The 62,119-nt window shown below is 32.2% G+C and overlaps 3 protein-coding genes, 1 long non-coding RNA gene and 1 pseudogene across 6 annotated transcripts; 2 read left to right on the forward strand and 3 right to left on the reverse strand.

Annotated features, from left to right (window-relative positions):
- Positions 1–3,006: 3,006 nt before the first annotated feature.
- On the forward strand, positions 3,007–10,178 carry LOC123202138 (60S ribosomal protein L18a-like). 3 transcript variants are annotated; one of them, XM_044617903.1, is made up of 6 exons: positions 3,030–3,332; positions 4,033–4,108; positions 4,488–4,602; positions 8,234–8,349; positions 8,807–8,870; positions 9,659–10,178. In XM_044617903.1, exons 1-6 carry the CDS (start codon positions 3,119–3,121, stop codon positions 9,998–10,000), a joined length of 927 nt encoding a protein of 308 aa, XP_044473838.1. In that variant the 5' UTR covers positions 3,030–3,118; the 3' UTR covers positions 10,001–10,178. The 3 variants fall into 3 exon arrangements, with proteins under 3 accessions (XP_044473837.1, XP_044473838.1, XP_044473836.1); XM_044617902.1 differs by lacking the exons at positions 8,234–8,349; positions 8,807–8,870; positions 9,659–10,178 and adding an exon at positions 5,902–6,223 and having other exon boundaries at positions 3,007–3,332; XM_044617901.1 differs by lacking the exons at positions 3,030–3,332; positions 4,033–4,108; positions 4,488–4,602 and adding an exon at positions 7,971–8,130.
- Positions 10,179–13,590: 3,412 nt separating this feature from the next.
- Positions 13,591–17,242, forward strand: LOC123202442 (cytochrome P450 CYP72A219-like). The gene is made up of 5 exons (XM_044618390.1): positions 13,591–13,938; positions 15,141–15,358; positions 15,444–15,688; positions 15,906–16,293; positions 16,752–17,242. The coding sequence occupies exons 1-5, from the start codon at positions 13,665–13,667 to the stop codon at positions 17,175–17,177; spliced, it is 1,551 nt and encodes a 516-aa protein (XP_044474325.1). The 5' UTR covers positions 13,591–13,664; the 3' UTR covers positions 17,178–17,242.
- A 12,984-nt stretch (positions 17,243–30,226) lies between these two features.
- On the reverse strand, positions 30,227–35,360 carry LOC123201671 (annotated as a pseudogene).
- A 19,129-nt stretch (positions 35,361–54,489) lies between these two features.
- On the reverse strand, positions 54,490–56,008 carry LOC123202180. Its single transcript, XR_006498938.1, has 2 exons — positions 55,905–56,008; positions 54,490–54,708 (listed from the first exon to the last, which is right to left on the reverse strand). It is a non-coding gene; the product is annotated as an uncharacterized LOC123202180 (long non-coding RNA).
- Positions 56,009–56,069: 61 nt separating this feature from the next.
- LOC123201673 (disease resistance protein RPM1-like) lies at positions 56,070–57,982 on the reverse strand. Its single transcript, XM_044617258.1, has 3 exons — positions 57,758–57,982; positions 56,215–57,373; positions 56,070–56,095 (listed from the first exon to the last, which is right to left on the reverse strand). The coding sequence occupies exons 1-3, from the start codon at positions 57,980–57,982 to the stop codon at positions 56,070–56,072; spliced, it is 1,410 nt and encodes a 469-aa protein (XP_044473193.1).
- Between the last annotated feature and the right edge of the window lie 4,137 nt (positions 57,983–62,119).

Here is a 62,119-nt window from a genome sequence, read left to right on the forward strand (position 1 = left end):
CTTATCTCATTGAAAGCCCAATTTTTAGCATGTCAAGCTTTTGCATAAGAGATATCAATTCGATACCTATCTGTTATATCCGTGATGATATCTTTCAGCCTATAGATATGATCACCAACAGTAAAAAATATCTGTAATATTTTTTCCAGTGTCTTTTTACCTGCTTGTCTATGATGAGGTCTTATGACATCGTGAGGACAAGTATGTGTTCCTAACTTTTGTAACACAAAAATGTCACTGTTGCTTAACTTCACCCTTCCTGCTTTCCATTTGCACTATTGATGTACATTATTTATGTCCCATCTCTTTTTATTAGAACTCAATACCCTGAATTGATAACTATTTTCTAGTGCATCCCTAGATAAGGTGTCTATTAAAACTTGTTTAGAAACAAATTGATCATTGACTTTGAATTTGCCATTGTGTGGTGCAGCAACTTGAATTTCAATTCCCTCATTTTTTACATCTCTATACAGCTCTAGACCACCAAAAAATGGATTCAAATTATGATGTATTAAACTTTCATGGACTAACCCCTAATGGACCAATCTCTGCATCATCAACAATATCATCACCTTCTTCAAGACCATCGATATCATTGTCATAATTACAATCAATACTGCCATCATCATGACCACGATATTCATCTTTTCCATCAGAATAAAAATCATTTGTTGGTAAGTCACTCATTTGATAACATCCTTCGGGTGTACCCTATAATGGTTATGGACCTCTTTCGTCATGTGTCCAATCTTAAAAAGGATTTCAACTAACACCAATCTCAATATCATCACAGTCAAAGTTTACATTTATTCTGCTCCTTTCTATGTACTTTCTCGTTGTGTATATATATTATCTATAGAGTAAACTTCAGTGGATGGGGAAGGGTTTTGATGAACCACTTGGTAAAGCCCTTGTTCTGTTTCTAGATGTTGTTGTTCATTGTTAGCTTGTACTTATTCTAGATGTTTTTGCTCAATTTGGTTTACCACCACTTTAAGAAATAAGAAAGACTTTCTCTGTGACCTAGACAACTTCATCATCATTTGAATATTATAATCATCTTTTAATAAATATGACAAATCACTAAATTTCGTTGGATTTGACATATAAATTTTTATCTCAGAAGAACTTCTATCGATACTTAAACGAGAAGATATTGTTTCCACAAATCCATCATAATTGATTTTTCCACTTATTGAAACTAATGATTGAACTCCACCAATATATTTTAGATTATTAGCACATTCTTTGCGTTATTGCCCACCAAATCCAAGCATAAATATCACTTCTACCAATTTTTTCAATCAATTGAAACAAGTGAAAGATTAATTGAAGCAAGTGAAAATGAAAAAAGTGAAATATAGTTTGTTCATAATCAATTAAATAAAGAATGAAAAAGTGACGCTGTGTTGATAGAGTAAATATTTCTTCTACGTTCAGGCTAACCATCCAAATCATTAATTACTCAAATCAATTTTTTTTTTTTCATAAATTATATTCATGCAATTGATTAATGACAAGTGCTTTCATAATAAGAGTTATATTAATTCTCCCAGCCAGTTAGCTCATAATTTTCCACGACTCGCATACCCTACACACCTGCTCACAACTTACGTACCCCTTACTTACTCCATGTATCATTTACACACCCTATGCACCCTCTATGCATCCTATGCACCCTCTATGCATCTTATACACCCTTTACGCACTCTACGCACCCTATGCACCTTTTACGCTCTATATGCACCCTACACACCTTTTACACACTCTATACGCACCTTATGTAGTGTCGGTTCGCACTCACCATTCTCTTCACCTATACTATTTTTTCGTTACTACCTGTATTTAAAACCTTAAACAAAAATTTATCAATTTTCAAGTATGTCTTTAATCCTTAAAACATAATTTAGTGAGTGTTCGAATTAGAAATTATCAAATTTTGTAAAAAAATTACGCGACTGAACGTGACGTAAATAACTGAGAGTAATGCCATTAGTCGAGAGAGTATTTTTGAAATTAACACTAAATTTGCTTATAAAGGTAAAACCATTACACGTTTGCCTAAAAAGGTTTAGACAAAAAAAGTTTTGCCAATTTTAATTAATATCCTATGAATTAATCCGATCGAATATTTTGACTTGTCCAAAGATTTGCATGGGAGATGAGATGAAAGATGAACTTATATATATTGTCCAAAAACTCTAATATATATACTAAAAATGTTGTTTCATTTATGAGTGAATTGCATTTTCCCTTCCAAGGTGTAAGTTTAAAATACTTTTCTAGCTTTAATAGACAGAATTAATATTTAATTACCTAAAAATCAAACATACATAGCGATTTTCAAACCAAAATTAAATTTTATTAATAAAAAAATAGTATTCAAAAACAAAATTATCATTTTATTTATACTATTTTATTTTTCAATATTATTAAATATCTAAATATCTAAATAAATTTAATTTAGATATAATCTTTTATATATTTAAATTAATAATAAGCCACTTATCTTTTTTTTTTTTAATTTTCACTCTCATCCATTTTTTTCTCTCTTATCATAGATAAAATGTTTTTATCGTATAATAATATATTAAGAGGTAAATATAATTTTTCAAAAGATTAGGAGTCTTTAAAAAGTTTTAGGGGTAATTGAAAATTTAAAATGCTTAGAGGTCTTTTAAAATTTTTTAAAATATTATTTGCTCTCAAATAGTATCAAAAAATGATAATTACATTATAACAAATTAAATAAAATTTAATAGTTTATTTTAAGAGTTAAATTATCATATGTAAAATAGAAAATTATTATTTTTTAATTTTAAAATAAGTATATTTTAATATTATTATTTTATTTTTACATAGTTTTTTAAATTGAGTTAAAAAATTATTAATGTAAACTTAGGGTGAAAAAGGGTTCTTATGTCAAATCTTGGGTGGGACATGCATTTGTTCGTCATTTTTCCGTTGGGTGAATGATATCAAGGCAAAGCCAGATTTCCACTTTACCAGCCCACCATTATTAATGAACGTACCTTGATTTCCAAAATACATTAATAATAAATTTAATTAAAAAAAAAATTCAAAGCTTGGAGACATCCCATCATCAACACAAAGCATGAGTGAAGAAGAGAAAAATAGAGCAGCTGTTGTTGATCATCATCACCAGGAGCAACCTCCTCCACTGCCACCACAATATGGTACGTTTCAAGGTGTAGCTAATTACCCGCCTCCTCGTCCGCCGGCAGTTGGCTTCCCTCAGCCCGTTCCTCCGCCGGGCGCCGCCGAGCCTTCTGCACCTTACTATCTTCAGGGCTACCCAACTGTTCAAGGTACATAATTCAATTCAATTTTAATCGATCTACTTGCTAATTTTTACTTTGCAACTTTAGATAACTTTAACTTGCATTGAGATAAAGTTTAAATTTTTATCTTGCTGTTTGTGAAGAGTATTAAAGTTAAGTAGGACAATAATTGTGTCTGTGAATCCATGTTCGTTTGTTGCCTCTGGATACTGCATTTAGGAAAAAAAGATAAATTTGACCATGCGTCTTTTGGGTTGTTTTCTGTTTGGGGTAAAGTGTTCACTTGATCCGGTTGTTCTTGAAGCTTAAAATTGGATCAGCTTTATCACCAACAGTTGAGAAGGCAGCTTAATTACAAAAAAAAGAAAAATTGTTGTGATGGGGCAGCTGTGTAGTTGCTGTGATGTTCAAGTCAAAAACTAGTCAGGGAAATGGGGAAAAAGTTGCTTAATGTTTTCTTAGTGTTAAGCTTGATTGGTAAATATTTGAATTTTTGTATTGTAATTGACTGAGTAATATTGCTACTCAGCCAGTTCCATATTCATCAAGATTGATGCCAAATTGAACTTTTAACAAGATTGTTACTGAAAATTTTACCTGTGTTTTTGATTTTTTCATCTTAATGAAGTATACGGTTGATCATTTAGACACTTCTTTTTGTTCTTCTAAAATTCAAGTGGGGAAGTTATTGTTAATATTAATGAATTATGCTATGATGTTGTTATAGGTTATGCTGTTGCTGAAGGAAGACCAGTGAGAGAACGTCGCCTTCCTTGCTGTGGTATTGGTGTTGGATGGTTCCTGTAAGTTACAACTGTTTTTCTTCCCTTTATTTTGGATTGTAATTTGGAGAGCTGAAAATTGAGTGGGTATAATATAAGCTTGCCGTAGGTTATCACTTCTATCTATACCCTTATAAAAGAATTGTATTTGACACCACAGTAAAAGAAATTGCATTTTCTTCGTAGACTATGCTTGCTTTTTTATTAACTAATCTGTAAAATGAGCTTAAACAGAACTAAGGGTTTTAACTTCCATATTTAATGATATGTAATTATTGTATTCTTCTTAGCCTAAGACCTTCAGTTATGATTTTAAACTTTTAATGATTGTTTTTTTTTCATTCATTGATGTGCATAATGAAAGAATTGCCTGCTCTTTTATTTGTTTATTTTTTTGAAGGTTTATTATTGGTTTCTTCCTTGCTGCCATCCCCTGGTATGTTGGGTTATTTGTTCTACTGTGCGCAAGAATAGATCCCCGAGAAAAACCTGGATATATTGGTTGTACCATTGCTGTGAGTAATCCTTTCCTGTAGTTTCATTTTGATTCCAAGGGTTATGTTGGGCTAAATGTTTCCTTTTAATTATTTGCTTTTGAAAATTTTGTTATGTTCCGGCTCATTGATTCTAATTTCTAGCATTGATCAATTCCTTCTTTGTGGAACCCAAATTGCAGGCTGTATTTCTTTTTCTTAAAGTGGAAAAAAATGATTTGAGAAGAAATGAAATATTATTTGAGACAACAATAAATTTCATATTGAGTTGTGGCTTGTTAACACCATTTTTAATCTTCAGTGAATCATTTTCTCACCAATTTAACTTACTCTAATGGAATGGCTAACCTCATATTTTACATTGGGCATGTGGAGATTTCATCATTATGCTGGCGAGCTCATTAATTGTGAGAAGAAATTGTGGAATTTATTTGGGTGGAAATTCCAGTGGGTGGCCCGAGGTGGTCTTGAGTTTGCTATTTGCTAAATGCTTGATCATATACTTACGAGAAGTGATTGTCAGAATACTGAACTGCTAGAGTTTTGTTTCCATTATATGTAGGTTTCTCCTACATTTACATTTTGTTGACCATAATTTCTTCTTCCTGTGTAATTTTAATTGTTTTATACAATTGGAGATTGGGGAGGGAGGCTGGAGGCAGATAACGGAGAGATAAAACATGGGGTGGAGGAGAGGGGGTGAGTGAAGCATATTGTTCACTACCAAGTTTGCTTTCATTTTATTAATCTATTCATATCAAACTAGTTATACTATGGTTACCAAGACTTTCATGATAGATTTATTAGCTGCTTTTTTCATCATTTTCTACTAGTCTGGTGGAGGAGTATGCTACCCAAATTCTTACCAAGTTCCTCAGTTATGCCAGCTTTTTGTTTGGTGATGTTTGTGATGCGCACTGCTTAGATTAAAAATTTCTGTTCATAAATTGCTGCAAGCATGTTAATGATATATTTGAAGGACGGTTCATCACCAGCTTTTTATCTTTATCATTTTTCTTTGCAATATGCCAATGTCATGTGATCAAATATTTTTTATGTCGTTTCAATTGGTCTTAGCCCTACCGTGAGTGTTAACAATAGATTCTGATTATAAGGCTTTTTTTAATGCTCTTTCAATATTTTCTTGTATTGTAACGACAAATGTTGATGTTTGGCTTAGTTCACAATTTAACCTATCATTTGTATTCTATCAATCAAATTGTCTTGCCCATACTGGAAATGTAAACATGATGTTTTGTTTAACTTTCATTTGTGAGATTCTCATTTTTTTCTTTGATCTGGTGATGGTTGTATGAGCAGGCTGTTCTTGCCACCATTGCAATTATTCTTGGTGTATCAAAGGGAGCTTGTGCCTGGTAGTTGTATAGGTTGCATACTGATATATAGCGGCGAGTGAACTTCTGAATTTGATCGATCTGGGTTTCGAACATGGTGTGAATTTGTGAGTTAATGGTAATGCCTTGTGCGATGCAATTTGTTAGTAATGATCTTATTTATTTATGAGAAGAAAGCGGTTTTAATATCTTGTTTATTAATAAAGTTATTGTTAGTGTCAAAGAACAGGTTGTGAAACTGGAAGACTATTATTATATATATAATGTTATGCAGATTATGGGAAAAATGATTAATCAGTTGCATAGAGATTTGTTATGTTGAAGCACAAATTAATTACAATTTTTATTTTTAGATGATGTTAATATTTATAATTTTAAGGGTTTATCGAAATCTCAACCTTGCTAAGATAGGAATAGCATAAAAGAATAATATCATCATTATTTTGGATAAATGACTTCACTTCTCCTTGTCGTCGTAAAAATGAATTTCCAAAAATAAAGTCAAGTTCTAAGAAATCTAATAGTAAGATTTCACTTGGAACAAACTTTACTTATTTAAGAGTATGGGTATGTTTTGGACATATTCTTTAATCACATTCTGTACTCCACCTGTGACTATATTCATGATATATTGATCAAGTTGTTTCCACAATTCTTGTGAAAAAAATTATTTTTATGCTATACATTTTGTCACTCTTATATCGACTAGAATATCTAAAGAGTATGGTTTATATTCTGGGGATTCCAATTCCGTCAAATGACTAATTCTTGATTAATGACACATTTCCTCCGGTTAACTTTAAATAAATTAATTTTTCATTCATCTCTTAAAATTTTTAATAAATTTTGTTAATTTTTTTAATAAAATTACTGGAAAAAAAAATTTTAAGTTAAATAATATTGTATTTCCAAAAGTTTTTTTAAATAATTTTATACCATAATTTATATTAATTTTAATTAAAAATAATAAGAAATTTTTGATGTAAACATAGATAAAAAATTATTTGAGGATACATTAAAATTTTTAAAATTATTAGGAGTGTTTTTAAATTTTCAATGTGCCCCTCAATAGTTTCAAATTTGATGATTACGCCCTCAAAATAAACAATAAATAAGGGACTTTGATATCATATAATATTACAAACTATAGTGATAATATTATATTTTTAATTATATAGTATGATAATTTCCTAAATAAGGTAGAATTTTTTTCTAATCATTTACCTTTAGATAGTTTTTAAAAAATAACATTAATATCTCATATTATTCATCTATTATAATATTTGAAATGGAAAGACATAAATAACCCTTGACTGTGAAAATTAACAATTGACTTTGATAAATACTAGGAAAATTAGGTTTTTTAAGCTTAATGAGTGTGAATTTGTCACTTCATCAAACATTGGGTGGAACATAGTCATTTGGCTAATTATATTTATTTATTTTATTATGATTTTGTCCTTATATCAAGATTTATTTATTTTTTTAATATTATCTTTAACTTAAAATTAATTAATTATATAATGACATATTATCATCTGTATTTAAATTTTAATAATTGATATTATAATTATAATAAGTACTAATTTAAGTATTAATAATGATATATTATAATATAATTAATAAGTACTAATTTAAGTATTAATAATGATATATTATAATATAATTAAATCTTATTTTAATTCTTTTTTCAAATTACCCTATCACAAAACCAAAATTAATACTTGTTATAACTTTATACAATTTTAATAAGGCCAAAAGCATATTCCCACCAAGCTTTATTGCAAATCCAATTGGTACCTACTAAATATTAAAAATCTAAATTTCACCCATAAAATATTAAAAGTTTTTGTTAATTTTAACACCCTACAAGTAAAAATAAATTTTTAATATTTAACGGTACTAGATTGGGTTTGCAATAAATCTTGGGTGAGGATTTGTCCTTTGGCATTTTAATAAATATGGTTATTGATTCAATTTTCATTTCTCTAGGTTTAAATTGGACCAATATATTACCAGGCTAAAGGCCGAAGAAACACAGCCCAAATTTTACAACAAATCAAACATGGCCTAGGGTTTTGTCACCACTCGGTCACACAAAACGCCGCATATAAGCACCCTCTTCTGCCTTTTCCTGTAGTGAGCCAGATACCTTTCTCATTTCATCTGTAGAATCAAAATGGTTGCTTTCAGGGTGTGTATATATATATATTTTTTCTATATGTTCCTTGTATGGATTGTTGAAGATTCGATGTTCTCATGTGGGTTTTCTTTTTTTTTTTTTTTTGGAATTGAAGTTTCATCAGTACCAGGTGGTGGGACGAGCTTTACCCACCGAAAGTGATGAACATCCCAAGATCTACAGAATGAAGCTCTGGGCCACCAATGAAGTTCGTGCCAAATCTAAGTTTTGGTCTGTGATATAAAGTTTCTTCCTTTCCTTTATTTTTTATACTTCAATTTACAAATTATCTATCATTTGTATTATGAATCTGTATGTGCCGTGTTTGTTTGCCACACATGTACATAATATGTAGAATGCTGTGTTGGGTTATCTTGTTAATCTTATGATAGATAATTGTGCTGTTAATTGTCGTGTGATTGAGTTTTAGAATCGGTTATAATGATTGACCTCGTCTCTACATATTTTAATTTTGTTGTTGTGATGCCTAAAGTTATGTCTTTCGTTTACAGTTATGCATCATGAGGTGGACAATGGTGTCCGTCCTAGCAGTCTAATAGGATATTAGTTTTTGTGAAAATCAGATACATGATTATCAAATATTCGGCTGTTATTTTACAAGAAATTGTGTAGCTGATTGAATGTTTTCTGATAATGAAATATGGCTTTTTTTTGTTGTTTTGGCTAGGTATTTCTTGAGGAAGCTGAAGAAAGTTAAGAAGAGCAACGGGCAGATGTTAGCAATCAACGAGGTATCTGTAAATAAATATTGTAATTAAATCTTTTTGTTATTCTTTGATAGTGTGTAGTGTACATGGCTCACAATTAGCAAACATGTGATTGTTACAATTGTTACTTTATGATTTTTGGAAGACCTATATATATGTGTGTGTGTGTGTGTGGAAACATGTCGTATATGCTGTTAGAGAATTGTAGTATCCGAAAGACTTGAAATCTTCTTTGTAACAAATTTGTTCTGTTGTTTTTATGCACATAAAGACTTGAGTGTATCTTTCTGCCATCCAAAGAAAGAGTAATACTATATGTATACTTTAGAAATGATTAAGATATCATGTGTTTGGAAGAAGTTCAGGAAGGAAAACTAACATCCATGGGCAGCATTGTCATATTATTTGAAATCATTGGTGGTAAATATTTTATATTCTAAAATGGTAATTGTTGGAAACATTTTCTTCTCCTTTATATTTAGCAACTGGAGATCAATGCCCATTCTGTTCTGTACAATTCTAGAATTTCTAATGGCTTTTTTCGTGGCCATTGTTTATTGGAATTGAATAACCTCTGTATCCGTATATATGTTTGTTTGGTCTTCAAGTCGTGTTGTGATTTATGTATACTATGTCAGCTTCCCAAAATTATATGAATGACAGTAATTGATACTATGTTAATTGGAAGTCAATAATAGAATTAAGCTGTGGAACTATGTGTAGTAGTAAATGTGAATGTCACGAATTTGTTTGTTGAATGTGAAATGTTGTGAAAATATTGTATCTATAAATTTCTTTTACTTAAACTGCAGATCTTTGAGAAGAATCCTACCAAAGTTAAGAACTACGGTATTTGGTTGCGATATCAAAGCAGAACTGGGTATCACAATATGTACAAGGAATATCGAGACACAACCCTTAATGGTGCTGTAGAACAAATGTACACCGAGATGGCGTCTCGTCACCGAGTGAGGCATCCCTGCATTCAGATCATCAAGACAGCCACCATACCTGCCAAGCTTTGCAAGAGGGAGAGCACAAAGCAGTTCCACAACTCCAAAATCAAGTTCCCTCTGGTTTTCAAGAAAGTTAGGCCACCAACAAGGAAGCTCAAGACTACATACAAGGCAACAAGGCCCAACTTATTTATGTAACTCCCCTATGTTTCTCACTTCCTTCTATTTTGCTTTTTGGGCCTATATGTTGTGGGATTATTGCTTGTCTTTCCATTTTTGTAGTGCTTACATTGGAACTATTAGATGTGACGTGAGAAGATCATTATAACGTTCTTTGGCAAAAAAAAAAAGTTTTTAAGGAGATATTTGGCATGGATACGAATGTGTGCATCTTGGAAGTCGAATTGTGTATCGAAAATTTAATTTTTTTTATAATGTCTTTTATCGTAAAATATCTCTTTTAAAAAATAAATTAATAAAAAAATTTAATTAACGTGTCATTTTAAAGAGAATTATAAATATTTTTAAAAATTTAAATTTTTTTATATATATCTTTATTTTTTTTAAAATATATATTAATTTGTATCTATAATATGTATTATATTATAAAATATATATTATAGGATATGTATATTATATTATGTTAATTTAATATATTTTAAAATATGAATTATTTTTTGTTTATATAAAAAAAAGGGAAATTATAAAAAATGGCCAAAATACCCTCCCACTAAGCAAAAATGCCTAAAGCCATTATTTTCAAGCAAAAATGTTCAAATTCACTATTCTTAAGTAAAAATGCCCATGACTTTTTCTAAAATGTCAAAATTACCCTTCTTCTCATTTATATAAACCCTTCTCACTCATTATGAGGGGTTAAATGAAATTTTATTAAAATTAGAGGGGCATTTTGATAGTAATTAGAGGGGTTAAATCGTTTTATGATATATCGATTCGTATTTTCTAAATTTCTGAACAATTTTTTGATTGTTGCCATTCTAGGGTATTTCAACTTTTAGAATTCGAATTTTAGTTCCGTTTTTTTGAATTTCACTGTTTTAGGATATATCGACTCGTATTTTCTAGATTTCTGAAGAATTTTTCGATTGTTGTTATTCTAGGTTATTTCAACTTTTAGAATTGGAATTTTAGTTCCGTTTTTGCTAATTTCACCATTTTGTAATTATATCGTAAAACGTGTCTTAAAAAACATGTCATAATTACAAATATCAAATTTAAAAATTACATATGAAAAAAGTCTAGTCCGGTCACAAACAAACTCAAAATCATAAAAACCGAAAATCCTAAATTTGATAAAATAATAAAACTGCATAATACACATTGAAACAGTTTTATTTTGGCCTCCAAATTCAGTGCAACCGGCAAAGCAGTTTGTTATAGAGCTCGAAACGAGCTTCGCGTTGATATATTATAAGCCCCGTAACTCCTTCTAGATCAAAAGTTATGGGTGTTCAAAGTCTGTCTCATATAAACCCTATAGTTTTAAAAAAGTTAATTTCCACCCAATAGCCCACTGTCACGTGGCAAATTTCAAAAAAGTCTATAGTGGAATGAGGACTGTCACACAACTCCTCGATTTTTTGAAAAAGGCTAATTAACCCCCTAACCCACTGTCGACAGTGGGAGAAATCGTTCCACAGTGGGAAACACTGTTCCCACTGTCAACTGCCAATAGCTTTAGAACAAATTTTCGACTAAAAATTCGTGGTTTCGGCCTCCAATTTCAACACAAATCAAATCTACGTAGGCTATAACACAAAACCCCTCAACCAATTCAACGAAAACGACCAAGAATCAAAACATTTCAAGCATTGTTCAAAATCGAAACCCTAAACCCTAAACAGCAAAATCTCACTCAAATCTCAATAATATGAATAATAAATTGATTCAAACAAGATGACGATAGATATTCTAATGTGGTGTGCCATTTTTGGTTGTCGGAAACCACGAAAATTGCCAGAAATCTGGCCAAGAGTGCGATGACAGTGGGACAGGGGAAAATTTCGAATTTTCCCCCGTTTTGAACAGTGATTTTGCAGTGAGGACAGTGGAAATTTGCTAGGTTTATATATGGGCAGTTTCGATATTTCACAAAAGTTGGGTATTTTTGCTTTAATCTGAATTTTTTGGGCAATTTCACTTAAACCCCCTTACTTTTGCCTATTTTTAATAATTTCCCTAAAAAAAATCTGTGTTAGAGATAGCAGGATTCCAATATCGAAATGCAAAATTTTTACCATTATTGTGAATCTCTATTTTTTTTTTCCTTTTTCTGGATTGAAATGACATTTTGGCATTATCATCTTGTTTCCTACCTATAAAGGAGTGAAGAGATACGGTGGGCAACCATGCTTCAGATTTGATAAGCAGAGCTGAGTTGTATGCCAATGAAGAATTGGCATTTCAGAAACTCACCAAGACATCACACATGATCTTCATTTCTCAAATCTGAATCACTTTTTAAAAGATATTCAAAGACACATTTTTTTCCAAGTGAATATAATTTCTTGTTTATCACAAATATTTGTCACAGAAATGCTCTATAATTCAAGCAAAAAGTCCTTGCAATTTTTCTTTTCTGAAAATCACAAATACCCTTTATCCTAATAAGGTAATCTTCAAAAATAAACTATTCAGGTGATCCTCCAATACATTTTTCTTAAAAATCTTTCCATTTTCAAACGTTGTGAATCAATTTCTTTTTGTAAAAGTCTTGCAAAGCAAAACTCAACAATTTCATGTTTTTAGATGGTCAATGTTATCTTTAATATATAATTTATACTTAGAAAATATTAGGGCTGTGTCTACTAATTTCATTGATTTTTGCACGACCTCACCTAAAAATATAAGAATAAAATTATGTGTATAAATAAATTATATTAATTTAGTTATACAAATTAAAATGATAATTTTTTATTGAATGATATAATTATTTATTTATTTATTTATTTCAAAATTATTAAGTCAAACACTATTATTTTAATTTATATAAATAAATTTATTTATACGTAAGATATTATTGTAAAATTATATCTCTTAATATAGTGTTGTTGACTTTATTGACTTGTATGGAGCCAAGACTCCCTAATCATTATAAAACTTCAAATAATTTAATAACCCCAATCATACTTACAAATATGATTATTGATAAAACTATATATATATATATATATATATATATATATATATATATATATATATATATATATATATATAAAATTTTATAACTATGCCATTTTGAATCAATAATTAATTTATATTTAAATATATAATTATATATTTTTGTGTGTACACATTTATCTACAAACAAATGTATGTATGACACTGCTATATAATTATATTATAATTGAAAGTACTGGATTTATAACTCGATTAATTTATGTAAAATATTAAAAATAAAATTATGTGTATAAATAATATGTATAATTTTATACATAAATAATAATATCTTATTACATAATTAAGTGTTGTTTTATCTTTAATTTAAAACTACCAAATTACACAATGATACGTTATTATTTGTATATAAAATTATGCATATTATTTATACACATAACATTATTTAAATATTAAATATCCCAACTAATAGAGAATTTAACTAAAACCATACACACATCTGGCATCTTTCGGTCACCATCAGTATTGAGAGACCACAGACGTCTCTATCTTTTCCTCCTTCACATCTACCTTGCTTTCACTTCCAAAAATGATTTTCTTCCTTGATCCTAATAAACACGTAGACCAGCTTCTCTTCACTCGTTTTCTGCTATAAATTAACATGGCTTTGTTTCACTACTCTTCATAAACACATTGAGCTTCAAGGAGTCTCTTTCTTTGAGAAATGGAATATTTGTTATCCATTGCAGTCTCCATTGTTTTGGTTACAGTCGTAACTTTGGCATGGAGAGTTTTAAACTGGGTTTGGTTGAGGCCAAAGAGGCTGGAGAGATGCCTGAGACAGCAAGGTTTCACTGGCAGACCTTACAGGCTTCTGTATGGAGACTTGAAAGAGAACTCAGTGATGATAAAAGAAGCAAAATCCAGACCCATGAGTCTCTCTGATGACTTTACACCACGCCTTATTCCCTTCCTCCATAAAGTGGTAAAAGATTATGGTATGCCCATCTCCGTATTCTCTTTTCTGATTTTATTTATATGTTATTTATCCCATTTATTATTATTATTTTTTTGTATTTCCTTCTTTAGCGGAATACCAATTACTTGCCCTTAAGGGTTAACAAAAGTGGTAAAGTTGCATATAGGGGTATGTACAGTCCGGTTTGATGTAATTTAAGATTTTTTCAAACTAAACCAAACAAAATTGAAAATATATGGTTTCCAGTTTAGATTATGGTTTAAACCATAGTTACCAGTATCCTATGATATGATATGAATAGGTGAAAAATAATACATATAATAAGATATATCAAATTAATGTGATATAATAAATATATTATATGATATAATACGTATTCTACGATACGATATATATTACCAATACGGATTGATACACTTTTTTAGAGAAAATGATAATGCAGTATAAGTTTATATGAAAAATTTTTAAATGTTAAGAGTGTGCGATATTTTCCAAAATAATGATATGTTAATTATAATATTTTATTAGTGTTTTATTATTTTAATTTTTAGAAGACGTATTATATGATATAATACACTATATAAAAAATTAAGTTTTTGATGCATGATACGATACACGATTTGACTATTGTGATTTAACCTTTTAAAATCATTCATTCACTTATTTATAAATAAATGTATATATATTATTTAATAAAATTAACTGAATTATAGTTTTCTAAAATATAATATACACATATAAAATAAATATGAAATATAAACAATATACATTTAAAGAAAATAATAAAATAAACATGAAAAAAGTTGGTTGTATATTTAATTGCTTATTAGAAAATTTTGTCAAACATAGTTATATATTACAAATTGGTTTGGTTTGCAAACCGCTCAAACTGCAATCCAAACTGAATAAATCAAACCATTTTACAAATCAAACCAAATCTTAAATTTTAAGCAGTATGATTTTGTTTTATGGTTTAAATCAAATTATGCATATTTTTAATTGCAAAATTCTCTATGCAGAGGCCTGTGTTCGAATTGCATTGACACCAGCTTGGTCTAAAACTTATAATTACCTAGTATACTAATTGTGAGTTCAATTACTATACTCTTAGAGCCGGGTAGTGTTCTTGAGTCATTAAAAAAAAACCAAATACCCATTACATACAAAATCTTTTTTGAACAATGAAGATGATCTATGTATCTTGTGCCAAAAAAAATGCAGGTAAGAATTCTTTTGTGTGGATAGGGCCAACACCCAGGGTGAACATCATGAATCCTGATCAAATTAAAGAGATATTTACAAGGATAAGTGATTTCCAGAAAGCCCGGTCAAATCCTCTTGTTCGGTTGTTGGCAGGTGGACTTGCAAACTATGAGGGTGAGAAATGGGCTAAACATAGAAGGATTATCAATCCAGCATTCCATCAAGAGAAGCTGAAGGTCGATTACTTGACAGGAAAAAGGAAAATTTATATATATTTTCCAAATGATGCTTATAATTTTGTTGTTTGTGTATGTGTTACAGCTTATGTTACCTGCATTTTATGAAAGTTGTAATGAGATGATTAACATTTGGAAGAATTTGGTGTCTGTGGAGGGCTTCTGTGAAGTGGATGTGTGGCCGTATCTGGTAAATTTGACAGGCGATGTGATTTCAAGAACTGCTTTTGGAAGCAATTATGAACAAGGTAAAAAAATATTTCAACTCCAGACAGAACTTGCGGATCTCATAATACAAGTTGCGCGCTCCGTTTACATTCCAGGATGGAGGTAGTTATATACTATGATGTGATTATTTATATTTTCTCTTATTTTAAAATTATCTAATAAAATGTTACTATAACAAATTGTATGAATAAGTTTGTACAATTTGTTTATACATGTAGTATTACTCTAATTTCTTTCTCAAAAAGTGATAACCATGATTTATAGATTTTTCATTGGAATCTAGTTTTTCACTTGATCGGTGGTGCTTATGTATTTGTAGATTTTTGCCTACTAAGAGGAACAGAAGAATGAAGGAAATTGACATGGAAATTCGAGCTTCACTCCTTGGTATCATAGAGAAGAGAGACAAGGCAATGAAAGCAGGTGAAGCTGCAAAAGATGATTTATTAGGCATACTTATGGAATCCAATTTCAGAGAGATTGAAGAGCATGGACACAACAAAACTACTGGAATCTCCATCAATGATGTGATTGAAGAGTGCAAGCTATTTTACTTTGCCGGGCAAGAGACCACCTCAGTCTTGCTAGTTTGGACTCTGGTTTTATTGAGTATTCATCAAGACTGGCAAGCTCGAGCAAGACAAGAGGTCTTCCAAGTGTTTGGAGATGACAGGCCTAACAATGATGGCTTGAATCACCTAAAAATTGTACGTATCACAAAAGAGCATTTTTTTTTGGTTTTTAAGTATGCATTAACAGAAAAACAATGCTGGAGTCTTTAAACTAGAGATATCGGAGAACAACCTATGCTCATCTCTACCTAAATGGCAAATATAGCAAAACGCTATACAAAAAGGAAGCCCAAAGACCAAAAAGGAAAATACACTCCGATTGTACCTTGGGATATGCCTCTAGTTTACAATCAAATCATAGCAACAAAAGAAAACAATAACCCTCTCTTGAAGGCCTATCAAAGTTTTATAATGATAAAAATCAAGAAAGGGTATCGACCTATGCTTTCTATACAACAGTAAGTGAAAAACAGGGCCCAAAATATACCACCAAAGATACCTCAAAAGATTCTACAAAAGTTATTTCAATATTTTGTTTTATATATAATACATTGGACTTTACTATATTGTTTTTTTTTTTCAATATTGCTCAGGTTTCAATGATATTTTATGAGGTTCTTAGGCTATATCCACCAGTAGTTGTTCTTGCTCGAGGTGTTTACAAAGAAACCAAACTGGGCAACCTGTGGCTGCCTGCTGGATTGGAGATGTCGTTGCCGATTATCCTGGTTCATCAGGATAAGGAATTTTGGGGTGACGATGCAATGGAGTTCAAACCAGAGAGGTTTTCCGAAGGAATTTCAAAGGCGATGAAGCATCAAGTTTCATTTATTCCATTTGCATGGGGTCCTAGAATATGCATTGGACAGAACTTTGCTTTAATGGAGGCAAAAATGGCTTTAGCATTACTTCTACAGAACTTCTCATTCGAGTTATCTCCGTCCTATGTTCATGCTCCTGTTGAAATTATCACTGTTAAACCTGAATACGGTGCTCCCTTGATTTTGAAGAAACTTTAGTATGAAAATGATCAATTGTAACAAGTAATAGTTAGTTGGTATAAATAAAGTTGTTCTTGTGCAGATATTTGGCTTTGATATATTATAAAAGAGTAGTATCACGTATACAAATAATTAGTATAAACTTTTGCATAAAGTTTTATTGATATCATCTAATTATATAATGACATGTTATCGTTTCTGCACAAGTTTATGTTATTTATGTATGCATATAGTTTTATTGAATATAACAATGCAAAATCACAAACAACAATAGTATTCTTTTATTTGTTTTTTGGGGGAAAATAATGGCATCAATGCCAATAAATGGAAAAAATTGGCATTTTTTGTAGAATAATAATATTTTGTAATAATTATATAAAAAGCTATAGGTCATTAATTAAAATAACCATATTTTAAGGGTTATACAAAATTAGTTAATTAAGAGGTGAAGGACTATAGCAGACTAGCAGTTAGTCAAACAGCTAATTTAAATAACAATGTTGCCCTAATTCAGAACCTTGTAACAAAACTTTAACATCCAGGGACCCTAACTGCTATTTTTTCTAATCTCACAATCTCGTATTTAAAAAATCTCATACAAAAAATACGAATTCAAACAACAAAGGTAGTTAAATTCAGATATTAAGATCAATATGTAGTTTTTTGTTTTTAAGTTGATGGGTTGTTTTATCTTACAAGAAAGAGCGATATCAACAAATTTTTATGACTTAGATAAAATTTTAGGCTCTTCCAAAAATTCAATACATAAACTTTTATACTGATAGACTTAACTTTGAATGAGTTGGTTTAATATTTTAAAATATGATAAAATTTTCACTAGTCTATTGAAGGGTGTACCTACAAAATCTAAAAGCCAAGGGAGCTAAATGAAAAAATTTGAGTATAAGGAATACAATATTAGAGTGAAATCTTATGAATTTTATTAGTTTAGTGTATCCAAAGGGCAATTGTAAGATTTTAATGCTAAATGGAGTTTACATTTCCCTAGCATATTTAAGTGGGTACATGTAGATTGCGATACACGGTCATATAAGGTAACCCTCATGCTCGTGTATCCCTTTTATTAGATAGGAAATTCTAAGGAAAGACATACATAACTGTGTAGTCTAGGACATACGTCAGTGTATGACTTTTCAAAAGTGGATGTCGTGCTTAAAAAGAGATAGATGAGGGTGCACCTTAGGTACACACCTGTGTAATCAGTTAAAAAGACTATTTTACCCCTAGTTCAAGCACAAGGAAGGGAAAAAAGAAGAATTAGGAAAGAATAAAAGACTTTAGTAAGAAAGACATACAATATGGAATTAGAAAGAGTGTTGGACCATATGAAAAACAACACATGACCCCAATCAAGTCAGATTTAGGTAAAAATCAGAAAACTTAAAGAAAATGGTTTATATCTAGTTCACCACTAGCTATATCCATAAGAGGCAAGATACATGAAAGTAATAGGACTGGATACCCATGAGATGCATCATTCATTTGGCGTCAGGGCATATAGCCACTCAATTTAGTTTAGGTGTGCATGGTAAGGGATTATGGCTTTTTTAGATATTTTCTCATGTGGTCAGCAGGATGCATCATATATGTGCTTATGGTAGGGCCATGCTAAGATGGTTTTGACAACAATTTTGATTAGTTTATATAATAAGCGAATGGACTGTTACCAGATTTCTTTCTCTTATGTGACTGGGGTGTCCTAGTTAGTTAGCCTAATAAGCCGTATGACATGTGTGTAAGAAACAACAAATAGTGACACACAATGTGTCATATGCTTTCACTAGGGCTTCAGACATGTTGATTTCAGCTTAGACTTTAATAATCTATATGAACAACTTATGTTAGGGTATGAGAGTGTCGAGTTATGACCACATCAAAATTCACAAATAGAACACCAACTTTATTAGCTTTTTGTGTTATTGAAGGTATTATAGTTAGTTAGCCCAATAGGCTAAATGACATGTGCACAAGACACGATATTGAGTAGACATGTAAGTTATTATTTGCTTTTCATTAGGGTATTAGAGATATCGAGATTAGTTTAGGCCTTACCAATCTATGTGAGATGACCTATGTATTCAAGGTATAAAGATGTTGATAACAGACAAATGGGCAAAGTAAAGAGTCAAAAAATATTCATTTCAGCCACAAGGAGATATAACAAGGGAATGCTAGGATTTCAGTTTTATGTAGAGTACCTTGGTGTCACCAACTTGCTGAGTGTTTTCACTCACGCATTTATTTTTTATGGTTTTGCAAGTAAAGAGGAGTAGCAGGGCATGTAGAAGAGCCAATGGTCTAGTCGAGCTGTTGTATAAGGGTGAGGGACAAAATCATCATTTTCAAAAATTATGTTATTGATATGTTTTGTTTTCAATTATGCACTTTATGGATTTTTAGTTGCTTTTAGACATTTTATTTGTAATAATGAAGGATTTTATTGCATAATAAAGTATTTAGTCAATTTACACCTTTTTGAACACTTTTAAAAATAAGTGAGTTGATTGTATGCTCTTAAATTTTGCTATTTTTAATTAAGAAATCAGCCAGTGCATGTCTACTCTTTGGGCCATGTTTCTGAAGAGGTGTGTTATATTTATGATATCAAAACATGATTTTGGAACCCAAAAAAGTGTTAAGTTTTGTATGTCTAAAAAGTGCATAAGTAAACAAGTTAGAAAAGTAGCCTCTCATGCAATGCTGACTATTCCCACACGCCTATCGCTGTAAGTATTTTTTAAACCTTGTATTAAATTAAATAGTATATTTACTAGAGTTATGATTTTAGTTTAGGATAAGGACACCTAGGAAGCCAACTAGTGATGTTTCAGAGGTCCTTAATCAAAAGAGGAGCCAAACAGAAGCTTAGGGATAGGTTTTGAGTGTATTAGTAGCACTCTTAATAGGTTGGGTAGTGATCATGCAAATTGTACAAGAGGTTCCTAGAGAGAATAAAAGGTATTAAAAAATGTTGGGTATCCAATTTAGGCCCTATTAATGACAGAACGACTTGAATGGCTAAGTTATTGCCTTTGTAGGATATAATGGGCAAAGACGTATCAAGAGTTAGAGCATTGGGTGGTAGTAGAGGGCAGTTTCACCCTATTTATAGTATGATAGACATATATTAGCCTATCAAATTTTGAGACAACTCAGTTCCAAGAGCAATACTAGTCGAGGATTGGTTAAAGGTAGTAGAGGATGTTATAGAGCTATTTTGTTATGACTAATGCAAAAATGATCTGGTATGCTCTCTTTTTACTAAAAATAAATGCCAAAAATTGGTGGTTCATGTTATGTGAGACCCATCTAGTTACAGAAAAAAGTTTAGTTGATTTCAAATAGGCATTTGAGAAATAGTACTTATTAGTAGACTTCTTTTATGTGAGGGCCCAAGAATTCATCAACCTTAAATAAGGAAACAAGTTAGTTAAAAAGTGCTCCTCTAGATTGAATGATTTGGTAAAATACTTTCTGAGAGTAAAAAGCATATGTAAGGATAAGATAAAGGTTTTCATGAGTGGCCTCAGATTAGACATAGCTAAAAAAGTCATGATAGGGGGTCATACCATTAGTAACTATTCAAAGGCCTTGAGTCGAGCACTATGGTTAGAGGCTAGAGGTTAGAGGAAGACTAGAGAGAAAAGTGCTAGATCAACTTATGCTAACAACTCCAACCTAAAGACATGATTAGACTGTGATAAATGGTATAGTAGAAGGGTTAGGTTTAGAGCCCATAATTGTCCCATGGATTAGTATAGAAAGGCTAAATAGAGATTGAATCCATAGTGGCTATATATTGATTGGAGATAAGGTTTTTTTGAGATGTTGAAAATTGGTCGTAGACTTGATCATGATAAACATGCCTATTTTTAATGTAACCCAATAGAGACATATTGAACAAATATGTGGTAGAGATAGACTAGAAAAAGAAAAAGGTTTAGTTTAACTTATATGGTGGTAATCAGTTCATCTTTGAAGAGGGCTAAGTTCTCATTGTGATGATTAATAGTGTTAAGGCTAGAAAGATGCTGAGTAAAAAGGTGTATAACGTATTTGGCGTATATAATTAATAAATCATATGAGTCAGTCCCGAGTATGAAAAATACTTCAGTGTTGCAAGAATTTTCAGATTTTTTTTTGATAGTTTTCTAGGGTTAACACCAAGAGATAGATAGAGTTTAGTATTGAGTTAACCTCGAGCACAATGTCAATTTTCAAAGCACCATACAAAATGGCCTCAGCTGAACTACTACAGTTAAAGACATAGTTGCAAGGGTGTATTAGTGTTCTCTAAGATCAACCTAAAGTCAAGTTATCATCGGTCCAAGTTACTGAGTAAAATATACCCAAGAATACGTTCAAAACTAGATATGGGTATTATGAATTTAAAGCTATGCCATTTGAGGTGACTAGTGCCCCAACAATGTTTATGGACCTTATGATCAGAGTGTTCCATAGTATTCACATATGGTATCCTAGTGTACTCTAAGATTCGAGAGAAACATGTATAACATCTAAGATTTGTGCTACAGAGATTAAGAGAGAGACAATACTATGCCAATTTTTTAAAGTATGGATTCTTGTTAGATAAAGTTGTTTTTCTTGGATACGTGGACTTAACAGATAATATCTTAGTAGACCCCAATAACATAAAAGCTATATTAAGTAACAGAGACCCAAGACGACTAATGAGGTGAGTAGTTTCCTTGAGTTGATAGCTATCATGTTTGCTTTTAGTATATGACGACATTAATTGTATAAAGTCAAGAGTAATATATACATGAATCATAAAAGCCTCATGTATTTCTTTATTAGAAGGAGCTTAGCATGAGGCCAAAATGGTGGTTAGAGTTAGTGACAAATTATGAGTGTGAGATCAAATACCACTTGGGTAAGGCTAATGTAGTTATAGATGCTTTGAGCATAAAAGTAGTTCAATTGCAAATTATCGCTCATCGAGAGTTGTAGCAAGAGTTGGTGAGAAAACGAGTAGAGATAATCATAAAGCAATTGGTAGGCCTACAAATTCAGTCAACCTTATTAGAAAAGATTTATGTGGCCTAAGTATCAAATGATTGGTGTGTCCAAATCAGACGAAGAGTCATTGAAGGTACCGAGCCAGATTTTAGTGTTTAGAAGGCATTCTAAAATTCATATACTGAGTGTATGTTCCACGAGACTAGAGTTGAGGATGTTAGATTAATAAAGGAGAGGATAAGGTAGACTTAAGACTGTCAGAAGAATTATTCAAACCATAAGAGATATGGTCTGGAGTTTAGTATAAGGGATAAGGTATTCGTTAGAGTAGCCTTCTATAAGCACATTCTGAGATTCGACACGAAAGACAAGTTAGCGTCAAGGTTTGTGAGACCATTTGAGGTGTTAGAGCGTATAGACAAGGTTGCCCATCGACTTGAGTTGCTATCGAGCATGGATCACATTCATAACATGTTCCATGTATTGTTATTACATAAGTACCAATTGATGCATCTTGTTGTTAGAATTTTAGAGATGAGAACAAGGATCGAAGAATAAGAGAAAAAAACCTAGAGAGAATTTTGAAACACATAAAGTGGAAAAAGGAAGAAGACATTGAATAGAAAAATATTCATTCATAAAATCCAAATTCCTTTGTACAACCTTTTGTACTAAATTGAATAAAGGCTGCCACATCAACACACATTACCAATATTTTTTATTCAATTAAAAAACACATACAACAACACCGTATAAGCTTAAGTGAAATATAACATTACTGATGATGTCGTTTAGTCTTAGAGGTGTAGTTCTTATCAAATTCAATGACCCAACCCATGTGCTCAGAGTTGAGGATGTCAAGCTCGAAGATAATTTGGCATATAAAGAGCTCTCAATTCAAATCCTAGATAGACGAGTTAAGGAGCTTATACTAACTGACATATTCTTTCAGTTAAGGTTCTATGACGGAATCATTGAGTTAATGAGGCCACACGAAAGGTCGATCAAGATATGAAGTAGTGATTTCCATAATGTTTTGAGTGAATTTTGAGGACAAAATTCATACAAGAAGGAAGGATTGTAACACTTACATGTGAGCCCAAAGGCATTTTATTCTTTTCCCTTGTTTTGAATTAAGTTAATAAATACTTTCTAGAGGGATGCATGCTTGTGTGTGTGGGCACACATGGTCATGCATCTTCAACAGATTTGAATTTTTGAGATAAGATCACGATTGTCGCAAAACCAAAGGATTTCCATAGTTATGTGATAGGAAACATGCCTTTGTAGAGCCCATACATGCCTGTGTGTTATGTCTAAGAGGCAAAAATAAAAACGCGTTTAACCTATTCTCTCAGATTATTCTCAAAACCAACTACACCTAAACAAGAGAACAATTAGATAAGAGAGTTATGATTACTGGAGAGGAGCTCAGATCATAGAAAAACAATAAACCATGCCAAGGTTTTGCTTGATCATCAGATGTCAAGTAAGTTGGTGTTCAAACCCTTGGTTAATTGAGGAAGATTTTGATACCTATATGCTTTGAGATATAGTACTTTGTGCTTTAAGTTTTCTTGCATTCTTGCAATGACTAAATTGATGATTTCATGGGTATAAATACTGGTTATTAGCATACGAACTTTATATATGTGTGTATGATATGATTTTTCATGTTTAATGCCTTCACTATGTTGAATTATCTCTTTTTCTGTGTCAATGACTTTTTATAAAATTTTGGATGATACTAATCATGTCAGCATGTGTGTGTATATATATAAAGTTTGACAAGTTTTTATGTGAGATTGTTGGGCATGTAGAAGTGAATGAGCCATTATTGATGAAGAATGGTAGTTAAGTAATTGAATAATAAAACTTGTTCATATGTGCGTAGATATGATAATTTGAATCAAGGTACATAGAGACATGCACTTGAACTTGTGTTTATATTAGTATTGGCTAGAAAACATTGAAATCTATAGGGGACGAAGTGTAGATTACGATGCATGATTGTGTAAGGTAACCCACACACTTGTTTATCTCTTTTATTAGATAGGAAATTATGTGATTTTTGTGTGCTCGTCTTGAGGAAAGGCATACACAATCATGTGGTATGAGACACACGCCCATGTGTGACTTTCCAATAATGAACATTACACTTAAATAGAGACACACAGGGGTACACCTTAGGCACATACTTGTGTAGTCATTTAAAAAGACAATTTTACCCTTAGTTCAAGCATAAAGAAAAGGAAGAAGAACAAATAGGAAAGAGTAAGAGACTAGAGTAAGAGACTTTAGTAAGAAAGACAAACCATATAAAATCAAAATAAGTGTCGACTATATAGAAGGTGGCATAAGATCCTGATTGAGTCAAATCCAAGTTGAAATTAGAAAAGTTAAGGAAAGTGGTTCACATCTAGTTCATCACAATTTATATGTAGAAGTAGCAAGATACAAGAAAATAATAGGGCTAGATACACATGAGATGTACTTGATGTTAAAACGCATAACCACTGAGTTTAGTTTAGGTATGTGTGGTAAAGGATTGTGACTTTTCAAGAAATTTCCTTACGTGGTCAATAGGATGCACCATATATGTACCCATTGTAAAGGTCTTTGATTAGCTTATATGATAAGGGAAGAGATTGCTACCATATTTTTTCCCTGTATGACTAGAGTGTCTAAGTTAACTAGCTCAATAGGTCATATGACATGTGTGCAAAGCACGATAGATGGTGACACGTAAGGTGTCTTATGCTTTTACTAGGGCATCAAACATGTCGATTTCAACTTAGGCCTTAGTAGCCAATGTAGACAACCTTTATTAAAGCACGAGGGTGTCAAGTTGTGACCGCATCAAGATTCACAAATGGAACGTCAGGTTTATCAGCTTTTTGTGTTATTCAAGTATCACAGTTAGTTAGCCCAATAGACCATATGACACGTGCACAAGACACGATGTTGAGTGGACATGTAAGGTGTTATTTGCTTTCATTAGGACGTCAAAGATATCAAGATCAACATAGACCTTACCAGTCTATATGAGATGGCCCACATATTCATGGCATGAAGATGTTGAGAATAGAAGGATGGGCAAAGTAGAGAGCCAAAAAACATCCACTTAGCCATAAAGAGATATAACAAAGGAACATCATGATTTCAATTTTATGTTTTGTGTAGAGTACTAAGGTGTCACCAACTTGTTGTGTGTTTTCACCCATGTGTTCCTTTTTTGTGGTTTTATAGGTAGAGATGAGTAAAGGGCATATAGGGGAGCCAGCGGTCCAACCGAGCTTTTACATAAAGGTAAGGGGCAAAATCGTCATTTTTAGAAATTATGTCATTGATGTGTTTTGTTTTCAATTATGTGCTTTATAGATTTTTAGTTGCTTTCATACACTTGATTTGTAATAATGGAGGATTTTATTACATATTAAAGTATTTAATCAGTTTATACCTTTTTGCACGCTTTTAAATATAAGTGAATTGATTGTATACTCTTAAATTCTATTGTTTCTAATTAAGAAATGAAGCAATGTATGTCTCTTCGGGTCATATTCCGTGTAGGGGTATGTTCCTGGAGAGGAGTTTTAATGGGTATAATCTAAGTACCTCATAAAGAATCATTGTGACCTGAAAAATTAATAATTAAATTTAATACATAGCAAAATCAAATAAGCAAATACTATACAAATCTACTTTGAGTATGCAAATGAATATACACTTAAAATTATCACGTGATTGAATGTTACTTTATTTTTAACTCAAAATCACTCTATTACATGATGACACATATAAAATATGTATCAATTTGTATACTTAAAGTGGATATATATAGTCATGTTGATAGTAAAATCAATATTTAAGTCAGAGATCAAAAGAAAGAGAATTTTTTGTCTAATATACTGTGACTATTACAACTTTCGAGTGACTCAATTCATCATTGCTAGGCTTGTTGCCACCAAACTCTTGGAAAACCTCTTCTCTTGCACGAGCTTGCCAATCTTGATGCTTACTCAATAAAACCATAGTCCAGAGTAGCAAAACGGAGGTGGTCTCTTGCCCGGCAAAGTAAAGTACCTTGCACTTTTCAATCACATCATTGATACTCATTCCAACATTTTTTTTGTTTCCACCCAGCTCAATTTCCCCCAACAAGTCATTGTTTGCAGCTTCTCTTGCTTTTCTTGCCATATCTCTATTCTTAATGATGCCTTTAAGTAAGGCATAGTAGGTAAAAACCTGTATATATAATATATGCAAGCAGTAAAGTGAAATTGAGAATGAAATGAACTACTTATCATATATTGGTATATATCTTAAATGCAGAATGTTTGTACACAAATTTTTGTGTATATAAAATAGATACACATATAATATATCATTAGCTAAGTGAATATTTTAAATTAATAATGAAATAATAACTTTTTAGGCAGAGTAAATCAACAATTCAATTAAATTAAATACTTGTCAGAGAAAAAAGACAAATTTTTGGTACTTCATAACTAATTTTTTTGGAGAGTGCCGCCTCCATTTTTTGTTCCCTACTGTTGGCACCTACAAGTGTATGTTTATGAATGGAACATGTTTAATTATTGAATAATAAAATTATATATATATATATATATATATATATATATATATATATATATATATATATATATATATATTTATATATATGAGTATATAAATGATATATCATTATATAGTTGAATAATATTATGATACTCAATAATTAACAATACATCATTTATGTATTTATTTATGTACTAAAAAAAGTGTACGTGTAACTTTCTCATTATCCAAAAGATTTCAGGCATTCATTGGCAATCAATAAAATAATTTTCTATTTTTGTATTTCAAAGTTGGATAGTGCTTACCTCCATCCGGGAATGTAAACATTTTGTAAAAGAAAATTGAAATTTTTACCCTTATTTGAGTACACGTATATATTTATACTATATTTTTTATGCTTTAAATATTTTTACCATTTTATATGATAAGATACCTAAATTGCTCTTATCTTCAACTTTGAGAAACCAAAACAAAGTTTACAGTATTATTTTTTTTTAATGCACTATAAAGAAAGAACATGTATAGATATTTAGTATTAGTATTTGAAATAAGATTTATATATATGTGTAAGATAAAATCAAGTGAATTTAAAATTGTTAAGTTTAAATTTTTTAGATTAAGTACAAAAATTGTAAACTTTGGAAAATGATTTTGATTAGAAAGGTTATTTTGAGAGGGTGGCCGATGGCACAAATTTGAGGGTTGATTTGATATTTGCTTAAAGGGGTTGAAGGGGTTGGCGCCAACCCCTTAACGTAAATTGAACCCAACCCCTTAAATATAACGGGTCTCTGAGCCAACCCGTTTACTGAATGTAAGCGCCAACCCCTTTGTATACAAAAAATTAAGGGGTTGGATTTATTTTTTATTTATATAAAATTTTTATTTTGAATTTATTTAATTTTTATATAAATAAATAAATATATTTATATTTATTTTGGCTTTATTTAATTTTAGTTTGGGTTGGTGACGCCAACTCGGGTTAGCGAAGCCAATCGGGGTTGGCGTTCTTCATCTGAAAAATTTTTAGATCATAATTTTTGTATTTTTTGACTATCAATACAATATTAAATAATATTATAACAATTTGAAGCAATAAAAACAACATTAAACAATTTAATAACATGAAATCATAATAAAATTAAATTTCATATGAATCAATCATATATTATTTGATTTTCAATTATTCATAAAGAAAACACATAACATATGAGCTTTATAATGACTTTCTCACAGGGTTTTATTGTTTAATCATATATGTTCTCTATTGAAGAAGTGTTTTTCTCATACTACAAAAATTCCTTCCTCATTGAAAGGTTGAAGAAAAAAATTTTCTTTTTCTACATATAAGAGTTACATCAATATAGATATTTAAAAAAAATAAAATACAATTATGACATTTTTATTTAAACTTTAAAATAAATATTTTATATATAAACACGATTAAAAAAATACGTAAAAATTTCAATTTCCCTTTTGTAAAACTTGTGTTGTAATATGAACTAATTCTGTCTGGAGTTGGAATATCTTTCTTCCTTCTTCAAAGTTGCTACCAAAATGTTGTACGAAAAATCACATCACTTGTCAGACTAACAAGATAAGGCCATACATCCATTTATGGCAATTCATTGAACCACTAAAAGTCTTTGATAAATTTGATTTTCCAGGTTTCCCTTGTCTTGGCGTACTGTTGCCGAAGCATGATAATCTATATCTTACACTAAGTGCATGCCTGAAAGTACTAATGAGTATGCCTTTGTATTGTGTTGGGGTGTCCGTTTTTGACCCTACCTTAACAAAAATTTTGTTTCGTACTTTTCTAAATATATCATCTGCTACAAATTGTAGTATAAATTTCACAACAATTTATTTCTTGTCCATAGTTTTTTGTATATGTGTGTTTGAGCACGTCGATTATGTTCTTATTGTGTGTTTTCTAAACTGCACAATTGATCTTTAAAATGTCTCGTGTCCCTTTATCTACTAAAATAATTAATTATCTTTGGTAGTTCTCTTATAAATTATTTCTCATGCAAGGTGTGCTAGTGAGGAGAACTGAACTTTTGATGCAAATATTTTATTAAAGGAGGAATAGTGTAGTTTGTAGCTGTTGGGAAATACATGCCATATATCATATTCTATAAAATTCTAAAAATTGAAAAGTGTGCTTGGATTCAATTTCTGTTCACGTGGTTCATTCAATTACACTCAAGGTCTGACATAAGTCATTTCCACGACCCCATTTGCCTAACTGCTGCAATCTTTAGGAGATATTTTTGTGTGCTTTGGCTTCTGAGAGAAAGAAGAAGATTTTCTTCTTTAACCATGGGACAGGTGGCTGTTTTTTTGGACATTTATATAGGTGTCAACCGCCATTAATTCTCCCTCCAACGATCCTTGGTAGTTAATGTAAGCATTTGGGTCAGGTTGACCCATCATAGTAGACCCAAACCCAATAATAGCTGCACTTATGCATTGTTTTTCTTTTTGAACAATAATGAGGAATTGGATCATTTTGAAATGTTAAAGAGCTATCAAAAGACTAAATATATCTTTGGTTAGTTCCACCTTATCTATCTTGTTGGTATCCTAGATTTTGTTGGTTTTTTGAGCAAAAAATTGGTTCAAGAACAGAGGATTGTGCTTTGTATCTGCGTTTATTCTTAAACGAAATGGAATTGTTTAACGAAAAAAATAGACATTTACTTAAAATAGTTAAGGCTATTATAACTTCAATTTATGTTCCAAAATTTCTTTGGGGGTGAAGAAATTCTAGCACACATCTTATTTGATAAACAGAATTCGTATATATGTTTAAAAATTTCAAACTCCCTTAAACAACTTCAAACATTTTTTTTCTCTAACTTGTCGATTGTACTTGGATTCGGTTTTAAAAGTTTTTGGGTCTACTTGTTTTGTTTACATTCCCCATATATTTTGTTTAAAACTAAATACTAAAGCTGAAAATTGTGTTTTTATTGGTTATACTTCAAATTAAGAGGGTATAAGTGTTTTAATTCTGTGACAAAGAAGATTCACATAAGTTTGGATGTGTCCTTTATGAAGAAACAACCCTTTTTCTACAAGAATCATCTTCAAGGGGAGGATATTGTAGAAGAAGATTGTTTTTGGCAAGTTTATGAACCATTAGTGAAATTGAACTTGTCACCACTCCACAATGATAAACAAGAACAGAAGATTGATGTTCATAATAATGAACAGACTCTTAGTCAATGTATTTGCAATATGGGGAGAATCAACAGATCCCAAACTCTAAGCTTCTAGTTTATACCGGGAGAAGGTCTCACAAAAAGACTAGTGATCCATCTATTCCTCTGGTAACTAGCCAATCTCAGAAAGATAGGTTCCCACAGAATTTTTGCCCGAATGATATGTTCTCAATCTTAAAATTAAAAAACAGTAAATTACCATTTTCCATCAAATTCTGTTGATAAATTTCGTTAAGAACTAGGATAAGAACATGAAAATGATGAAAATACTCTTCTAACAATATTAAAATAATGGAACAATCCTTTTACAGTGTATGACTCATTTACAACAAAGAGTTATAATTTAAAGACACGAGGTTTCATTTTATTTAGTACATAACATAAACCACAGTTGCTTTCTCTAGGGATGTTCATATTTCACTTCCCACATCTGCAAGGAGTGTAGGAGCAATTGTTTCCACACCTGCAATTTATGCTCCAAAGTTCACCAATATCAACAACACCAACACCACTGACTGCCACCATTGATAACCCTAATCAAACATTTAGTCAAGCAAACAAATCTAGTTGAACACTCAATCCAAAAAATAAAAACCTCTTTTCAACATTCAGTTAAAATAGACAAGCTCAAATGAAAAATCAATTTCAACAAGCAAACAAAATTTGCATCATAGTTTTTTTAACAATCAGAAAACCCAGTGGAAAAATCCATTCTGATTGGAATTGCATCAATTATTTAAATGGTAATTAACAATATGTTTCTGGTCAACACAAAAAAAATAATAGGTGAAATTATCCCATCAGTGAGTCCTTAAGCAATGAACATATCAATCACTTTTTATTTAGGTTGCGACTAGAGCATATTAATCAATATAAGTATTCCTTAAGGGCAATTCATTCCCTATGGCAGAAGAGGGGACCTATTTTTTTATTGGCTAAAGTGTGTTCTCAATGAAGTCTCATCTTGCTGCCAACTGCAAGAAATTGTATCATTCTAAGATAAATAAGTGATGAAAATATTGTATAATTCATTGATTAGTGATGAATAATATTTGCTAATTACATTTATATTATATAATGTAATGTTTTTACAACATTTAACGTATGATGAGTAAAAACATAGTAAGTTCAAAAACACTTTAGACTTGGATTTTATAATATTTTTTAACAAGAAATAGACCATTTAATTTGGATTGCATAAACTAGACTAGCAAATGATTTTTTATACAATTATATAACAATTTTAGACTCATAAGGTTTTAAATAGCTTTCAAAACTTGGATTAAATTTGAAAAGTTCTATGTTCAAAGTTTTCACACTTTTACCTTGAAAAAAAAACAAGAAATTCATATTTTACCATTGTAACATGAGATAAAATTTATTAAAAACCTTTATGTCTCAATGAATAATTTAAATTTTTAGTTTTATAAATATTATAAAAATAAAAAATTATTTCTCTTGCCTAGAAAATTTACAAAAATACTTTAAAAGAGTTTGATATGACTCAGCATCGACTCATATATTACCTATTATTTTAATACTAGAAGAGTTAATTTTATAATATCTAGTTCAAATCTACCAAAATATTTACAATATTTTGACTCATTGTTTGTGGTATCTGAATATCTATTTTAGGCTCTAAAAATTTTAAGATTGATCCAATTTAAATGTTTGTTTTTTGGGTACACTTTTGAATATCTAGTTAGGTCACAAGAAGCTTAGGTGCATATGGTATGGATTTTTTTTTTTGATAAGTTATTCAAATCAAGGTTTTAGAAATGTGGCAGAGGCTCAAACCCAGACTTTTTCTTGAAAGTTCTAATACTCTAGCAGTTTTCCTAACTCCCTAATTGTTATGGTATGGAATTCAAAATACAAGTGACAAATGATTTGAATTTTGGTTGGGTCACGTAGAATATAGGTGACGCTACATAACATGAGTTATAAGATAAATGTTTGCTAAGTATGTGTATGAAAATTTTGAAAGGTTTGAATTTTATGCCTATAGTATTTGTCAGAGTAACTTTATAATGTTTGATTTCTTATTCATTTCTTGACTAAATATATTACATACTTGTTTCAAATTTAGTTTTTACTTGCTGAGTTGATGACTAATCTTTTGTCATTTACTCTTTGTAAACTTGAATTGGCATAAAAAAGGGGTTTACTATTTACTTTTGTGAATAAAAAGTCCGCTAAGCGGACTAAATAAATGCCTATTAGGTTTTTATTTTTTTTGATAATCGGGGACCTCTCTCGTATTTGTTGAGAGGGTAAACCCAAGGCACAATGACTAGACCCATCACCATTGTAATAGATAAGTGAAGGTTTCATAAGCGTGACAAAAGCTTAAACCCAAATCTTCACTTTAAAAGTTTTAATGTTTTACTAGTTTTGCTAACCCTTAGGATTAAACCTATTAGGTTTTAGTTGTATGTGTTAATAAAGTCTGGTTTGGAAAGTTTTAGACATTATTATTTGTTATCAATTTTGAGCTATTTTGGTTTTTATTTTTGCAAGACTTTGGAGTTAAATTTATATTTTTGAGGTATTAATTTCTTGAAGTTAGAATTTTGTGAAATTAATTAACTCGCTTAAGACTATGAATTGACTGGCACACTCACACTAGCGAAATTCAATGGTAATTAGCAATCAATGAAAGACACAGAATTTACATGGCTCAAAATCAAATAATTGGATCCACAGTTATATGGTCAATATTATATACTGATCATATAAAACAACACTTATTTATCAAAGGGAAAAAACAAATGATTCGGAGGTACATTTTTTTTAAGATTCTTCATTTGTTCATGTCAAATAAAAGACAAACAGTCATCATAAAAGATTGTATAATCCTAGACTAGGAATGTTTTAAAACATTTAAATGCTATCATATATATTGAAATCAACATGGAGGATTGTCTTCTTTATGATTTTTAGAATTTATTTATATAATATTTATAAAAAAGAATTAGACTATGAAATTTGGATTGCATAACCTAAACAAAGAAAGGATTCTTTATAAAATTTTTTTAGACTTGATTTAGAATTTCAAATAACTTTTAGAACTTGGATTAAAATTGAAAAATTCCATGTTCAATATTTTCATATGTATAATTAAAAAAAAATCATAGCAAATAATCACATCTCATCTGTCAATTAATAAATTGATACTAGAGAAAGAATTTATTTAATTTTAGGAGACTGACCTATTGATTCAGTAATACTCGTACTCAATATCTTTAAGAAGCTCCTCAAAATCTTCAACCAAAAGAGAAGACAACTGTGTACTTTTGAAATACTTAAATTTCGGAAGTGTGTCTTGATAAGTGGCATATATTTGTGGAATGTGATTAGTGAGATTCTCCCAGTTGTCATGTTTTATCATGCAATAGACCACCTTTAACATCATACGAAATACAAGTTCCTTTAGGTTTTTGAGATGCTCAATTCCAGTGGGAATCTCCTTCAACAATGGGCATGGTCCAATATGTAGCTTTGTAAGACTAGGCATTGCGCCTTTCTCTATCATCATGTATTTTAGTTCTATGAAGTTCTCGAGTTGTAAATATTGGAGCTTTGGGAACCAACCTTCTTTTAAATGCAAATCTTCATCACACTCTCTCACATGGAGAAGAAACACCAATAAATTAGGCAGAGCCTGAAGTACTTTCATGGAATCATTGGTTGATCCAACCAAAGCCAATTCCAATCTAATTAGATTTTCATGTTTACAAATCCAAATTGGTACTTTCTTGATATACATAACCAAGTCCAACCGCTCAACACATAGAGGAGGAGAACCCATGGTTTCTAGATCAACAATCTCTTCTCCACTTGTTAACAATCTCACACTCAACCGTTCAAGGTTTTCCATACTCTTGACGATACCAAAAAAATCCTTTACATCTCTATATGCAAGATTAACGCTCAACTTTTTCAACTGCGTCAACATCCTAAGCTCCTTAAGTGCTTTAGAATTTATATATACTTTGAGTAGGCTTTGCAACTCTGTTAAAGCCCCAAAGCCTTCTTGTATTTTCACTGAATTATGGTAAGGACCTTCACAGTTAACCTGTCGAAATATTAGACTTCGTAATTTTTTCATATTCTTGATCTCAACCAAAAGCTCCAACATAGGTGTCCATTTCAAATTCAGAGTCTCCAAGTTGAGAAGCATGCTTATAGACTTGGGAAGTTCTTTCACATTAGTACTTCTCAAACTTAAATAGTGCAAATGAAAAAGCTTTCCCACCCCATCAGGAAGAGAATCTATGGGGGCATTTTCCAAATCAAGTATCTTTAAAAGCTTGAAATCAACAACAAGCATAGCCATGAAGGACTCTAGCAATTTACCTACATCAAAAAGATAAACAGAACGGATCTTTGAGGTTTTTATACTCCCTAAAACAACATCAGTGCTTTTGTGTAATGAAATACGTCGAGTTTTACCAAAATGATCCAAGTCTCTTTCATTTAAGAAATGACAAAAATCACATTCCTTCATCTTTCTTTGAATAATCTCATACATCAAATCATGAACTCTATAACTTTTAACTCGTCCAGAAGCCTTTCTCAGTGAAACTTGAACCAAACTTCTATCAATAAGCTCTTTTAAGTATTCTTCTACAACATGCTCAGAAAGAAGATGGTTGTTACATTGGACAAAGCCTTCAGCCATCTAGAGGCGAATTAATCTCCCAAATCTAATTTCGTAGCCTTCTGGAAACACACCAAAGTATAAAAGACATGACTTGAGATGGAGAGGGAGATCATAATAACCTTTTGACAAAACTTTGTTGCAATCTTTAAGATAGGAATCACTACTTAGTTTTGACCCTAAATTATCCAGTATATTTCTCCATTCAGAAATAATCTTGTTCTTTCTTAAGAGAAGCCTAGTTATCGCAACAATTGCTAGAGGTAGACCTCCATATTTTTCAATGATTTGTTCAGATAAGTCCTTTAGGTTTGAAGGACAATAGTTGCCAGAGACAAATGCATTTTTGCAAAAAAGTTCCCATCCTTTCTCTGAAGACAAAGGCTTAAGCATGTGAACATGAACTACTGAGAATGGTATGAATTCAGCCACTGTTTTATTCCGTGTTGTTAACATTACTCTATTGTTTTTTTTGTTATCAAGTAAAGCATCCTCAACATCTCTCCAAAATTCAACTTTCCACACATCATCAAACATAATCATGTAACACTTATCCTTTAAATGTTCCCTTAATATCATGATCAAGTCCCTTTCTTCTATTTTACTTGCCTCTGTTAGAGTTAACCAGGTTGAACGGTCAAGCTTTTGTATAATCATCTTTAGTAAATCTTTCTTCAAGTATTCTTTTCCAACTGTGATCCAAGCTTGACAATCAAAATGCTTTTTCATTGTATCATTGTTATAAATTTTCTCGGCAAAAGTAATCTTACCAAGTCCTCATTCGTCCACCACTGCAATCACTGACCAAATATTAGATGTTCTATTCACTAACAAATCAATCAATTCTTTTTTAGTAGATTCAATACCCACAACTTCAGTGTCTTCAATGAAAAAAGAACCAACTCTAGAGTCACGAAGGATAATATTTCTCCCTCCATTACTTGAACCTTGATCAATGTACCTAAAGTTGTAGAATTCTCCCCTATGTTTTATTTCAGAAAGTGATGATTTGATATCTTGTATCTCAGTGGCAATTCCATGATGAAGTTTCATTATCTTTATGAAGTAGCAAGCCTTATAAATGTAACCAATAATACCTCTACCATGAGGAATTCTTACTGCCTTCATTATGTACTCATCGATGGCATCCTCAATCTGAAAAGCTTTTTCCCCCAATTGTTTCACCTAAGTTTTGACGCCTTCATCACTCCTTAGTCCTCCTTCTTCTTGTGTAGCTCTTTTATCAGCATCTTTGAGTAAAGATCTTATGCTTTCTAGTTCACGTTTGATTTCTTCAACTCCTTTTTTTGCACTTCCCAACAACTTGATTTCTTGGACAAGCAAAGGTGTCAAGATTTGTATTACAGAGTTCACTACACCTTCAGCCATATCTCACCTTTCCTTATTCCATACTGCATTGATATGGAATCAAAAGATGTAGCAAGTGATAAGAATTATATCTAAGATATGTAATAAACATATAATTAGTAGAGAATCAACATTAGAAGAGTGCTTATATTTAGATATTAGATACTATGTTGACCAAAATTTTGATAGAATTGTTTAAATCAACAAATGTAGATAAGTGACAAGAATTATCATGTCTAACAGGTAAAACACAATCCAAAAATGGTTTATTAATGAAACACATAATTTGTAGAGAATCAACATTAGAAAGTGCTTAGTATAGTGGTTATGAGTTTGGTCACTTTGCCCTAAGGTTTGCATGTCTGGCAAAAAGTGCATTTATTTAGATAAAAGAAATAAGGCCAAAAGACTTATTGTCACACAAGGTATAGTAAAATCACAAACTCCCACCCTCCAACTTTCAAAAACCTAAATACCTCATTCATAACCAAATTTTTGTTAAAAATCTCAGTTAGGGGTAAAATCATCATTTACTAAAAAAATTTAAAGATTAAAGTTTTATCACATTTTCCTCCCTAGGTTTAGAAATCTTATAATTTTCCCCAACCCAAAGTTTGAAAACTGACAAATACCCCGGAGGGTTTGTTTTTCTTTTCTTTGACATCAATTCATCATCTCTGATAGTCGATCATCCTTTTTCTTACCTTATCTCTCTCTTTGGTCACTCTTCCTTCCCTTTATGACCATTTTTTATTATCATCTTTATCTTAGGTGAAGACGAACGATCTTTGTTTGAGACGAAAATGTGTCATCTTCATCTTTAAGACAATAATAGATTTTATTGAAATGAAGATGATTTCATCTTGGTCTTGATAAACAACAGTCAAAGAGAAAAAAAAGAGAGATTAGAGAGAGAGATAAGGTGGGAAGGAGAATGGTCGACAGTCAGAGATGGTAAATCGATGTCGAAGAGAAGAGGAATAAACCGTATAAGGGTATTTGTCAGTTTTCAAATTTTGAGTTAAGGGAAATTGTAAGTTTTTTGAACTTAGGGAGGAAAATATGATAAAACTTTATATTTTTTAATAAATAACAGTTTTACCCCTAATCATAATTGAATTTTTTCACAAAAATTTAGTTGTGAGTGGATGTTTGGATTTTTGAAAGTTGAAGGGTGGAAATTTGGGATTTCACTATACCTTAGGTGGGAATAAGTCTTTCAACCAAGAAAAAATCTTGAAAGATAAAAATTAAATTTGAATTTTCAACTATAAGACTATAATAGTTAGCATGTATAATCCATGAAAATGGAAGATACATTTGTTATCAATATTATTCAAAAAAAGATAAAAGAATGAATTTTCCATTTTAGGCTATCTCACAAGATCCTTGCATGAATTTTACATTCATATAAAATAAAATACAAATATCTTTGTTGAGGTTTGAGGGTAAACAATGGTTCATTTTTATTCTATTGATGTCTTCTACATAAATAATTACATAATTATTTTGTTTGATTCTAACAAACTATTATTGATATGTGTTGAAGTTGTGACTTTAAATATCAATGAGGTAAAAAAGAAGAAGTTAGGACCACAAGTCTTAAGACTTGACAAGATATAGATAATAGTTCGTTGATTGGTTTCTATAGATTGATTTGCCTAAACCATGAGTCTATTGATTGACATACAATTAGGACATTGCTAGCCTTAGAGATGAGTCACATGATTAAAACACCTCCAGAGAGAGAAGTGTGTAAAACTATAACACCTACAGATACTGCTCAAGGTAATATAACCATTGCTTTATGATAAATACATGTGTGGTTATTATGGAATATTAATTTGGAGTGACACATGATTATGCATGGAGAGGCCACGCCTTTGTGTCAATTGCCATGTTAGTTGTATAAGATGAATGCCATGTAATTTTTGAATAAAGTGATACACAATTGTGTATGGTGGAACACATGCCTGTGTATAATGTTACATGGATTCAGTTTATAGTTGGCACATTTGCTATGTTTTATGGATATTCAATCCTATCCAAATACACAAACGAGAGCAAAAGAAAGAAAGAGAAAGTTAAAGATTGACTTTATAGCTTTCTAGTGGTAGTTTTGATGACGCTTTTTGATAAGGAATTGATGAAATCGTAGAGAGAAGAAGGTCTAGTGATCAACCCTTGTTCTTGCAGTAAAATCTTCAAAAGTATGTAGGACACATGACTCTTTCTAATTAATATATGATTTAGTGTGGACTGAAAAGGTTATCTTCTATTACAATTGCATAAATAGGAATGATGCTGATTGGTCATGATTTTGCCATGATTATTGATAAGGAAGCCAAATTGATACGAGTTAGTTTCTTACATTTTTTGTTAGGGTTCATGTTACACCATTATTGATAAAGGAATTTCTTGTGTTGTTATGTGACTTGATGATGATTCATATATATGTAGTGCATGTTAAGTCGACTCTTGGATTAGTGAACTGTAGTTGTTATATTGTAATGTTGGAAGTTCAATGATTTGGTGTTCCTCATACTGTAATGGAGTATATGATTATAGTATCACAAATTTTGTTAATATTGCTCATAGATAATATAGTTGTGATGTTAAATAGCGGGGAAAAAGGGGAATAATATCTTAGTTCAGGTATGAAATTAGGGAAAACATATAGAGACCAAATTAAGGTATGAAAGCTGGTATGAGATTCTTTGTTGGGTTCGACACATGACTGTGTGATATAGGACACATGCTTGTATGTGCAAATTCTATAATTTAGGTTGAGTTTTTTGATGATCTGATGATTATTGGACATAATTTTCTGTTGAATAGTCAACTTGGGCATAAAGTTTGCCTATGTATTTAGTATGCATGACTGTGTATAAGGTAAAATGACTAAAATATCCTTGAAAAGTAAAGTAGTTGAGATGCGTTTAAGTTTGAAAAAGCCTAAGTATAAAGAAAGGGCATATACTTGTGTTTGGAGACACAGTTTGCTAAGTATGCACCATAGTGAAATAATACACCAACAAGTTCAATCATTAGGCAAGGTATACCTCTAAGATAACTAATACAAAGATCAAACAGATAAAAAATTTTGTGTATAAGCTCGATCTAGCTATAGCTTAAAATGTTATGATAAGTATTCAGTCAACCTAGATTTATAGAGAGGCCTTGAGTAGGGTGTTGAGAATTGAGGTATTTATCAAGATAATGTATGGAAAATCTACCTTTGCACAATACTAGAGCCATAATCAAGTGCCACCAATGAACATAGAGGTTTTCCTACAGAAAAAAAAGAGAAAGAGATTATGCCAGCTAAGGGTAATAAGAAATGTTGGAAAACAGTAAGCAGTAAAAGTGAATCGAGGCTCTAGTTGATTAGAGGTGCGATAAACATTATAGAGGAAAGTGTTTGGTTGGATAAGAAGTATTTTCCAACTACTGACAATTAGGACATATAGCCAAATTCTATCTAAGGGCTTTAATTTAAGCCAAACAACTAATGGGGGGAGCTAATGTTACAATGTACACCACCATATAGGCAGTCGCTAAGGCTAGCCTATCATTAGTGACTAGTTAGATTTCTTACCTTATTACTGGTGCTACTCATTGTTTTGTAGTCAAGAGTTTGGTAGAAAGATTAGTGCTACATCTAGTGAAAGTGGCATATAAAGCTAAGATAGAGTTACCAGATAGTGGGTTAGTGATCAGTGATTAGATGCTCTTGGGATAGACCATTGAGATTAAAAGCAGACTATTGCTCGTGGATATGATTTTATTTCACATGCTAGATTTTGTCATGATCTTAAAGATGAATTTTCTAGGGAGAAATAGAGTTGAGATTGACTATCGATGTAAAAAGGTTCAATTCAATCTCAAGGGTGGTGATCAATTGACTTTGGTGAGGGGTATTTCAAAAGCATGATGATTAGTGTCATAATGATGAAATGTTAAGGGATGCACAAGTTTTTTTGCTCATATAGTAAACAAGATAGAGTCAAACCTAAGTATTAATGAGACATTAATAGTTCAAGAGTTTCCAAATGTTTTTCCAAAAGAGTTATCAAGATTAACTCTTGAACAAAAGGTTGAATTCAATATAGAATTGGCGTCGAGCATAACATCTTTATCAAAGGCACCCTACAGAATGACCATAATCAAATTACAATAATTGAGGAAGCAACTCCAAGAGTTACTAGATAATGGGTTTATAAGATCGAGTCATTCTCCTTAGAGAGTTCTTATCCTATTTGTTAAAAAGAAAAACGAATTCATGAGACTATCGAGAATTAAACAAGGTAACGTGAAGAACAAGTACCCTTTAGTTAGAATTGATAATTTATTATATCAATTAAGAGGGGCATTGGTATTCTTTAAAATTTATATAAGATCGAGTTACCATCAGGTCAGGGTAACTAAATAGGATATACCTAAAACAATTTTTTGGACGAGGTATATACATTTTGAATTTGTTGTGATGCCAGTTGGACTAACAAATACCTCTACAGTGTTTGTGGATTTGATAAACAAGGTATCCCATGACTGCTTAAATAAGTTCATGTAATGTTTATAGATGATATTTTGGTATACTCCAAGAGACATGGGGAACATGAGGAACACTTGAGGTTTACCCTACAAAGATTAGGGGATAAGTAACTTTATGCTAAGTTTTCAAAGTGAGGCTTTTGGTTAGACCGAGTTGCATTTTTTAGGCATATGGTTTCAGTAGAGAGTATATCAGTATATCTAAGTAACATTGAGGTAATGTTAGATTGGTATAGGCTAAAGACTATCACAGAGGTTTAGAGTTTTCTAGGTCTAACTGGGTATTATAGAAGATTTGTAAAGGGGTTTGCTAGGCTAGCAAAACTCTCATAACTATCATAAAGAAGGAAATTCAGTTTTAATGGTCAAATACCTATGAAGAAAGTTTCCAATAGTTAAAAAAGGTATTAACCTATGTTTTTGTGTTAGCCCTATCGAAGGATAAAGTCAAGTATGATTTATACACAGACACTTCTTATAGTGGTTTGGGAGTAGTACTAATGTAGTAAGGCAAAGTGATAACATATGCCTCGAGACAACTAAAAGATTTTAAGACTAGATACCCCATTCTTAATTTAAAGTTGGCAATAGTAGTATTTGCTTTCAACATTTGGAGACACTACCTATATGGGGTCAGATGCAACATATACACTAATCATAAGAGTCTTATATATTTCTTCACTCTGAAATAGTTGAATATAAGATAGAAAATATGGCTTGAGTTAATGAAGGACTACAACAGTGATATTAAATATCATCTGGGCAAGACAAATCTAGTAGTAGATACCCTTAGTAGACAAGTATTTATATCATAGTTGATAGTTCAAAGAGGGATTCAAACAGACTTGAACTGAAAGCAAAATGAGATTTATTGAGGCCTTAACAAGATTGGAGATCAAATCCACATTGGTAGAGGAGATCAAAGCTACTTAGTTAAATGATGATTGTCGTAGGTAGAAATTTCAGAGAGTTTATAATGGTCTTGAGACAAACGTCCAGGTAGATGATGGTGTTCTTAATTTTAGAGGCAAATTATGCATTATACCAATAGTTGATTTGAGGTAGAAGATTCTTTTAAAGGCTCACAATTCTCTTTACACCACCCACCCTAGAATGTAAAGATGTACCAAGATTTGAGAAGTTTCCAGTGGTTGGGTATGAAGAAAAATATAATTGAATATGTTGCCAATTGTCTCACCTATAAATAAGTTAATACCGAACACCAAAGACCATTAAGATTACTTTAACCTTTGAATGTGCCTAAGTGGAAATGGGAACATATATCTATGGACTTTATTGTTAGGCTCTCAAGAGTGTAACTTGGTTTTAATGTGCTATAGGTTATGTTGATAAATTAACTAACACAATGCATTTTCTTCCTGCTAAAGACACCACCCTTACAGATTAGTTAGGAAAGCTATATGCATGAGAGACAAGGACATACGATTTGTGTCAGCTTTTAAAAGTTTGCATAGATCATTGGGCATGAATTTGGCATTCAGTCTTTATCACTCGTAGACAAATGGTTAGACAAAGAAGACCAACCAAGTATTAGAGGACATATTGAGAGCTTACAATTTGAATCATTGGGCTAGTTAGATAGATATGTTACCCTTAAGAGAGTTTACCGATAATAACAATTATTAGGTGACGATTCAAATAGTGCCTTATGAGGCACTTTTTGTCATTCTTTTTAACATTAGGATGAGTTGGGTGAAAGAGATGTCTTGGTACAATCACTTGGATCGGAGTTGACTTAGAGTATGATTGATAAAGCCTAGTTGATCAGAAAAAAGATAAAACGGGCCTAGGATTGATAAAAAAGTTATGTCGATTAGAGAAGTATAGATTTGAAATTCAATGTGACTGATAGAGTTTTCATCAAAATGGCCCTTTATAAGCATGTGGTAAGGTTCAAGAGGGCAAGTTGATTCCCAAGTTCATAAACTTATATGAGATTATAGAGCAGGTTAGCAAGGTAGCATAAAACTTGCACTATCGATGAGTGTGAATCGTATTCATAATGTATTCCATATTTTGTCATTGCATAAGTATATTGGTGATCCTTTGCATGTATTAAAGACCAAGGAGATTAAGTTATTAGATGTCTTGAGTTATGAAGAGAAACTGATTCAGATCATAGATAGGAAGATTAAGCACTTTAGGAACCAACAAATTCCCTTGGTTAAGGTACTTTGGAGAAACCACAAAGTTGAGATGACTACTTAGAAGATGGAATAAAATATGAAAGCAAAATATCTCTAGCTGTCTATCAAATTCTAGAAAGGAAATTCCAATAAAGGAAGAGGAATTCTAATACCAATAGGTATGTTTCAAAGGCAATATATCAATTTCTTTATGATAAATGCATGTGTGGTTGTTTGAATGTGAGAAAAATAATGGTATATGAATTTGGAGTGACACACGACCATACATAGAGAGGTCATACTTGTGTGTCGATTGCCATGTCAATTGAATAAGATGGACATTGTATAATTTTTGAATTTAATGATATATGACTATATGTGGTAGAGCACACACCTGTATATGCCATTACATGGATTTAGTTTATATTTGACATGTTTGTTGTGTTTTAAGGATGATCAATCCTATCCAAATGTATAAACGAGAGTAGAAGAGAGAAATAGTTGAAGATTGAATTTCCAACTTACCTATGATAGTTCTGACAAGATTTTCTGGTGAGGCAATTAACGAAAATGATAGAGAGAATAAGGTTTAGTGATCAACCTTTGAGGTAGATTTTTATATTATCAAAGACATTCTTAAGTTTAGAGGCATAGTATGTGTTCCACTAGTTGATGAATTGAGGTAGATGACTCTTGTAGAGATTCATAATTCTCTTTACACTGGTTATCCTAAGGTGTAAAGATGTATTAGGATTTGACGAGGAGTTTTTAGTGATTAGGTATTAAAAAAAATGTGGATGAGTATATTGCTAAGTATTTCACCTGTCAACAAGTTAAGGTTGAACACTAGAGACTGTCAAGATTTCTTCAACGTCTTAGTATGCTTGAGTGCAAATGGAAACATATTTCTATGGACTTTATTGTTAGACTCTTAAGGATATAGAGTGGATATAATGAGTTATGGGTCATTATGCATAGATTCACTAAGATAGTGTACTTCCTCTATATTTAGGACACTACCCCTATAAATCTGTTAAGAAAGTTTTATGTGAGAGAGATTGTCAGGTTACATGGGGTGCCTAAGATTATTGTGTCAAATAGAGACACACAATTTATGTCAACTTTCTAAAAGAGTTTCCATAGATAGTTTGACACTAATTTGACATTCAGTATAACATATCACCTACAAACAAATGGTTAGACTAAATGGGCTAACTAGGTGTTAGAGGACATGTTGAGAGTTTGTTGTTTGGACTATAAAATGAGTTGGGTGGAAATGTTACTTTTAGTTGAGTTTGCCTATAATAACAGTTATTAGATGATAATTCAGATGATGTCCTATAAGGTACTCTATGGTAAGAGATGTTATTATCCTCTATACTAGGATTAGTTAGGTGAAATAGATGCCTTGGTACAATCTCTAGGACCGAAGTTAACTTAAAGGATGATTGAGGATGTACGAGTGATTAGACAAAAGATAAAGCAAACGTAAGATTGACAAAAAACCTATGTTGATCTAAGATGAAAAGATTTAGAGTTCATTGTAAGTAATAAGGTTTTTATCAGAGTAGCCCTTTATAAGCATATGATATGGTTTGAGAGAAAAGTTAAGTTAGCTCCCAGGTATATCATCTCTTATGATATAGTGGAACAAGTCAACAAGGTAGCTTATGGACTCGCATTACCAGTAGACATGGATAAAATTCATGATGTATTCGATTTTTTGTTATTGAGTAAGTATATTGATGATCTTTCTCATGTGTTAGGGATTAAGGAGATTCAATTATTAGAGGACTTGAGTTTTGAGAAGAAAATTGATTCAAATTTTGGATAGAAGAGTCAAACAGATTAAGAACCGGTAAATCTGTTTAGTCAAAATGTTGTGGTGGAACCATAAAGTTGAAGAAGCTATGAGAGAAAAACATTTTGAGCTATTTCCAGTGGATTCCAAGGACAAAATTCTAATAAGAGGAAAGGAATTGTAACAATCACAAGTATGTCTTAAAGGCATAATAGTCATTTTGTATGTGTATCTGGTTATATGATTGATTGAGTATGAGTTGAATGATGTATTGTGAAATTTAAGTGACACAACCATGCATGAAAAGGACATGCCTATTTGTCACATTACCACGTCAGTCAGATAAGAAAATTTTTGCATGCAATTTGAATTAAATAATACATAGTCATATGTGGTGAGACACACACCCATGTATGGAGTTACGTGATTTTAGTTTTAAAAAGCACGTCAGTTGTGTTTTTGGGATCGTTATTGTCAAAGTAAATGCATGTAAACTTGTAAAAGGAGAGGAGAGTTCATACTGACTTTTACGCATTGTCTTAGTAGCTCTAGTGTTCAGTTTCCAGTGACTTGGTGGAAGAAAAGGTAGAGAGAATGAGACCCATCAATCATCTTGAATTCTTTTATAGTAACGTTCTAAAGAAGTGGGATTCTTTATGTTTCTAGTATAAGTTGTGATGTATATTTATGCCTCTAGAATTAATCCTTGGTTAATGTGTATATGATTGGATTATGATGAATTGATGATACTTAGTTGATGATATTTTGTGATGGGAAAATGTACATGTATATAGATAAAGTGATAAATGATGTTATTGTTTACACGAGATGCTTCTTTGATCTGTGATAATTAGATTATACTTAGAATGTGATGGTTTAAGCCACTATGACGCAATTTATAATGTTACAGTTAAGTAATTGTTATAGTAGATGAAATGGTCATGATTATGTGCGGTTTGGAAGCATGGATGTATGCTTTGTGATGTTGAATCTTTTATGGTATGTTTGGCATACTTTTAGCATTATGTTTAAGTTAGAAATAATGTAAGATGATAATAGATTAAGAGGTTCCTAATAGGGATAGATTAAGGTGTGAAATTAGGTAAATTTGTCATTTTTCTTAGTTTGTATGAGACACACCTTTATGTGCACAAATCTTAGATTTTAGATTGAATTTTTTTTTTACCATCCAATAACTATTAGACAGCATTGATTGTCAAGTAGTCAATTGGGACACAAAGTTCGCTTGTGTATAATTTTTGCAAGACTATGTGTAGGATAAAACAACTAAACTACCTTTAAGAAGTAGAGTAGTTGAAAATTGAGATAAGTTGACTTTGAGAAAATAAGCCAAGTTTAGAGAATAGGGCACTAGGAAAATGTTTACCTGGGGAAAAGCCACTAGGAAAGAAGGTCATGTACAATTTGGAGAATTTACATGCCCGTGTTCCAAAAGAAACACGCCTATGTATAAAGCACAGTATAGACACACCCTTGAGGGGATAACTATGCTCATACACAAGGAAGATAAATGCCTGTGTATTTTAGATAACACACCCGTGTATGAAGGGAAAAATAAAGAAAAAAAATAAGAACAAAGCAATCAGCTTAAGGGTCAATCCTGAGAGACATTATAGATATTTTGGGTACACATTAGTGCCTTACGTGCTAAGAGATGAGCTAATGTCAAGCATGAGGTGTGATTAGGGTGAAAGCCAAGATAAGCCTAAGGCAATTTGAGGGTCGAGATGCATGCACGCTAGACATCTTAAAGTCGTTACAAGGGGGCATTGTGAGTACAAACTCCTTACACTGCTTGTAGTAAGACATGTCTACAGGAGGACATTATACCTACAATAATGTACTAACTCTCAATAGAGCCAAGTTATAGTGATGTTTGAAAGTCTAATAATGGTGTAGACGAGTGGACTGCACAATGAGTGTTCATGTGACTAAGGTGCCAAATCCCTGTATTTGATCTAATCTAATCAGTCTAGTATACAATTATGAGACGTAGCTTTCAAATAATAGATTTTTCACCTAAAGATGATATGGTCACATCGGTAGGGATTTAGGTAATGGTTCTTTAGTGACCAAATAGGACATAATTCAATAAAAGAGTTGTGATACATAACCTAGACATTCCTAAGATTAGTAAGAGTACAAATATGAGATATAAAACCCATCATCATCCTAATGGGAGGGTAGAGACATACTCTAGATGACAGAGCTAGTATGGGTCAAGTTAAGGGCATTCTAGGGATTATGTAAATGTTGATAGTAAGGTCTCCTATTTACTGAGTGTTCTATCACTCACTCCCCTACTTTCATGTGCATGTACAAGTAATCTTGATAATTGCAGGATGAGTGGCGATTAGTGGACATAGAGTTAAGGAAGACATTTCTATCATTTTGACAATTTATTAGTTTATGGATGTAGATTATAATTTTATGTATTAGCTACACAAATTATGTTGTTTTTATGAATGTTCTTATGTTGTGGACATCTTTTGTATCCTTCCTAGTCATGTATTTTTGAAAAGGGTATTTCTTAATTTTTGTGGTTTTATAAATGATGTTTTTATTCCAGAGTTTTTGAGACTTACTTATGGTTTAAAATTGTAAGCATGAGGGGGTGTTACACTGTTACACACAAGAGATAGATGGACTCAGATGATTATTTGGTAATTTGATAGTCTAGTTTATGATTTGACTTTTACATGTTAGACTTGGATTTGTATGCAAACACATTGTGGATATTTATTTGGTTTAATTATTGTTGGCACTTGGGATTATGTTATTAATTTCTGTGATTCATAATTTATATGAGGTTATTTTAGTTACTTCATTTTATTGAATGTATGTTAAATTGTAGTAGTTGCATGATGTTAGTTAAGATTAAAGTAATATTTTATCCCAAAGGACTGCATATTAGGGGTGGGGTGTTTGAAAAGCTTAATAGAGCTCGTCAAACAAAATTTGCTCCATGGAAAAAGATCGAAAGGTTACCATTTTGTGATCGGTACGTCTATGGTAAGATGTGTAGGGTGAAGTTTAGTACTGGAGACCATAACACTAAGTCTTCACTGCAATACGTATATGTTTTTGGGGCCTTCCAAGCAATTATCTTTAGGTAGATGCAGCTATTTCCTAAATATTATAGATGACTATACTAGGAGGTTTTGGATCTACTTCATGAAAGACCAAAGAGTGTAAAACTATGGTTCATAATCAGACTGGACGCTATATTAAGCAATTGAGAACTGATAAAAGGCTCAAATTTGTTAACGAAGATTTCAACATCTTTGTAACGAAAGCAATATAGTTTGCACTGGAATGCTAAAGGAACACCACAACAAAACGGGCTTGCAAAACGTATGAATAAAACTATACTTGACTAGGTTTGAAGTTTATTGTCCTGTTTGAAGCATTCTCGTCATCTTTTAGCATAAGCTGCATTTATAGCGGTTTATCAAATATATAAACCCCTTCATTAGCCATTGGTTGCAATGCAAGACACCAATTCAAATGTAGAGAGGTTATCTTGTAAGTTAAAAAAACTTAAAAAGAGTTTCGAGTGTATTGTTTTCATACTCAGTAAATAAGGAAAACTTCAACCAAGGGCTATGAAATGTATTTTTATTAGTTACCGTGATGGAGTCAAAAGGCATAAATTTAGGGATCTATCAGCTAACAAGAGCACCATCAGTAGAGACGTGATTTCAAGGAGAATAAAATTCTCACACTTAATAGGAATACAAACTCTGAAACGGAGTCTCGGACCAAGATGGAACAATCTAAATTTGACCTTGTTGATACACATTCAGGGGTTGCTTCAAGGGGAAATTCAGGTGCTACTTTGGGCAAGAAATTGAAGTACAGAAAGTTGAAAATTTTGAAGCAAAAATTCTAGTAAGAGTTCAAATATCTGATTGTAGATGAGGTGGATAAAGAAGCTTCTCAACCTAATGACTTGGGGAATTATCAGTTAACCTGTGATAGGGTTGGTAAAACCATCAGGCCACCTAAAAGATTCGGTTATGTTGAATTGGTTGTGTATGCACTACAAGTTAATTGCTGAAGAAACTGACAAGGAACCAAAAACAGTAAATGATCCAGTAAATTCAAATAAGACAATGGTTGGATGCAATGAAGCAGGAATATGATTCTCCGATGAAGAATCAAACATGGCAAGTTGTTGATATGCCCAAAGGAGGAAAGACGGTAAATGCAAATGAATTTTTAAAAGAAGCCCAAAATTCCTAGAATTAGAGCCGCCCAGATTCAAAGCTTGTTTGGTGGCAAAATGTTTCACACATGCAAGAAATTAGATATGTTCATGATTGAATCTGGTTTGACTAAAAGCAAACAAAATAGTTATTTTTACTTCAAGGAATTAAGTATAACTGCTTTATCTATCTTGTTTTGTACGTGCTAGTAACATGTAAAGACAAGGCTGAAATGGAAAAGTTTAAAAGGCTGACGAGCTTACATTTCGATGTGAAATACTTTGTTTAAGTTGGGAAAATTCCAAGCATGAACATAACCAAAAATTGAAAGGTTGGTACACTGACCTTGCTTCAGCAAGATTATCTGTAAAAGATGCTGAAAAGGTTTAATATGCATGATGCCAAGGCAGTAAAAACACCTATAGAGCATCACTCTAAATTGAGTGTTTCACAAAATCCAAAATCTAGTACGCAGAAGGAGATGATAAACGTGCATACACTAATGCTATAGATAGTTTGATGTACTTAATGATTCTACAAGACTAGATTTGGCTATTGCAGTATACGATAAACCAATTTATGAATAATCAATTTAACTCTTACGAAATATATCAACTTACAATAAGCGGTAGAACTTGTTACCTGAATAAATGAGATAATGGAAGACTTTGTGATATTCAATGTCCCAGTTTTCTATCTTTCTTCAGGCAAGAGAGGATAATCTCTTATCGCGTGCAACTAATCATTCAGCCTTGAAGTTAGTACAAGAACAAAATAAGAATCAAGAAACTAACCAGGTGTTTCCAATCTTGATTCTTGAAGATAACTCAGCCTTGAAGTTAGTACAAGAAGCCACGTTGTCTATGAACCATCAGAAAAGAGGGGAATTCGGTTCAGGATTATATATTTTCTCAAGTGAGAATGATTACAAAGATGGGAATTGAATGGAACTTGGAAGGGCAAAGAATTTTTCCTTTTTCATTCATCTTTTGTTGCTTTCAAGTTAAGTATCTATGTATGCTTTACTTTCGTTTTGTGCCTCCTTACCTGATGCTCACTCATCCATTTGCCTCAACCATGCAAATTCTAACAAACAATTAAAGCAATTCTTATGTAAAAGACATTCTGATAAGCTCCATACCTACAAGAGAATTATTTTCAGTTCTAACAAGCTCTATACTATCAATTTTGAAGTCTTAATTGCCTCAACAATATATATTTGAAATCTTTCAGCAACTAAAGCAACTATCTCTAATTGCAAAAAGATAAGAGAATCTGGGGGGCATCAACAGTCGGAAGCTCTCTATCTGTTGTGTCTGGATAAATGAATTTATTTATTTAAAAAAAAACAAATAAAGCAGGAGCCTAACCTGTTACAAAAGTAAAAGAACATAACAACGTCTACCACTAAGAAAACTCAGTACATCTACAGACACATTCTTAACTAAAAGACATGATTTCATGACACCCACAACCAGGCCATGATTATATGCTTGATGCCTGTTGATGTTGATTCGAATATATGATCTGCATCATTTGAAGTGTTACTGGTCAGATCACACTAGAAGACTTCGGCAAAACAAGAACTGTGCAAGAAACTAGGAACCAATATCTGGAGAAAATGGATCCAGGCAAAGTACTATCCCATAACTAGATCTTCCACCAATAAACAAGTGTACAAATGCATTAGATGTATCACAATTACAAGTTGAAGAACTCAGCAAGATGCAGAAGAAATGATATGTGTAAACTGTTCACCAACTTGAGCAGAATTTAAATCTCTTGTGATGGTGGCCTTTATTACATTACAGTGAACAAGTTAGAACATAAATGCTCAGTAGTAATGAACTAAAGGATTAAAGTATAAATCTGAGCAAAGAACATGTATATGTAGCCTCATAGCCAGCTAGCATTCAAAGGAGAAAACAAGCCCACTCCATCATCAAAAAATAATAATTAATGCTTAATTAACTACAGACTTTTCAAAATTCTCACTTAAAAAAAACTTACAAGGCCGTTCTTATAGCTCTTAGAGTGCTACAAATACACCAAACCAAACAATTGAACCAAATCATTCAAAAATAACGTTTGACTCTGGTTGGGTTCTATTTGGTTTGAATAATTTGAAAAACGGTTAAGGTCTATAATCTAGTTTAGGTGTAAATAAAATAAGCTCATCCAAACCAACCCGACTTGGTTTCAAAAGTAAAGATTCGATTTGTTTTTTAAACCAAATAAAACTTGAGTTAGCAACAGTACAGTTTAATTCAACTCAAATTTGGTTGAAATTCATAACTCAAATTGAAAATATAATTGTTCTTTTTAAAGGATATGTTAAAAATTTTTAAAACACTCCCAAACTTTAAAAATTAGAATTGCTGTAAAACTAGTAGTTTTTTTTTTTTTTAAAGGCTATGAATTATTGAATTTCCTCGAATTATATTTAATTTACAAATTATTGACTTTTTGCCTAAGTTTACTCTATAAACAATGTTATTTTACTATCGATTTAACCCCCTCTCTTCCCTCTTCATCTTTCAGACTTTTACCACACACTGTCTCGCTTTCTCTGTGCTAGGGTTTTGAATTTCGATTACTTTTCTGTCATAGTTGAAATATGATTGGCAGAAATGTTTAGTATTGAAATATCTATCAGAGTATATGGGTGAAAATGCTTGAATCAAATGTGGAGGACTTCGTTGTAACTTTGCAGGATTCAATTAAGGTGCTGTTTTCTGAGTCTGTGGAAAGATTTATACCTCTGGAGTCAAGAGAAGTTGCAGTCATATTGGCAGCAGAACCAAAGGCCTCGGCCAAGCATGCTGGAATTGAAAAGTCTCCCTCGCCCACCAGTAATATTTGGTGGGCACTGCTATAATGCTTTATTTTTTTTCTCTTCTTCACTGACTACATGAGACCCTTCCATAGTTTGCATACTTTTCCGCAAGCTTGATTGAAGAAGAAAATTATGTAAGATATTTATATACACCACAGAACTCTTGGTTAGATTCATTACCTGAGACAGGTCTCTTAGTTTTCTTAGCTCCCTTAAATTCACTTATCTGGGGAAACACAAATGAATTGTAGAAGAAAATGAAAGGATAATTCATGCAGGGATCATTAATTATAATAAATTCGAATGCACTTTCTGATTTAATGTCACTCAAATGAAAGGATAAGCCATGCATAGTGTTTCCAAGTTTTATTTGTTCTGTTTTGGTTTTGCTTTATCAGTCTTTCTATTCAGATTTGCTGACACCGTTCTATATTTTGAATGCTCTTTTGTTCCTAATTTTTATAAGGCCAAAGGACTATTTCCCACCGAAGGTATGTTGTTTTCCAAAGTTTTCCTCCGTTAACTTTAAAAATCTCATTTATCCATCTATGAGTTATTTAAATTAACAGTTTAAAGGGCAAAATCATTATTTTATTTATAATATTAAAAATAAATAAAAATTTTATCCCTTTTTCTCTCCCTAACCCCTAAAAACTAACTATTTTCACCTAGGCCAAGTTTTAAAAAATAGCATTCCTCCCCCCCAGGGTTTAGTTTTCAATCCCCAACGCTAAATCCAACTCCACTGACGATGAAGCTTTCCAGAGGCATCAACATGCTCCGATTGTCTCTCTTCCCTCCTCTAGAACGTCGGTCGACTGAGATCTGGGCTAGAAAATTGAAGAGCTTCATCGGGAGATGAAGCTCTTCATCTTCCCAAAAGTGTTCTTTTGGGAAGACGATCGTCCTCTAGATGAAAATAAGGTCGTTGTCTTCGTCTGGGAAGACAGAGAGCTTCGTCGGACGAAGCTCTTCAACTTTTCAGTCCCAAATCTCAGCCAACCAACGTTCTAGAGGAGGGAAGAGAGACTGTCGGAGCATGGTGATGCCTCTGGAAAGCTTCATTGTGGGCTATGACATCTGATTTGGTGTCGGGGATTGAAAACTTAACCTTAGGGGGGAATACTATTTTTTAAAACTTAACCTAGGGAGAAATGGTTAGTTTTTAGGGGTTAGGGGGGAAAATGAGATAAAATTTTAAGGGGTTAGGGTTTTTTTAATTTTAATCATTCATAGATGGGTAAATGAGATTTTCAAAATTAATTGGAGGAAACTTGGGAAATCAACATACCTTGGTGGGAAATAGTCCTTTGGCCTTTTTATAACTGCATTGTTTTTAAATTTAGGCAAGATGACTTATTCCCACCCAAACTATCTTGTTTTTCTAAGTTCTCATCCCTTAATTTTGAAAATGTCAAATACCCATCTATGAATAGTTAAAGTTAACGGAACCTAACCCTTTAAAATTCAATCTCCTTTTCCCCCCCTAAACTCTAAAAACTAAAAGGTTTTTCCCTAAACCAAGTTTTAAAAAATAATATTTTTCCCTAGGGTTTATTTTTTAATATTTGGCACCATCGCCAACGACAAAGAGTCCCCAACGTATCACTATGCTCTAGCAATCTCTCTCCCCTCCTTCGGAACTGTGACCTATGAAGATCTCGTTTTCGTCTGAGAAGACGAAAAGCATGAGTGATGGATGGATGAGATTAAATTTAATACCAATTTTGGACCTAGTAGTCAAAGATATGCATGATTGATGGATGAGCTTCTGCATTGTCAAGTAGTGCAGATTCACAGGCTGTTAATTCTGTTACCGACGGAGATTAGTTGAGGTGCCTTCAAAAGTTTATTAATTTCTGAAAAAAAAAAAAAAACTAAATTCATTACATTTTATTAATTAGGGTTTCCATTATATAGTGAAACCTAAAATGTAATTTTACCGCAATCCAAATACTTCAGTTTCATCTAAGGGAGCAGACATTTCAAGGATGGAACTCTCCTTTCACACTTTCTTGCTCGCATTTTGTATAGAACGAACTCATTCACTTTCCTATTCTTCTTGTCATAAATTGTCACGTATAGAACAACTACAACGATTTCGGAACTGACAACGACTAAATCTCTAGAACAATAACAACCCTGTTATGTTGTTTTGCTGCCTAGAACATCTGTTCACCTATGATGAAACAACTGTTCCATCCATCATAGAACTTTAAGTGAACTTTTCCTCAAATACCAGCCACATTTTAACAAATTGTGGGCCCAGCAGTCAAAGCTATGCATGAGTGATGAATAAGCTTTTAGCATTTTCAAGTCGAGCAGATTCATATGTTTCAAAACATTGGCTCGACTCTGCTACTCTCATTCATTTGAGGCAAACATTACCGTGCACATCCTATCTGAGAAATCATAGGCAGTCACTGAGCCATCACTGGTTAGGTAGTTGAAATGTAATCGAATTCAAGTCAGTCTCATGAGTTATCCATAGCGTAATCTGTGTATTCTCAATGAGACATTCCAAATTTACACATTTAAGAAAAGCAAGAATCATCAAATGAAAATCTGGAGACCATTCTATTAACAAAAGGAAAAACGCTTCAAAACTCCAAAGCAATGCAATTCGATGCAAACAGGGTAAAACAGAGGACTTCTTTGCTCTCTCAAAGGCCTTTTCTTTTCCTTGCCTTTCAGGTTTTAACAAAGTTGTCTATTAACAAAGCTTAACTCTAACAGTAGCACCCATAATATTTAAATTTCTTCAATAAATATGCCCAACAAATACTAATTCATTAAAAAAAAAAAATCAATATTTTACCACTTGAGTCCCTACTGCATTAAAAAAAATAAATACTTCAGGCAGGGATTAAATGACCTCCCTATTGCACACAAAGTTTATGAAATTATCAAATAAGTCATGAAATACAGTTCAAATACACACTGCTTCCTTTATTTTTAACACAAAGATCACATAGGAAGCAATTAATATCTGTAGGCAGTGCCAACAGTAAGCTTAACACAAGCAGTTCAAATAGTAGATATTACACACTGATCACACAAAAATAAATAGCCAAATACATATATTTGTTTTCAATGGAGAAGATGATTCACTGCTACATTCTCAGCCTGATGAAATTTCCACCTGTTTTTTGGCAACAGAATAAATACAATACTCAGTTAAAATTATTTCCCTTGTCTAGAGAATGTACAAAAATACTTTGGAAGTTCTATATTACAGTTTTCACTCTTCAACATAAAAAAAAAGATAAAAAAATTCATATTTTATCGTTTTAACATGAGATCAAATTTATTGAAAACCTTCATGTCTAAAAAATAATTGAAATTTTGGGTTTTATAAAAATTATAAAAATAAAAAACTCTTTCCCTTGCCTAGAAAATTTACAAAAATACTTTGAAAGAGTTTGATATGGCTATGTATCATCTCATCTATCACCTATTATTTTAATACTAGAAGAATTATTTTATAATGTCTAGTTTAATTTTGTCAAAATATTTTAGAATATTTTGATTCATTGTCTGTGGTCTGTGAGTATCTATTCTAGACTCCAAAATTTTTAAGTTTGGTCCAACTTTAATGTTTGTTGTTTGCATACACTTGATTATCCAGTTGGGTTACCAGAAGCTCAGGTGCATATAGTATGGAATTCAAAGTGACAATACATGAAAAGAGTCATATGATGAATGTTACATAAATTATGTGTATGAAACTCTGAATTGACCGGCACACTCACACTAGAGGAAATCAATGGTAATTAGCAATCGATTAAAGACACACAGAATTTACATGGTTCACAATCAAATAATTGAGTCCACAATCATATAGTTGAAATTACATACTGACAATATTAAACAAGACTTGTTTATTTAAGGAAAAGATGAGTCAAAGGTTCATCATCTGTTCATGGTAAATAAAAGACAAATAGTCATCAGAAAAGATTGTATATTTCATTGATAAGTAATCCTAGACTAGGAATTTTTAAAAACATTTACATGCTGTCACATATATTAAATTCAACATGGAGGATTCTCTTCTTTATGATTTTTAGAATTTATTTTTATAGTATTTATAGGAGGAATTAAACTATGAAATTTGGATTGCATAACCTAAACAAAGAAAGGATTCTTTATAAAAAATTTGTAGATTTCATGTAGAGTTTCAGATAACTTTTAAAACTTGGATTAAATTTGAAAAATTTTATGTTCAATATTTTCATAGGTACAATTAAAAAAAAAAAAGCATAGCAAATAATCACATCTCATCTGTCAATTAATAAATTAATACTAGAGAAAAAATTTATTTAAGTTTACGAGACTGACCTGTTGATTTAGTAATACTTGTAATTAATATCTTTAAGAAGTTGCTCAAAATCTTCAGCTGAAAGAGAAGACAAAAATGTAATCTTGAAAAAATTATATCTCCTGGGTGTTTCGTTATAAGAGGCACGTATTTCCGAAATGTGATTAGTGAGCTTCTCCCAGTTGTCATCTTTTATCATGCAATAAACTGTCTTCAACATCATATCAAATAAAAGTGTCTTTAGGTTTCTGAGATGCTCAATTCCAGTTGGAATGTCCTTCAACAATGGGCATGATCCAATCTGAAGCTCTGTAAGACTAGGCATTGCACCTTTCTCTATCACCATCCGTTTCAGTTCTATGAATTCATAGAGACACAACACTTGGAGCTTTGGGAACCAGCCTTCTTTGAAATGCAATTCTTCATCATAGTCTCTCACAGTGAGAATAAACACCAACAAATTAGGCAGAGCTTGAAGGTCTCTCATCAAATCATTGGTTGATCCAACCAAAATCAATTCTAATCTGATTAGATTTTGAAGTTCAGAAATCCAAATTGGTAGCTTCTTGATATACATACCCAAGTCCAACCGCTCAAGACATTGAGGAGGAGAAGCCACCGATTCTAAATCAACAATCTCTTTTCCACTTGTCAACAATCTCACACTCAACCGTTCAAAGTTTTCCATATTCTCAACGATAGCAAACAAATCCCATACATCTCTATATACAAGATTAACCCTCAACTTTCTCAACTGTGTCAGCATCTTGAGCTCCTTAAGTGCTTCAGAATGTATATGCACTTTAAGTAGGCTTTGTAACTCTGTTAAAGCCCCAAAGCCTTTTGGTATTTTCACTAAATTATGGCAAGGTCCTTCATCGTTAATCTGTTGAAATATTAGACTTTGCAATTGTTTTAGATTCTTGATCTCAATTGAAAACTCCAACATGGGTGTCCATTTCAAATTCAGAGTCTCCAAGTTGATAAGCATGTTTATGGACTTGGGAAGTTCTTTCACTTTAGTATTTTTCAAACTTAAATAGTGCAAATGAAAAAGTTTTCCCACCCCATTAGGAAGAGAATCTACAGGGGCATTTTCAAAATCAAGTACCTTTATAAGCTTGAAAGTAGTAACAAGTGTAGTCATGAAAGACTTGGGCAATTTGCCTACATCGAAAAGAAAAACGGAACGAATTTTTGAATTTTTTATGCTCTCTAGAACTTCATCAATGCGTTCTTGTATTGAAATACGCCAAGTTTTACAAAAGTGATTCAAGTCTCTTTCATTTGAGAAAAGACAAAAATAGCATTCCTCCCTCTTTCTGTGAATGATCTCATACATCATATCATGAACTCTACAAAATCTAACTCGTCCAGACTCTGTTCTCTCTAAAACTTGAACCAAGTTTCTATCAATAAGCTCCTCCAAGTATTCTTCTACAAAATGCTTAGATTGAAGGTGGTTGTTGCTTTGGACAAAGCCTTCAGCCTTCCAAAGGCAAATTAATCTTCCAAATTTAACTTCATAGCCTTCTGGAAACACACCAAAGTATAAAAAACATGGCTTGAGATGGTGAGGGAGATTTTAATAACCTTCAAGCAAAACTTCATTGTAATCTTTAAGACGGGAATCACTACTTAGTTTTGACCCTAAATTATCAAGTATATTTCTCTATTCCAAAACAATCTTGTTCTTTCTTGAGAGAAGCCCAGCTACCGCAACAATTGCAAGAGGTAAACCTCCACATTTTGCAATGATTTGTTCAAATAACTACTTCAAGTTTGGAGGACAACTATTAGAGACAAATGCCTTTTTACAAAAAAGTTCCCATGCATTCTTTGAAGACAAGGTTTCAAGCATGTGAATATGAACCATTGAGAATGGTACAAATTCAGCCACTGCTTTATTTCGTGTTGTTAGCACTACTCTACTATTTTGGTTGTTCCCAAGTAAGGCATGCTCTACATCTTTCCAAAATTCAATTTTCCACACGTCCTCGAACACAATCATGTAACACTTGTCCTTTAAGTGTTCCCTCAACATCATGATCAAATCCCTCTTTTCCATTGTATCTACCTCCAATAGAGCTGACCCCATTTTACGATGAAGTTCTTTTACAATTATCCTTAGTAAATTTTTCTTTAACTACTCTTTCCCAACTGTGATCCAAGCTTGACAATCAAAATGCTTCTTCATTGCATCATCGTTATAAATTTTCCTGACAAGAGTGGTCTTGCCAAGACCTCCTTCACCCACGATCGCAATCACTAGCTGAATATTGGATGTTTTGTTAACTAACAAATTAATCAATTCTTCTTTAGTAGATCCAATACTCACAACCTCAGCGTCTTCAATGAAAAAAGAACCAACTCTAGAGTCATGAGGGATAACATTTCTCCCTCCATTGCTTGAACCTTGATCGATGTACCTGAAGTTGTAGAATTCTCCCCTATGTTTTCTTTCGGAAAGTGATAATTTGATATCTTCTATCTCAGTGGCAATTCCATGATGGAGTTTCAACATCTTTACGAAGTAGCAGGCCTTATGAATGTGACCAATGAGACACCTGCCTTGAGGAATTCTTGCTGCCTTCATTTTGTACTCATCAATGGCATCTTCAATTCGGAAAGCTTGTTCCCTCAATTGTTTCACCCAAGTTTTGACACCTTCATTTCTCCCTGCTCCTCCTTCTTGTGCAGCTCTTTTATCAGCATCCTTGAGTAAAGATCTGATGCTCTCCAGTTCAAGTTTGATGTCTTCAACTCCTTGTTTCACACGTCCCCGTAGGTTGATTTCTTGGACAAGCAAGGGACTCAACATCTGTATTACAGAGACCACTGCACCCTCTGCCATATCTCACCTTTCCCTTGTTACTCACTGCATTGATAACAAATCAACATATCTAAATCAATTAATTATTGGTTACTTTTCATTTATCTAATTGGCAAATAAAAAAGAGTGGAATTAAATGTTCAAATCATCATCCGTTTGCACTTGCCATTTTAGCCCATCTGAAAAAATCCTAGCATAAATTTTACTATTGTATACACGCATGAATAAATTAATATAAAAATTTCTTTGTAGAAGTTTTGGAGTAAAAATAAGTTCATCTTTATTCTAAAGAAATGATTGATAAATGGAAAGAAACCAACTCAATACTTACACTTAACCAAATTTTGAAAGGATCCCCGCCGTGTCTATCTTTCTCCAGGCAAAAGTGGATAATCTTTTATTGCTTTGTGATATTATTATAACTGATAAGCACACCAAGCCCACCACAAACTCCTTTCTGCCTTCGTACATAAAATTAAAATGTATTAGCAAGTTGAAGAGCCAGAGGGAAATAGTGATGGTGATTGAGGTGTTTCAAGTGATCAGAGACAGGGGATTAAAGAGATTAAAGCAGTATAAATTAATGTTTTATTTTTATTTCTTTTGTATAATAAACTCGGATAAAAGTTTTGTCATTGACCTCGATAGAAGCAGTTCTTTTAATTTTATATATTGATCTTATCACATGATGCAGTTGTTAAGTGCGGATCATCTTTGAAATTGCTTTAATTTACTTTAATAATTATCTTGTTGGCATGCTGAAGACTCTCCCTGAGTAATGCCAATTCCTGATATGAGTAGGAGCCTACTTTTGATTGGAACAATGGTTGACATAGGAATAACGTGTAGTTGTGACAGAACATCATATGCAAGATGACTCGAGGATCCATTCTTATTTTAAAAGGAACTCGATATGGTGCTCTTTTTAGGCTGTTGGCTAATGTTGTTACAAGTCATCTTAAAGGTGGCAATATTAATGAAAAGGCAGGAGCTGAAGAAATCAATACTGCAATGTTGTGGCATCAACGAATGAAGCACATTGGAGAGGCAGGTTTTTCTATGCTGGTGACTGGAAAAATTGCTGAAAGAAATCCTGGTTGCTCAATGGGATTGAGATTTTGTGAACAATGTTTACAAGGCAAAAATTTGAGTTAACTTTTAGTCCACAGACACGAGGACGTCTGAGATTTCTGAATAAATTCGCAACGATGTCTTTGGGTATGACATATCATTCATATATGACTTCAGTCAATACTATTGGATTTATTTTAGGTGAATCAAGTCAGAAGCATTAGAAAAGTCTTGTGAGTGGAAGTTTTTGATAGAAAATCAATTGGATAAGAAGATCAAGATCTTGCGAACAAACAATGGGGGAGAATTTTGTCGTGACAGATTTGAACAATTTTGTGCGGCACCTAGAATTACAAGGCAAAAGACAACACCATGCAAGCCCTAGCTGAATGGGGGAAGTTTAATGTCTCAATTGGTCACTTTTGGAGAAGGTGAGATGTAAGTTAAATGTGACATATTTAGGGTCTGAATTTTGGGCAGAGGCTACAACAATGGAATGTTATTTGAAGAATGTCTCACCAACATCAACAGTTAAACACATGATGCCATCTGAAGCCTTGTGTGGGAGAAAACCAAATCTGTTTCATGTTGACATGCCCGAAGAGAAGAAAAGTAAGCTTGACAACAAATCTGAAAGGTGCAAGTTTGTGGGCTTTAAATATGGCATCAAGTGCTCCAAGCTGTGGAATCCTGTGAGCAGAACCATCATTTGACAACAGAGATGTTGCATTTAGTGAGACCCAACAATGTGTGGCCTTAGAATAATAGAAACAGTCCAAAAAGGTGATCTTTGATGTGACTACAATGAAGTAACAAGAGGAGAAAATTCCTAATAATGTTGCACAAATGGTTAACTCAAAATCTGTAGAATCTGAACATAATTACCAATTCGACAGTACAATAGATTATAGCTCATTGGATGGTCCCGATGATGATCTAATGAAGAGAATGTGATGCCACCAAATATGAGGAGGCATCAACATGTTTCTTAAATCTTTGAGTGCAATGTACACATTGAATGTGAGTGGTGATGAACCAAGGAGTGCCAAGGAAGCAAGAGCCATGAAGGATGTTTATCTGTTGGAGCCTGTGAAGAATGAGGAGATGCATTCACTTTATAAAAATAAGACATGGAGCCTATGTAAATTGTCTAAAGATCAAAAAGCAGTTGGAAGCGTTCTCTGTGGTAAATGCATATGATCTCAAGGTTCAGCAACTGGATGTAAAGAAAACTTTCTTACACAGTGACGTGGAAGAAGAAATTTACAAGAGTCAATCTTAGGGGTTCCTTTGCAAAGGAAATGAATACTTGGTGTATAGATTGAATAAAGTCTCTCTATAAACTTAAACAATCACCAAGAATGTGGTATCAAAAATTTGATATCCATATTCTTCAGCATGGCTACAGACACAATAATGCTGATCATTGTGTATATGTAAAGATGTTATACAATAAATTTGTTATTCTTACATCATATGTTGTTGGCATATTACTAATAGGAAACAGTAAGCAATTAATTAAATCTGTCAAAGGTTTGTTGGCTGCGTAGTTTCATATGATGCTGTAAATACTATTTTGGGGATGCAGATTATAAGAAAACTGTGGTTAAGGCAAAAGAAGTACATTGAAGAGGTGTTAAAGATCCCATGAAGACTCCTAAGGCCTTAAAGCAAATATCTTCAGATCAGCGCCGAAAATCTGAAGAAGAAATTGAAGAGATGACACATATACCATATGCCAGTGTTGTAAGGAGTCTAATGTATGTCATGGTTTGCAAGCGACCTGATATTGCCTTAGCAGTGGGAGTGCAAAGTCATTACATGTCCAATCCTGCCAAAAAGCATTACAGTGCAGTCAAACAAATCCTAAGGTTTCTTCATGGGACTTCAGATTTTGCGCTTTCTTATGGAAACTGGATGAATTAAATGTCACAGGATTTGTGGAAGCTAATTAGGAAGGAGATCTCGATGGTAGGCATTCAGCTAGTGGGTATGTTTTTAACATGTTTGGTGCAACAATTTGTTGATTAAGAGACATAGTTTTGTGGCCTTTCCATCTACGGAAGCAGAATACATGACATTGACACAAGCTCGCAAGGAACCTATGTGGTCATGCAAGTTGAGTACAGAGCTTGGTTTCAAGCTTGATGCAGTGCAGATAGGGTGTGACAATCAAGGGGCTATTTATTTAGCCAAAAATCAAGCCCTAATTTCACACACAACACATTGGCGTACAATACAACTTCATCAGACATTTGGTAGAATAAAAAGGGGTTTTGTAAGCAGAGACGTCAATGGGCCGGGCCGGGCCGACACCGGCTCAACCCATTG

This window comes from Mangifera indica, chromosome 18 (genome assembly GCF_011075055.1).
Source record: "Mangifera indica cultivar Alphonso chromosome 18, CATAS_Mindica_2.1, whole genome shotgun sequence".
Taxonomy (NCBI): Eukaryota; Viridiplantae; Streptophyta; class Magnoliopsida; order Sapindales; family Anacardiaceae; genus Mangifera; species Mangifera indica.

Coding starts and splice junctions, on each gene's coding strand:
- LOC123202138 (XM_044617903.1), top strand. CDS start 3,119: ATGAGTGAAGAAGAGAAAAATAGAGCAGCTGTTGTTGATCATCATCAC. Junction 4,109..4,487: donor ATTGGTGTTGGATGGTTCCT/GTAAGTTACAAC, acceptor ATTTTTTTGAAG/GTTTATTATTGGTTTCTTCC. Junction 8,871..9,658: donor AGATGTTAGCAATCAACGAG/GTATCTGTAAAT, acceptor CTTAAACTGCAG/ATCTTTGAGAAGAATCCTAC.
- LOC123202442 (XM_044618390.1), top strand. CDS start 13,665: ATGGAATATTTGTTATCCATTGCAGTCTCCATTGTTTTGGTTACAGTC. Junction 13,939..15,140: donor TAAAGTGGTAAAAGATTATG/GTATGCCCATCT, acceptor AAAAAAATGCAG/GTAAGAATTCTTTTGTGTGG. Junction 15,689..15,905: donor GTTTACATTCCAGGATGGAG/GTAGTTATATAC, acceptor ATGTATTTGTAG/ATTTTTGCCTACTAAGAGGA.
- LOC123201673 (XM_044617258.1), bottom strand. CDS start 57,982: ATGGGGTCAGCTCTATTGGAGGTAGATACAATGGAAAAGAGGGATTTG. Junction 57,374..57,757: donor AATTTGTACCATTCTCAATG/GTTCATATTCAC, acceptor TGCCTTTGGAAG/GCTGAAGGCTTTGTCCAAAG. Junction 56,096..56,214: donor ACGGATGGTGATAGAGAAAG/GTGCAATGCCTA, acceptor ATGATGTTGAAG/ACAGTTTATTGCATGATAAA.